The 72,089-nt window shown below is 35.2% G+C and overlaps 1 protein-coding gene and 1 pseudogene across 2 annotated transcripts; one reads left to right on the forward strand and one right to left on the reverse strand.

The window, feature by feature from the left end:
• Positions 1–10,109: 10,109 nt before the first annotated feature.
• On the reverse strand, positions 10,110–44,152 carry LOC105057784 (DNA ligase 1). Of its 2 annotated transcripts, XM_073248422.1 has the most exons (19): positions 43,417–44,151; positions 43,213–43,329; positions 42,222–42,323; positions 42,029–42,145; positions 38,097–38,327; positions 37,920–38,014; positions 36,418–36,505; positions 28,985–29,116; positions 27,928–28,040; positions 20,451–20,552; positions 19,509–19,570; positions 19,024–19,095; positions 18,865–18,938; positions 18,697–18,753; positions 15,923–16,000; positions 15,711–15,788; positions 15,506–15,601; positions 15,211–15,384; positions 10,110–10,319 (listed from the first exon to the last, which is right to left on the reverse strand). In XM_073248422.1, exons 1-17 carry the CDS (start codon positions 44,116–44,118, stop codon positions 15,533–15,535), a joined length of 2,289 nt encoding a protein of 762 aa, XP_073104523.1. In that variant the 5' UTR covers positions 44,119–44,151; the 3' UTR covers positions 10,110–10,319; positions 15,211–15,384; positions 15,506–15,532. The 2 variants fall into 2 exon arrangements, with proteins under 2 accessions (XP_073104523.1, XP_073104524.1); XM_073248423.1 differs by lacking the exon at positions 28,985–29,116 and having other exon boundaries at positions 43,417–44,152.
• Positions 22,103–25,616, forward strand: LOC140853758 (uncharacterized; annotated as a pseudogene).
• Positions 44,153–72,089: the final 27,937 nt, after the last annotated feature.

The following is a 72,089-nucleotide window of genomic DNA, read 5'->3' on the forward strand; positions in this document are numbered from 1 at the left end:
GATTCAGACAATTAATTTCGAGCGTGGAAAGAAATATTGGGACAGAGCTTTTAGAGGCGAGATTTAGCATTGTCAACTTCATTGAACTTAGATTTATTGTTTTAGTAAAAATTTTATTGGATGTAAGACATTTGATTTAATTACTTGAATTACAGTTGAATAATAATTATTTGAATTTATTCCGCTGCGATGCATTGATATCGTGATGAGATGCCTTGCATGCTTATGGAGAGAGTTCTTCATAAGTATGCGGCGGTTGCCATGACCCTCGATTCACAATCTCGGGTCGGGGGCTTGACACTAATCTTTATTGTTTCTGTTTTATTTTAGAGTGGATAGTTACGAGATTAATGTTGGATTAGCCAGTCCGTGGGCCTATAAAATGGCACTATGGTGGAGGGGTTTAGGTGTAGAAAATACTCGCTCCTTTCTCTCTTCTAATCTCATTCATCTTCTCCACCAGTATTTTCTTCTTAAAAATCTTTTCTTGATCCTTTGATCATTCATCTGCTGGTCGAAGCTCTATCAATTTTTCTATTTTATCCTTTTCGAACATTGTGTTTTGCCCGTTGAGATTTGTTAAGTTGTTTTCACCCGTTTTACGATCGGTTAAGTTGTTTCCATCCGTTTTGCGATTTATTAAGTTGTTTCTGTCTATTTAGATTGGATAGTTACGAGATTAACGTTGGATTAGCCAGTCCGTGGGCCTATAAAATGGCCCTGTGGTGGAGGGGTTTAGCTGCAGAAAATAGTCGCTCCTTCCTCTCTTCTGATCTCATTCATCTTCTCCACCAGTGTTTTCTTCTTAAAAATCTTTTCTTGATCTTTTGATCATTCATCTGCTGATCGAAGCTTTGTCATCTTCTGCACAGTTGTGCCCACAGGAGAGGTCTTCGATTGTATCTTGGGATTGATTTCTCGAGTCTGATCCCATACGAGGATTGAAAATTACTTTATGACAGTGCACTGTACGCCTCCGATCTATAAGCTTTAGATTGATTTAATATTAATTTAATATTTATTTTATACTAATTTAATGTTAATATTTGTTTGTTAGTTTAATTAAATTGCAATCAACTCTTATGGAAAACAAGATTCCTAACAATCTAAGGCAAGGGCCGTTCCGATTGTAATTTAATTGCTAACATCTATCAAATTTCTTGGTATAATAATTATTTTATATAATTAGTTCTATTAGTGATAATGTAATATTTACTTCATCTTAAATTTCTCATCTTAGTATGATAAATTTGAGTTAATGATAGTATTTATTTTTTCTACTAATAGTCTATTGAAAACTTAATTTTTCATGCAAAAAAAAACTCAAATTTCTATTTATCAATTCTGTTTTGCATTTAAATTTTTATTTATCAATTTTGTTCTATATTAAAATTTATTTAAATTTTTATTTATCAATTCTGTTCTGCATTAAAATTTATTTCTTACTATTAGTAAATAATAAGATTTTATAGATAAATCAGTGATATGGAATCACTAAAATATTTCGATATATATTTTTTGCAGCTCTTTTCTCTTATAGTCTTGCTCTTTAGTCTTTTTTTAAGATTTTTCCTGTGGGTTCTAAAGATTCATCTAGTCTCAAATCTGATAGGTTCAATGAAAAAGGTTTTCTTAGGTGGCAAGAATAATTAGAAGCTTGGTTGATATCTTTAGGTTTGCTATCTGCTTAAGAAAAATCACTACCGTTTGAATCATCCTCCTCTTACAAAGATTCTAAATCCTTTGAAGAGATAGATTATCATTATAGGTTTAGAATTCTAAGCTGCCTATCTGATGAACTATATGAAACTTATAGAAAATATAAGACCTTTAAAGATTTTTGGCAAGCTTTAGAAGAAACCTATATCCAAGATAATGAGGGGACTACAAGGTTCATTATTTCTGACTTCCACAGTTTTAAAATGGTGGACAATATATCTATTAATGACCAAATTCATCAATTCCAAAATCTAATCTAAGAGATTCATAAAGAGGGATCTATTTTGGATGAAAACTATTAGGTATCATGCTTAATAGACTAGCTTCCACCTCTTGGTCTCAATTTGCCCGTGACTTTAGAAGATCATAGTCTTCCCTCAACCTTAGGACTGTTCTTCAATCTATTAGGATAGAAGATCAATTAGAATTAAAGAGATTCAAAAAATCAAGAAAACCAACTTTAAACTAAGACTAATTTAACCGAATCTCAAAATTCAAATCCAAATTCTATAGGTCAAACTTATAGAGGTCAAAACTCAAATTTTAAAGCTAAAGAAAAGAATTTTAAATGAAAGGATAAAGCTAGGTTTCAAAATCAAAAGCTTAGGTCTAAAAATCAAATCTAAAAACCTAAGGAACAAGGTAATGAGAAGTTTTGCTTTGTCTGTGGTCGGGATAACCATCTTGCATCCAAATGTTTCTACCAAAAAAAGAGAAGATTTTCTATAAAAAGAAGAATATGAAGAACCAAAATCAAACTAAACCTCAGGTTAACATGATAGAAAAAGAACCACCTTTTTTTAGATCAGTTTCTTTTTCTCCATCTGTCAATTTAACCTACTCAGATTCAATGTGGTGGTCAGATATCGGAGCCAACATCTATGTCTATTCTGATAGGTCTTATTTTTCATCATATCAGGAATCAAGTAGAGAAAGTGTAACCATGGGTGATAGGATAACTGTCAAAGTTTTTGAAAGTGGAACAATTAATCTGAAGTTTACTTCAGAAAAAATTTTAACACTTTGAAATGTGCAGCTTGTACCCACCATAAGAAAAAAATTATTAAATGATTTTCTACTTGTTCAATTAGGTTTTAAGGTTATTTTAGAGTCTAATAAAGTTATAATTTCTAAGAGAGATGGATATGTTGGAAAGGGCTTTGTGCCTGGAGGATTGTTCAAGTTAAATGTATTCTCTCATTCCAAAATTAATGAAAGTTCAATTAGTTCTTTTTCATCTCTTATGCTAAATTCTGAATCTTGTGAAATATGATATGAAAGATTAAGACATGTCAATCTTAGATCAATCAAAAGAATATCTTATCTTAACATTATTCTAAAATTCAATTTTCATCAAAATTCAAAATATGAAGTTTGTGTTCAAGCCAAATAGCCTAGAAAATCTTTCAAATATGTAGCTTTTAGAGATACTCAAATTTTCAAACTTATTCATAGTGATGTCTATGATTCTAACAGAGGTCTAACCCATAGAGGTAGTCATTATTTTATAACTTTTATTGACAACTTCTCCAAGTTTTACTATACCTATCTTTTAAAGACCAAAGATGAAGTCTTAAATAAGTTTAAGATTTATAAAGCAGAAGCTGAAAATCAACTTGAAAAAAGAATTAAAATCTTGAGGTCTAATCAAGAAGGTGAATATACTTCAAATGAATTGATCTTATTCTGGGAAGAAAATAAAATAATTCATAAAGTCACTACTCCTTATTCTCCTCAATCAAATAGTATAACTGAGCGAAAGAATCAAACCCTACTAGATATAGTCAATGCCATGATTATAAGTTTTGGTATATCTCAAAATTTATAGAGAGAGGCTTTTCAATCAAACTGCTATATTCTAAATAGAATTCCTTCTAAAGATAGAGAAAAGACACCCTTTGAACTTTAAAAAGGACATCCTCCTAGGCTTAGTTACTTTCGAGTTTGGGGGTGCTTGACTAAAGTTGAAATTTCTGAACCAAAGAGAGTTAAGATAGGACCTAAAACTATTGATGCTGTTTTTATTGGCTACTCTTTAAATAGTAATACCTATAAATTTCTTGTTGTCAACTTTGAAATACCTTCAATATCAAACAATATCATTATTAAATCTAGAAATGCAATCTTTTTCAAAAATATCTTTCTTTTTAAAATTTGAATTTTTAGATCAATCATTGATCAACCATTCTCTTCAGATTTACCACCTTCATCATCTATTCCTACTCCAGTAGAATTAACTTCTAAACTTAAGCTTATGAGAAGCAAGAGAACTAAGGTTGAAAAATACTTTGGTGATGGCTTCTTTACATTTTTGATAGAAGATATCCCTATCTCTTTTCAAGAAGTCATGAACTCTTTTGATGCTTCATTCTAGAAGGAGGTAATAAACAGTGAAATCGAATCTATTATTGAAAATAATACTTAGATTCTCACTGGTTTACCTCCTAGAAACAAACCTTTAGGGTGCAAGTAGATCTTCAAAAAGAAATTGAGAACTGATGGTACGATTGAAAAATACAAGACAAGGCTTGTTGCTCAAGATTTTAGACAAAAAGCCAGCATTGACTTCTTCAACATCTCTTCATCTATAGCTCACATTACTACTATCCGAGTCCTACTTGTCTTAGTTTCCATCTATAAACTTGTTGTTCATCAAATAGATATTAAGACTGTCTTTCTACATGAAGATCTTGAAAAAGAGATTTATATATATCAGTCTGAGGGTTTTTCTGTGCTAGAATAGGAGCATAAAGTTTATAGATATGTTCGATTCCTCTATGGATTAAAGCAAGCTCCTAAGTAATGGCATGAAAAGTTTGATTAAATAATATTTTTCTCTGAATTTCAAATCAATAAATCAGATAATTATCTTTATTATAAATAATTTGATGATCAATTCATTCTTCTTTATCTCTATGTTAATGATATTTTGATTTTTATTCTAGATATTGACTTAATCAATAACATCAAAAAATTTCTATCACATCATTTTGATATAAAAGATTTAGGTGAAGCTGATACAATTTTTGGTATAAAAATCATTCATACTTTTGATTTAATTTATCTATCCCAATCTTACTATACTCAAATGGTTATTAATAAATTTGGATATTCTGATTCTATTTCCGTATCTACTCCTTATGATCCATCCATCTACCTTTTAAAGAATACAAAAAAATCTGTAAATCAAGAAAAATATGCCCAAATTATTGGTTCATTAATGTATCTTTCTAATCAGACTAGATCTGATATTACTTATGCTATTTCTAGACTCAGCAGATATACCAGTAATCCTAGTCTAGTTCATTGACTGCTATAGAGAGTATTCCGATATCTTAAAGGTACTACAGATTATTTCTTATATAATCTTATATTTTGTAGGTTGTGCAGATGTAATTGAAGATTATAATGATTCAAATTGAATTTTTGACACATTAGATGTTAAATCAACTTCTGGCTATGTGTTTTTTCTAAGAGAAAGTGTTGTTTCTTGACAATCTTTCAAATAATTAATTTTAGCTAAAAATACTATGGAAGCTGAACTTGTTATCTTTGATTCCATCTGTTCTGAAGCTAAATGGCTAAAAGAACTTCTATCTGAGATTTCTTTAGTATCTTCTCCTATATCTCTAATATCAGTTTATTGTGATTCAAGAGCTATAATAGATTTTTGTAAAAAAAAACTTATGAATGTTAAAATAAACAGACATATTAAACTAAGACAAAAGTCTGTAAAAAGAAAAGAAAAACTTCAAATAATTTTTTTGAATCATGTTGCAATTAACTTTAATTTAGAGACATAGACACACTCTAAAAACTCTAATGAAATAATTAAGATACCTGCATACGACCATTAATGTGCAAACATGAGACATGAGCTTCTGTATTGTGTGTGTAATAATACAAAATCTAAGTCAAAGAAATGTAGTTCAAGACCTAGTTCACTCCACTTCCTTCAGATTGTATTATTAACACTAAGTGAAGTTAAGTCATAAAAGACACTTCATCTATTGCACAATATTTATACCCAATAAAAAATTATTTTATATTATTAATTTTAATTATATTAGAAATTTTGAGTTTTGAGACAAATTGTTGGTTTTGGAGGGAAATTGAAAACTCAAAATTTTCTTTATCTTTTTCCAACCAAACCTCTAGTTTTCATAAAATTTAGTCCCACATTAGGAAAAGAAAAAATTGAAAAGGGGTTTATTTTGAAGACCCTTCTCTTGGACCTATGAACACGCACGCACAGCCCAGCCCGCCCGGCATGCAAGCATGCGATTGCACCACGCCCGCTTTTGCGGTATGGCGGGGCCTACATTTTGTTTCTCTTATCTTTATTTTTTGTTTTATCTTTTCCAAACATTGTGTTTGGCCTATTGAGATTTGTTAAATTGTTTCCATCCATTTTATGATCGGTTAAGTTATTTCCATCCATATTGTAATTCGTTAAATTATTTTCGTCTATTTAGAGTAGGGGCACAGATCCTCTGTGATACTTAAAAAATACCGCAAGATGTTGTGCATGGTTGGATATCGTCCATGTTAAGATGGACGGCCGCACACACGCACACATTAAAAAACCTAAAAAGGAAGGAATGTATAAACCCTCGAGGTATTTAACCAATTTGGATGGTCGTCCATTTTATGATGGACAACATCTAACCATACACTGCATTCTACGGTACTTTTTGAGTACCACAAAGAATTCCATTTCTTAGAGTGGATGGTTACAAGATTAATGTTGGATTAGCCAGTCCGTGGACCTTTAAAATGGCCCTTTGGTGGAGGGGTTTAGGTATAGAAAATACTCGCTCTTTCCTCTCTTCTAATCTCTTTCATCTTCTCCACCAGTATTTTTTTTTTTTTGAAATCTTTTCTTGATCCTTTGATCATTCATCTGCTAGTCGAAGCTTTATCATCTTCTCTACGATCGTACCCACAAAGGAGGTCTCCGATTGTATCTTGAGGTGAATTTCTCGAGTCTGATCCCGTACGAGGGTTGGAAATCATCTTAGGACAGTACACTGTACGTCTCCGATCTGTAAGATTTAGATTGATTTAATATTAATTTTAAATTTTTTTTATTAATTTAATATTAATATTTATTTATTAATTCAATTAGATTACAATCAGCTCTCGTGAAAATTAAGATTTCTAACACATTCCCAAAGAGATATTGTAAATTGGAGATCGCTGCCCGGTCCAGCAAATTGGAGATGGTTGAACCGTTGAGGACTGGGTCAAAGACCGGGCCGGCCTAGTGGCAGCACCGGCTGCAAGCCTGGCATTGGACCCAATTAATATTGCTGCCGGAGTAAACGACCATGCATTGCACTCTGGCTGGGCTCCCAAACGACTACTTGGACACAGGCACTAGCCACTCTGAACCAAATTCCTCCGGGCTGGTCTAGTGGTGAGTTAGACTGGCCAACCCTATAGGAGTCCCGGTTCAATAGTTCTTTTGGAGCGGTGGCGATCACTGGAGCAGTTGCAGCCGGAGATATTGTCGTGATGGACCAAGTTAAGAGCCCACTTGTCCTCGTGGACATGGAGCTCAGAAGGGTGGTGATAGTAAGTGTGGATCCCTTTAGCATTGGATACCAGGTACCGAGGATCTACATAGGAGTTCCATGTTGGCTATTGGCAAATAGGAGTTGGAAGACCACCATGAGGAGAAACTCTTCTTCCACTACTCTTCCGACCCTTTTGATGGGTAGACATAGCGCCGGAAGGAGTTGGAAGCGTGCGCCTCAATTTAGTAGTGGCTGAATTTTTGTACCTCATTAGAACCCCAAGGATCCACCACCAAGCAATATATGCTTTGTGCCAGAAGATGAATTTGATGAAGAATACAAATTTCCCAGAAACACCAACAAAATAACTCAAAACTAATCTTAAAAATAATAAATCCTGCTGAGCCATGGGAACTCCTATGCGCTGCCCGGCTTGTACGGCCTATAAATCTGCAATATGGGCTCTTCTCAGTCCACTCAAGGGCCTCTTCCGATTTGATACACTAGTTGGCTTCTGAACATAAAGAGGACTGCGGCCGAAACCTGCATCTTGACATTCTCAACTTGTTAACCATATCTGCAATACTGGACTCTTCTTCAGTCCACTCTATGTCCTTCTCAAATTGATAGATTAGTTTGACGACAAATGCAGACTGCTGTAATGCTATAGTAGACAAAACCTGTATATTTTAATGAAACCTTGACATTCTCAACTTGGCAGACATCTCATCCAGCGCCCTTCTCGAGTTGTCAAATGATTCTACATACCATATTTATATACTAGTGATTTTATAACCCGAATTTGTGAATTGTTAGCTTAAAAGCTCCATAAAATTGACCACATAAAACTATTATGGGCATTTCTTTAGAAAATTTGCTTCCAATAACGCAACTCGCCAAGTATTTATCAAAATCTCCCCTCTCACAACCCCATATTTTTTACCATCCATGCACATGGCTCATCATCCAAAATTATGCAACACTAATCCAATACGGAGTTCATAATGCTGGATTCATCATATGTGGTCATATGAATATACGACCACCCTGATGCTAACTTTTTTTTTTTTAAACCAAAAAAAAAAAAAAAAGGAAAACTGATGCTAAACTTAAGACAGCCAAGAAAGCAGAATAAGTTACCGTTTACACTGAAAAATAGAATCGACCAACTATAATAATAACAACTTTATATCGATCTAGGTTCAATTAATTATTTATATTACATGTTGATGACTTATGATTGGCTACTTGTCACTCTAACAACAACCCACATTTGAATAAGTTATGACTGCAACTTATTATCTGAGAGACAGATAAGGTTTTATTTGATCTTTCTTGCAACATTTCACAAGATTATAATGGATTTACCACAATGTCTACACCAAATGGGTTTTCTTAACATCATTCGAGATTCTTCTCTAGAACAAGGAACAGACCTGCTCTAAAGTGTATCTTACTTTTCTCAAATAAATCACAAATATATGAATTCAAATTGAATGAAACTCATTCTGTTTCCTTTCTTTTAATCTAGGTTTTTTCCCCCTTAACAATTGTTCTCTTGATGTGTCAATCATATGGTGTCGAAGAGATATAAGATCAGACTGAATAAAGGTTTATTCCCTTCTTTTAATCTAAATCGTTCTCTTTTATTTCCATCTTTTGTTTTCTTTTTCCATTGTAATCAGTTAGCAGATTTAAAGTCCTCTTCATTGAGATGGGAAACAGAGCCCAGGAAATCCTTTAATCGACTTAAATGATGGTGCATGCATGAAAAAAATAAATATGTGCTAATATTTACTATAGAAAAAAATCATGGTTATTAGCACAGTTCAGGAAAGGATTCTACAATCATGCGGACGCCAAGATAGATGATGCTAGAAAAAGTCCTAAATGAAGCCAAAACAATGAAAGCAGGGAAAAAAGAAAAAGGAAAAAGAAAATTTTAAAAAAAAAAAGCAATTAAACATGAGAGATGAAAATGCCACAAAAACCAAAACAACCCCAAGATAAATTATTACAAAAACAGTATCCACTACATTCACTTCCAATTCTATTTAAGCTCTGGTAGCTTTCTTTAGATTTGTCTTCACATTTGCAATTTTCCAGCTGCACAATTCCTCTGGTTCAAGGAAACTAACAACCATCCTAAAGTTGCTTAGTATATGACTGGTTTGACGGAGCATTTATTTCCAGTTGTATATTGCATCTTTACTAGCAATAACAATTCGGTACATTATTAATAAGCACCAAAGCTAAAATAAATTAACCAAATTTAAGGCGAAGCCAGTTCCAGTGGAATTCAAATGTGGGAGTTTTAAAATGACGATTTAAACCATTAAATATAATCTACTATAATTATATTTAAACTGCTCATCAGCCAAAAAATCATGTGCTTTTGTAAGCCCCTGTTCCCGCAACAAATAATCCTAAATGAACAATTTAAATAGCAGAATTATTATCCTGATCTGAATCATAGGTTAAGAACACCCAATATGGTTCAAATATAATTTCTACATATTTTAAGATGCTTATACCAGAAATGATTTGGATTCTCAATTTAAGTAGCCTATGATGCTTCTGAATTTATTTTCACCACTCGTTTTGCAGTGATTTAATAGGTAAAGAGTTTCTAAAACACGACTTTCAGTTTATGGGCCTAGACATCATAGATCACAAATCTTTATTTTGAAACCTGCGTCTTTCAAATCGATCCAACTGGATTCAGTCTCAAATCCAGTCACCCTCATATTACCTTGATTCTTAGTAATAACAGCATTATCACTCTCCTAAGAGGTTTTCGAACCTATTCCCCCTTATGACTCTCAATGGATTATAAATGAACAATCAATAATGTTCTTAAAAAGAGACCTTAGAATGCAGAAATGATGTCAAGAGTGGGTCCCTTTTGTCATCAGGCAAATACATATTTCAGATAGACATTCTCCAGTTGAAAATATATATATGCTAACATAGATTTACATACACAGGTGGGGAAACAATATCCCCCACAATCAGACCTGTACTCCCTTCTGGAAATAGCTAGGATCAGATCCTGCAGTTTTGATCAATGAAGACCTGTGCCTGAACTCAATAAAATTATCAAGTTGTCGGAATCAGCATATGGACATCCCAAACTCAAAAACTGTCTGACAGAGGCCCAACAGTGGCATTAGCATTAAAACAATAATAAGCTCTATGAGATAACTTAATACGACAAATTGTAACAGTGCTCACATATATCAATAAGACAAGAATTGTCATCGGTAAGTCAAAAGTTTTGAAGAGCATGGAATGTACACCAATGCTAGAGGCATTGCCAACAAAAAGTAAAAGGTAGAACATTTGTCGAACTTAAGAGCCCTAGCCTTTGCTGAAAATGGGTCAAACATAAGTAGGGCTGGAAATGGGATGGGCCGGGCCAAGCTGGGCCATACCTCTACCCAGCCCAAAACTTTTTGGGGATTCGGCTGGGCTTAGGCCTGAATTTTTTTGAAAAACTTAGGCCCTAGCCTAGCCCGAATCCAATTGCGCCAACCTCGTGTGTCACCACCATCAACTGCGGAAGTCTGCTTACGAGTCCTCCGATCGCTTCACCATTGTGAAGCTCTCTCCCACCTTCCCCTCCACCACCACACCCCCCCCACCCCCGCCCCTCACGGCACTAGCCTCCACAACACCGCTGCTGCCACCCTCTCTAGTGACGATAAGCACTTCACCACCTTGCCCTTCTGCCGCTGCCTCGTCGTTCTCCACTGAAGCATGTTATCCAACGAGTTGTTTGTCAACGAGACTAACATCTCCATCTCATTGTTGTCGTCCTCCTCGTCAAAATAATCACCACCCTCCCTCTTATCATCCTCACCCACCGCTGCAGGAGGAAGAAAATCATCGTCGTTGTCGAAGTCGATCTTCCCACATGGGAAAAAAAATCATTGCTGTCGTCAAAATTGATCTTATCATCTCGCTTCTCTTCCCACGAGAGGCATGCCAAGGTTTTTTTGGGCGAGTGGGAGGTCGTCAACCTCAGCATCAGCAACGATGAAAGAGCTAGGAGCTAGGGATGGGAGATTAGATTGGTCTCAGCAATGATCGATTAGAGTAGTCGGAAGGAGGGCCCGAGGGGGTCCTAAATATGATCTGGTCAAGTGGGCTGGGTTCGAGTCTTCAATCGGACTCCATGTCGGATTTTGTATGGGCTCGAGCTCAAGTTGGGCCAATGATATACATGACCTCTGCCTGAGAAACAAATAGGCTCTATATTTAAAACCAAACCTGGTCTAAACTTTCTTGGGCCTAGCCCGAGCTCAACCTAAAGTCAGGCCAACCCAAGCCCAATTCCAATCCTAAGCACAAATTTGGTAAGGCTTGCTTGACCAAAGCATACACAAGTTAGAGTTGAGATTATTGATGTCAATTTGATCCATCGTGATGGAAAGAGCAGACAAAAATTTCTGATTAATGGGAGTTTGATAACCTTAAGTGAAAAAATTGCATAAGTTGGGTTGAAAAACTTAACCAACTTGACCCAAACCTAGCCCAAATAGGGTTGGTTCGGGTTATGAGGTCAAGTTTTGCCGCACCTAATTTTATGCCAATATCAACAAGTTGTCATACACTAATTGTTCTTTTATTTAAAAATTGAACAAAAATGAAAAAATATTTTATATTCTTTGTTCCCATAGCATGAACATATCATGATGCAATCAGAAAGTAGGGAGTAATTCCCTCAACTCAATCAACTCGAATCTTTTGAAAAAAATTAGATAAAAGCAGAAAACTTCGCGAAAGTAAGATCCAGATCCCATTTTCGATCATTAATAAATAACAAAATGAGTTACATAGTCTCAGTGGAGGTCCACCCTTCCACAATACAGGTAGGGGTGCAAATGGATTCGGTCAACCTAGATCTTAAGTGACCCCGATCCGATCCGGTTCCTTGATCGAATTCGAATATTGGACTCAAACCCAGTCCAATAAAAGATCGGATCAGATCCATGATCAAATTTCTTGACCCAATGGGTCATTCGAATCGGACAGGATCCATGTATAACCCAGCCCCAATCTATGAAATGCAGATTCAGTTCACGTCCAGATCAGATCTAGATCAACATAGAGTTGTTTTAATAGTGGCAGTGATTTTTTAGCTCAATATGAGTCTCAAACATTTATTTTTCATAAGGTTTTTAACTCGATACTTAGATTGGGATTTTGGCATAAGAAAAAATTTGAAAACTAAAGATATGATTTTCTTCACCAATTAGCACCATAGGATTGCCAAGTTGAATGATTGCTGCTTCATTGAGATCTATCCTTTTCAAGAAAAGATGGTGTGAGACCAACCTTATGGCAACAATCTGTAGATCAAGAGCAATGAATCTTATATATTACAAAAACTAAGTGGAGGCTCAAGAGTGAGTTGAAAATGGTGATGACTCATGGTGGCTTGAATAGAAAGGGTTAAAGTGGATTGAACAAGTTTTTTTTAAGTTTAGGTGGCATGACTATGCGACATGTCATAAACCAATTGTCTTATCGAGATAGGTGGGGATGGCTAAGTCCAAATACCTTAAAGATATAATTGTTTCCAGCAATCATGAGGGCTACCTTGGAGTGGCAGTTGTGGGCATATATATTAATAAATGCAGATGGAAATAAACAAGAGATGTTACGAACCCATTGTGTGCAGCTAGTCATTATGTTGGTAATTATACCTTTCGATTACTTATTTTTTTAATCTAAAATTTCTGAAAAATTATCTTGCTCTAATGGTTCGAGGTCAAATATTATGTATTGAAGCTACACCTGCAGTTTTTAGAATAATGCTTGATATGCTAGTATACATAGACTGCTAGTGATGCTATTATTTCATCTATATTGCTCATAATTCAACAGTAAAACAAAAACTTGTAAGAGCTCCAAAGAGAGTTAGGCTGAGTTAGAAGATGCGATAGTTCAAATGAGTATTCGAGTCCTATACTGGATTTAGATTGGACCAGGTCAGATTGAATTATTTATCTTAAGACCCAAATCAACCCAAAAATATCCATAAATTGGATCGGATCAGGACAAATCAAAATTCAGTAAACCCAGACCCAACTCGAAAAATGAAATAAATCCAATTTTAGAACCAGACCTGGCTCCACGGGTCCTTTAAAATGGTTCAAGTTAGATCTACGCATGTCAGGTCGGGTTGGGTTGGGTCGGGTTGGGTCACGGGTTAACCCAACCCATTTGCACCCTTAAATACATATCAGATTCTTCTTCTAGTTAAAAGGGGACAACTTTTCTGAAATAGATATGACTAGTGACAATCATCATCAAAAAGCTAAATTCCTAAAAGAGGTAGTTCTTGACTTCTATATCGATTTTCCTATAGCCACTTTACATAATTTTTCTCGAATTGGGAGATATGCTAGTCAAAATCATCCTTAAAAAGGATATTTTTGCCTTGATAACCCTTTTCAGAGTCCAAACTATAGAATTTGGCCCCGACCACTTGGTGTGCCGCACCTTAAATGGTGGCGCCATGTCGTAAAGCTTGTAGAGTTACCTGATTTCAACAAAAAAAAAAAAACACTCCAATTAAATGTCATACAGGAAAGTTATGGCCTCCAGAAATTTAATATGTAATCTGAGATCGAGTCTAGATCATACCATAACTTTCCTTTTAACAAATCCATCTATTTATGACAACATGATAGGAAAATACAATATTATGAGACCTATCAAAAGCTTTATCATGTGCAATATGAAATTTCATTTTTTTTTAAAAATGGTCTTCTACATGGTTGCAATACCCTATGAAGATAATTCTCCACTTCATCAAGATCTTGTTCCAATATTTTTATCACTCTCAAGACATTTGCATTATGGGTTGGTATCTCCCACTACCAATTTGAACTAAGTCCATGTTAATTTCCACGTCTACTACATTAACACGATATCATCAATTAGTATTCGCCCAATACCTCTAATTATAAGTAATAGGTTCATCAATGAGAAGTATGCAAGTGATATGGGACAAGTGCCTATGCTTGGTTTATGCCCTTTCTTACCAAACTTAGTGTTTTTCCAACAAGTTTTAGCACTTCTTATAACTCCATTCAAAGATGCCCTTCAAATCAGTGATTCCCTCTAGCTTCATTTTCCTCGTTTGAATGATAGTCTCAAGCCTTAAGTCTTCTGAAGCCATTTTGCATGTTGAGAATTTATAATACAATTAATTAAGGGAATGTAGTGCCAGCACCACCAGAAATCAAAAGACTATTCCTCACATTGTTCAGTAAATAGATCTTTAGACAGAAACTACAACAAAGATGGAACTGGATCTTATGAACTGTTACCTGATTTTTCCACAATGGAATAAACAAGGTTAAATATCATATAGATAATGTCATGTAATTACTAAATTTTAATTGATGTTGCAGATCAATCATGCTCCATAAAAGGCATCATTTGATATTCAAAGCAGCTGGCATAGCAGGACCTACTTTATTACACGATACCAACCTGAAGTATCTACAGAATTAGTCATGGAACAGAGACTTATTAATATTTATACACACATGGTAATTGCAATCACAATTAGGCACCAAGGTTTACATAGGAAGTAAGCATTTTTAAATCTTTAAAATGTTATTTATCTTTTTGTTAAGTGCCACATCATCTTTTTAATACCATATGAAATTAAATATTCTAATTTATTTAAATTTTTGCCTTCATATCATACAAACCTGGAATGATAATATGTTGGTATATGGAAAAAGAATATTTAAATTTAAATGTGATATCCAACATATATATAAAATACAGATGGCAGCTCAATTTTTTTGATAACACACTAATTAATCAATTGCAGCTCTAATAATTATTTATTTTGGTTCTAGGGTAACCCACCATATTAACCAGTAGCAACTAATCTCCCATAAAAATCAACTACTTAACCCAGCGTATATTGAAATTTTATACACACCTTGACTTGCTTGTGCAGAGTGCTGACTTCCAAATCATGCAGTTAGACTACAGGTTGAAGGATCTTTCTAAAGGCTACTTAAATTGAGAAGCAATTTTGACAATGTTCGAATGAAGAACCAATTGAACAATTCAGCTGATATACTGCATTCTTGTGCAAGCCAGTACAATGATCCTGAAAGAGATTTTGCAACAAATGTTACCACAGCAGCTGTTGCAAATTGAACTGAAGCGCAGAACATGACCGATCTTATGAATGCATGACGCATGCATGCAATGCAGATGGAAATGCAAACCTTGAACCATCAAACTCTAAACATTGATTAGTCATCATCCTCTTCCTCTTGATTGTTAGCATGGCTAATCTTTTGAGCACGATACATGTCAGCAACCTAAAGAAATTTGACCCAACAATGTTCAGCAAGGAAAAAAAAAAAAAATCAATGGCAATGGTAAGCACAGATCAAGCTTAAGACTTTGAGAATTATGACATAAATATACCTGATCGGATGTTGTCGCTTGTTCAGGGCTTTTGTCATCACGAACACGTAACAAACGAGGAAATCGAAGCGAAATACCCTTTTAAAGATGATGGACAGAATTAAATGCAATGCATATCCACCAGTTAATTTCGCATATTATGATTGTAATGATGGGATTGTAAAATACCGAAAAAATACAATGTTATGGAAAAATTTTGTTACCATACTAACCTTATTTGGATCCACTATGCCACTAGCAGCACGATGAACAGGGCTGATGCTCAAATCTGCTGCCTTCACCTCCCAAACCTGCCATAAAAGTAAACCTACAAACATGATCTGGGAAATGTGCGTACAAGAGATGTCCAAACTGAATCTTTATTTTTCAATTTTTCAATCATTAGGGGTCTTCACTTGGGTACAGATATTGTTTACAGTTGACACTCTAGGTCTAGACTATATTTGGAAAGCTTCTAAGTCATTACAATTACATTTCACATTCATCAAATGACTTACTGCATTGGCTTTTCGAGGGATACAATTTTTACTAATTTTATAAGTATCTGGATTTATTAGGGAAGTGTACTAGCATGGTACTTCAAAGTATCCAAGTTATAGAAGGAAGACTCCTCTTTCAGCAGTCAAATTTAGAGATGTCATTGCTGTCTACAATCATACAAGAGAGAATCTGATTGAATTCTGTTTTGCCGGAAAAAGAGGACTTCACCCCCTCCTACCCTCTATCTCCTTTTATGGTTGATCTTTGTTGAAGGGAACCTATAGCCTCCTAGAAAATGAGTTGAAATTTGTTTTCAGATAGAGATTATTGCAAAGGTCCTACAAGGATGTTACAGCATCAACAGTTAGAGACAGTGGCAATACGTTTCATTAGTTTCAGTTGTAGTGTTTTACAGCTATCACTTTCCCTTCTATAATATGGCCAATAACAATATTTAGAGGGTTTCAAGTCATTAATTTAAACTAGGAATAGCAATTCATAAATTTTATAGAATATAATAATTTTCTAATTAAGATTATAAATGTTTGTTTTTAGTTGTATTTTCTTTTCTAGAACATCGTTTTGTCTTAATGGTACAGAAAAAAGAGAGCAAGGATGAAATGACAGCTGTTAGCTCTGCTGAGACAGCGACCTTTCTCTTCATGTGGGAGATATCAGGTTCCAGCCTGAGTGGGGGAGAACAGCTTACTGTATTCCCATAGAAGTATTACATTGTCAAAAACGTTTGAACTTAAAGAGGCTAGATATTTTAAGTATAGGACTGAAAATGCAAAGGATGAAAATACAGGATTATTTTGGTATACGTAAGTGCAAATAATCTTTTAAGGGAAAACAAAAGACCAATAAAGTGCTTTTTCATGAGCATATTTCTTAAAGATTATGTGACATTAGGAATAACAAGAATATGCATAATGCATTTGATTCATGCAATACTGTTATTATCTAAAGTAACAATCTCTAAAAAGATATTCTCTTGATACTATCTGACTTGAATAAACTTCCGCTGCTATCATGCAATTAATAGGTTAAATAAAAGGTTCTTTTAGCTACATATAAATTTAAAAATATCTAGAAGTCAGGAGTGTATTGATGAGGGCAGTGGACAAAATCCCTCAGTTATAATGAAGATGGCTAGTGTAAACTGTAAAGTATGATTTGTTGTGCCACTTTAATGTGATAAAGATAACTTTCTAGATAACAAGGCACAAATAAGACAATCTGAAATAAAAATTTTTGCTTTGAACAAATGGATCTGAATGTTTTCACCTTGTCTTTGATAACCTAGCATCTCTTTCCATGTTCACATTCTATCATACATTATGGATGTTCTACCTTTTCAATTGATCCATACGGATCAAAACAAATGATAATCAAAACCTTAACATAGGCAGGGTGATACTGGTAGAGCATGTTGCAGTGAGAACTTGAAGGGTATATGAGAAGAGGTGAGATTGTGATCGCCTTTGGGTATAGCATTGCATGACTAAAGAGACCCGGAATGATTGTTACAAAGAGTCTCTCTCCTGAGACTCAGAATATCTTAAGAATATGATTTTAATCTATTTGATATCATATATGGTTTCATTTTCAAGTTTGTATTCAATAGCTTGTTTCTAGAAGATGCCTAGCTCCAAGCATATAATATCTTTGTCTAGTCATGCATTTTCCAGGGATTGCCCTACAAAATTTAATGCTGGTATACTGTTCCCTAGTTCATTGGTCCAATAGTCAAAAGCCACTGCACTAGTGCATACTTGCAATTCAGAGACCATATGCCACCACAAGATCAATAGCAGATCGCCCAAAGGCAACTCTCTCTCTCTCTCTCTCTCCAAACCTATATCCAGCATGTAGCACTCAAATCCTCCACTCTAGCATAATCAAGTTGCTTTGATTAATATCCTCTCTCCCTTTGGCAGTCCTTGTATTGCACCTTCCATTCCCTAATAATTATGGATTAATTTATTCCGATCCCACCAATGGTGTAAGTTGTTAACAGTAGCAGTCATTTTGTCCCAAGGTTCACGATTTCGATACCAGACCCACACCGGTACCATCCTATTACAACATTAGTCTGTCTAGTATAGTACTCGGTTCTGCATACCAAGTGTCGATATGCCACTCATATCCGATACCAGTTCGATACCGATACATCAACACAGCAAACCTTGATTTATCCATTTTACATTAACAACTTATTGTACTTTTTTTCACGTCACTTCAGTTAGAATGATAATTAACCAATATAACTTAAAAGTAAAAGGAAGCTGATGGCTTACTAACTGAGGCTGCTTATAATATTTCTTTCATGCCAGTTCCAAGTCAAATATTTAACGTTTCATCACTTGTCCACCAACATAGTCACCAAAAGGTACATAAGCATGTGAAAGAGAACGCCAGGAGCAAAAGGATGCAAGTTTGTCATAATACTAAAAGAAATGAAAATAAAATGAAATTATGAATCTTAATGAGCTAATATTGTTACCTCTGCTGGTTCAAACCATACATCTGGATTCACTGTATCAGCATACTGATAATAAGGCTGGAAATGGGCATAGAAAACAATACAGTTTATAAGAGAATGTACAGAACATGGTATAGACAACAATTTCATAATTTTTCCCAGGAAAATTTAGTAATGATGTCGAATTACCTTTGGCAAAGGAATCACTTTACTGCGAAGGCTTGCAGAACATTCTTCAAGCTGTGACTCAGAAAATCCCGTACCTGTAAAGCATCAAATGAAAATTTTATACAGCATTTCTTTTAATTGGAGTTTGTAAAATATATGCATCAAATATTACTGATTTACCTATGTTACAAATGGTTTGATATTCTTCATTGTGTTCATCATAGCAAGCAAGAAGAAACGAACCATAAACCCCTATAAGAGAAAATATATAAGCCATAATGCACCCGAAGAGAAATTTGAAAAAAAGAGCAATGAAAATGTTCATGAATAGACACTATGAATTCAGATCCCAATAGGACGTCCTGTGGGACACCGAGACAGGGTACCATCCCATGTATTGGGACAGACCGTTCCGCTAAAGTCCCAGCGTCCCGATCGAGATGCCTTGGGACATCCTCTGTCCCAAGTGTCGAAACGGGACGGGACAACAACGCATCCTGTTCCAAGAGAAAACTGGGACAGCTCCGTCCGACGGGATTTAAAATCTTGATAGACACTACATGAAAGATAATCTTCACACATTGAAATATGGGTTGTGATCTCTGTGTTGAAAGTTTTAACATCACATAAACTTGGTTCAGCAAAAGCAAGTGCTGAATATTTACCTGTACGTTTTCCACGACCATGGAATGCCGCAATAGGCACCAAATCTAGTGAGTCACCAATGCTGCCAGAAATGCTAGTGTTAAAATGATGAAGGCAAAATACATGAATCAATAGATGAGGAACTGTAAGAGAACAGTAAATTGCATAAATTGATTAGGTACAAAATTGAAAAATCCAATTATCACCAGTGATTAGGAAGGCAGACATCCTCAAGGAACATTGGATGAAGGATCAAAAGCACATGAGCATATATAATTAAATAAAGAAAAGTGATTATTTCATGATGCAACACTAGCTGACAAAGATAAGGGTTGTTGCTGCTTAGGATATCATGTGTGGCTTAGGATATCTTACAGCATTTCTCACTTAATATTAGAAATCATTGGTTCAAGAGGGAATAATTAGAGGGTTCAAACCTGATACAATAAGCATAAGTCTTCATAATGTGTGTAAAAAAGGTAGGTACTATGAACATTTCAAAAAATTTTAAAATTTGAAGTGACTAGAAGCTAAATCTTGGGTTACTAACTGAAGGTTAAGATCATGATTACCGAAGATTTCAAAATCATTCTAAGTCTAATTCAGATTTTTAATTGAAGAAATGAAGAAAATACTTCAAAAAGATAATTTTGCATTCTAAATGCGTAATCTTAGAATCATGTTTCCCATTATTATATTTGCTTTTCATTGTCAAACTTGTAAGTTTTTTGTACTCCAGATTTGAGAAGTCAAACCATCAGCAGTCCTTTAATCTCCTTCCAAGGCTCGTGTGCTGGATGTCATGAAGGATAAATGAATGTCCTCTGTAAATTCTTATGATTTTTACTAACTCCTGTTCATTATTAGAGCTTAACCAAATTCAATGTTCAGAAAAAAAAAAAATTGAACAGATAGCTAGCCAAACACCTTCGCAAGTCAAAAAATGAAGACAGCATCTTTACCTGTCCATGTAGTCTTTCTTCAGCTTCAGCCAGTTGTTTGACCGCTTCGAGGGCTCATATGTGGCATCTTTATCCAACGTCTTGATAATCAATCCTTCACAACTTCATTAAATATAGAAAATAAACAGATGCACGAAAATCATCACATATAAAGAGAATAACAGGCTGCTCAGAAACATGTGAAGCACAATATGTTATAAAATATTTATGACCATCAAAAGCATATACAGATATATATAGTACAGCCGTACCGGACCGAACCGCCAGGTACAGGGCGTACCAAACCGGACCGGCAGCCAGTCGATCCGGTTCGGGGGTTTTTTCCGAAAAACCCTTCCAAACCGCACCGAACCGCCCAGTTTGGTACAGTTCGCGTCCAAACCATCCAAAACTGGACGGTATGGACCGCTACGCTCCGGTTTGGTGTGAACCGAACCGTACAGACATGTGCACATGGAAAAAAGGGGGAGGGGGAAGGGGGGAGGGGAGTGGGGCCTGGGCTGTCTTTTAGTGGCAGCCCAGGTGAATGGATTCTCTGAGAAGCTCGAGAGCTCTCAGAGAACTCCCGAAGCTTTCAAGTCTCAACGAAACTGTTGAGACGCCAAAAAAATAAGAAAAAAAGAAAAATTCCGTTAAATCGCAGCACTGATTCGAGGAGACGCTGAATTTTGGCCGGAAGTAAGATAATGTGTTATTCTTTTAGTAAATATTTTATTTTTTTTATTTTTGTTGTTAAAAATAGGATAAGAACGAGGAAGTATGAAAATAAGAAGAAATCATGCCAAAATTTTGTGATTTTGGTACGATTTAATTACATGTGATAGATCTTTGGAAGATCTACATGACACTAAAATTATTAATTTTTATTAATTATATATTTTTTAAATATTTATATATATTTATTCATAAAAAAATTATTAAAAAAATAAATTTAAAAAAATAAAAAATCAGAGTTTTAGAATCATGTTTAGAATGACTCAAGCTACTTAAATCTAATCTTGAATTTTTTTTGAAATATTTGAAATTAAAAAATATTTTTAAATTATTTAAATAATAAAAAATATTATAAAATAAAAATATATAAAAATAGTGTTATATTTTAGTTAATTCAAAAATATTATTTGAAGCATATAACATATTTATTTTGAATTTATAAATTTTAAAATTATTATTGAAATTATTTTAAATTTATATATATTTTTTTTAATTATCATTAAACTAACATGTTTTGTTATACTTGCAGATATTTATAAAAAAAAATTTAGAGCATGACGTTCAATGACTTTAATTAATTATATATTTTTTAATATATATTTATTTATACAAAAATTATTAAAAAATAAATTAAAAATTAAAAATCAGAGTTTTTTTAAAAATTGAGAATAATGTTTAGAATGATTCAAGCAACTGAAATATTTGAATCTAACTTGAAAATTTTTTGAAATTTTTGAAATTAAAAATATTTTTATAAATATTTAAATAATAAAAAATATTATCAAATAAAAAAATATAAAATTAGTGTTATATTACAGTTAATTCAAAAATATTATTTGAAGCACATAACATATTTTTTTGAATTCATGAATTTTTACTTTATATGTAATATTTTTTTAATAATTATTAAACTGTCGTGTTTTGTTATGCCTGCAGAAATGAGTAAGAAGAAAGATTCAGAGCGTGACATTGGTTGGGATCATGACGAGATGCTCTCAGCTCGACATCATTGGAGATGCAAATGGTGCAACACAGAGTTCAAAAAAGGAGGGGTGACTAGGTTGAAGCAGCACCTAACTGGTGGTTATCCTGATGTGTCCATATGTCGGAAATGTCCGCAAGAGATCCGACAATTGATGAAAAAGCACTTTGCTAATTCGAAAGCAGCGAAGGAAAAGACAAAGCAGAAAAAGATCGAAGTAGACCGTCGAGCTGCAGAGCCACCTTCTTATCACTCTAGAGAGTCAGAGGAAGCTTCTGCTCCAGATGATGAGGCATAGATTGAAGCTGTCATTCAGGCAAGCTTCGCTGATTAGTACCGACAGGAGGAGATAGCCCGATATAGAGAGAGATTTGGACCATCATGCTACGAATTGGGGTCTGGATCAGCGACCGATGGGGAAGAATTCAAGTTGAGGACTACCTCAGTCAGAGAGTCCGGTGGTAGAGGGAGCAGCGCAGCATGTCTTCTTTGTTGGAAGCTTTTGGCAGTAGGAAGTCCTCTAGAGATATTCCAACAGGAGCTACCATCCATGATTTGGATCCACATGCTTTGCTCGGCAAGGATTCAACGCAGTAGAGAATTGACACTGGTGAAAAAAGATAAAAAGAAAGATATGTGGCGAGCTATTGGATCATGATTTTATTTCAGTCATATTCCAACAAATGCAGCAGCCAATCCTTACTACCGATCTGCTATTTCAACCATAGAGGCTGTCGGTCAGGGTGTAGATCCGTCAGGACCTAAGGACATCTATGGTCAGCTTCTTGACAGCAACAAGGAGGATCTACAGAGATGGATTGCTTCTTACAAAAATAAATGGCCTACATACGAACTGACAGTGATGTGTGATGGTTGGATCGGTCCTACTAGACGGAGCATCATTAATTTTTTGACATATTATGATGGAAAAATATTTTTTCACAAATCAATTGATGCTTCAGATAAGATGCACGATGCCACATATATCCTTGATCTGATGAAGGAGGTAATTGATTCAGTGGGTGAGCAGCATGTCGTGCAGATCATCACAGATAATGGACCACAATATAAGGCTGCTGGAGAGTTGCTGATGGAGCAGCGACCGCAGATATACTGGACCCCATGTGCTGCATATTGCATTGATCTTATATTGATGGATATTGAAAAGATTCGTAGGGTACAGCAGGTAGTGGAGATTGCCCAGACTATTACTAGATTCATCTACAACCACACATGGGTTCTTTCATTGATGCGGACGTATACTGGAGGAGAGATCTTAAGACCGGATATCACATGATTTGCTACCAACTACATAGCACTTGATAGTCTCCTTCGAAAGAAAGCAGCCTTACGTCAGATGTTTGTCAGTGCTGAGTGGCAGGAGAGTAGATATGCGAGGGCTGGCACTGATGGAAGTCATGTGGAGAATTTGGTGACGAGTCAGTCATTCTGGCAATGGGCTGAGAAGATAGTGAAGGCTATTAAGCCATTATATGAGGTGCTTCGCATCGTGAACAATGAAAGATATCCCCAGATGGACTTCTTATATTACATGATGGAGAGGGCAAAAAACAGATCAGTGAGAATGATCCGAAACATGCTCAAGAATTCATTAACATCATTGAGCGCCGTTGGAACTATCAGATGGATAGAGATTTACATCTAGCCGGTAAGCACGGATTCAAAAATATTTTAAAATATTTTTTCTTATGCTTGTAAAAGTGTACTTAATCAGCCATGAAATTTATCTGCAGCTTATTATTTGAATCCGAGATTTCAGTATACTATTCTCGGGATAGATATGGACAACGAGCTTCTTGCTGCTCTTCGTAATGTGATATATAAGATGATGCCTGATCCAGAAATCACGTCGTTGTGTCTGCAAGAAGTATACTAGTTGTTTACAGATGTGATTATTCAACTGAATTCGATCTATACTCAACGATATATTTATAAATTTAATAAATATATTTTTTTCAGATAAAACAGTTTAGAAAGGGACCAGACAGCTTTGGAGTTCCATCAGCTGTCGTAAGCAAAAAGCAAATGAATCTAAATAAATTACATATCAATAATGAGCAGCATAAATTGATATGTAATTTTGCTTAATAATATCATAAAATTTGATATGCAATTTTGCTTTTGCAGCGGAATGGTGGATTCATTTTGGAATGTTCGCAAAACATTTAAGAGGTGTAGCTGTCCGTATTCTTTTTTAGACGGTCTCTGCTAATGACTGTGAGCGCAATTGATCGACTTTCGTCCTTATCCACAGCAAACAGAAAAATCGTCTGACACAAAAATACCTCAATGATCTTGTATATGTTCACTACAAGCTGAGGTTGAGGCTAAACTGCATTCAGAAGGAAGTACAGCTGAAGTATACTGATCCAACGCTAGATGATTATGCTGACGAGGACGACGATCCGATCATCAGATGGCTTGCAGGTTAGCAGCAGGAGCCAAAGCTTGATGAGTCGGGATCCTCTCCACGACCAGCCAGTATGGTTGTTAGAGAGATCAAGGTGGATCCAGGGCAATGGACAGAAAAAAATATACCACATAAAGTTCCAGCTGATTAGCTACAGTCTGAGGGGACACAAGGAACTCATTCATCACATGACTCGATGTCCGATACTTCTTCACAGATGTTCGAGCGACAGATGTATAGACGAGATCGGCAGTCAGCAAGAAGACATCCATCCTCTCAATCACAGAAAACTCAATCACAGAGGGGTACAAGGGAAAAAAAGAAAAGACAGTTGCGCGTGCACCACTCTCGAGAGTACAGGAGCTATCTGGCTTAGATTCAGACATCAGAGAAAGTGATGATGATACTGATAATAGTAGCCATGGATCTGATGATTAAGGAGGAACTGAAAGACAGGAGACCACTGTTTATGAGACAACCACAGGGTGATATTCGATTCACCGATGAGTCCTAGTTTACACATGCCACACAAGATAGGAATCATGGTGGACGAGTCGGTAGAGATCGTGGAGAGTCGATTTCATATAGACGACGGGCTCCTAGAAGTCGTCCAGCACACGATGCAGCTGCAGACGATCTTGCACGTGGAGTAGGATCCATAGATCTATCTAGATCATCCTCGCATTATGGATCCTATTATCCGCAGCCACCTTATAATCCATATGGATATGATGCATCCGAGGCATCGTCTTCTAGTGGTTACTACACTATGCAGCCTGGAGCATCTTACAAATCAGATTTTGCTACCGACATATTCGGATGAGCTCCTCTACAGCCATACCATTATCTCGAAGATACTTCTCAGAGCCAGAATTTGAGTGAGAGATCTAAGATGTCTTACAATCCAAAGAGGATGCCTTATGGGATGAATATTCAAGAGTACGGTGCAGCTTGGTTAGAAGATTGGACTGATATTCCTCCAGATTATGTTAATGATCCAAATATCTACGAGTATCACAGACAATCGATAAGAAATTAAATACAGAGTAGATCTTGAGGTTAGTATATCAGTTGTTGTGCTTTATACTTTAAACATTTAGATATATTTTAATGCATATTTTATATATTTTTTCTTTAATTTTAGGATGATATAGTTACAATATAATGTAAATAAATATATATTTGAAATTTTGGATCAAGAATCTTTGTACTGCTACCTAACTCAAAATTTGAATCCAAATATGTCAATAATATGCAATATAATACAATTTTTGGATTATATTTATGAATTAATAACTTGAACACCTACCAAAAAAAAAATGCAAACAAAAAAATTGTACTGGTACCGAATCGATACGCCGAGGCATACCGTGTGTTGGTACGGTACCAGTACCGTACCATACCGGTCTGCCACCGGTATGGCATCCGATACCGGTACAGCAATCCTTGGTACAGACATTAACCAAAATTATTAGGACTATGAGGAAGTAATCAAAAAATTGCTGATACCAAAATATGTAATAAATATTTATGGCCATCAAAAGGACAGATAGTTATAGAACAAATATTGACCAAAAATCAAACAGTAAGGATGTGATCAAGAAACTACCGATATCAAAAGCAGGCAAAAACTCCCCTCTAAAAGATATTAACAAGAATGAGTAAGGTTTGCTTAAAGAAGACCATGGAAGCAACCATAGCATGGAACTGGCTTCAGTTACCAATTTACCATATACCATAAATGAGGACCTATATCAGACAAATTAAAAGAGATTCTCACATAGTTGATGTTCATTTCCTCCTCATGCAAACTAGCAACAGACTGATACAAGTCTATGCAAGTGTCAACTCTCATAACCTACAAATTAAGATATTTTACGAAAAAACCTCATCCAGAATGAAGTGGTTCAGAAAAGAAGTAAAAGACACATCTGTGTTGCTCTCTCATGTGGAAACAGAACATCTTATGTGGTAAGTAAAAACAAAGAGGAACAATCCATTCTCCCCTCCAGGAATTACCTACTGACACTTAATTATGATATGCTTCTAGCTTATTTTTGAACTCGAATTCTATTATTTAATGATTCTATATTGACCACCTTGTCCTCATCCTCCTTTCACTGTGAACAAGAAATTATATGCTATAAAATTTGGAAGAGGCATAGAAATGGCAGGATATTTTGTTGGGTTTTTTAACTGTTTAGATCCAAGGCTAAATCATGAATACCCTATTATTAAATAATATCACAAATTAACAGAAGGTAATCTAGTTAATTAGTCTAAAGGTGCTCATATGTGTCTTCCCTATATCATCTGCTCTATTTACAAACTAGGAGCTCTTTTTGGAATGCTTTTACTTCATGAATATGCTTATGTTGATTGAGAGGTGATAGTAAATAAAATGTTAAGCCACCTGAACTGAATTTTGACACTCCACTCTCAACAGAAAATAAAGGAAACTTGTTTTGTTTTTGTTGCTAGAGGTCATTGCTTGGTGCAATGGTAAAAGACTTGGGCTGACAAGTGCAATTAGCACAGGTTCAAGTCTTGGAGCAGCCACTTTGTAAATAAAAACTTAAAAAAAAAAATTAAAAAAAAAAAAAACACCAAACTTTAGGTCCGTCTCTAGTTTGCCCCTCTCATGACCCCAGATTGCCAGTACCATAACCGGGTAATGTGCTTTTTATATTGTTTTTGTTCCAAAGGATATGTATGCACTGAATTCACATTAATTTATGTCTTGCAATATCATTGAGTAACTAGTCTTATAGTCTGGTAGACGATGAGCAGAATAAACATGAGATAGTTGTAAATCGACATGACACTGTTGTGTTGCCATTCATCTTTGCTCGCAATATCGTAATATACAGTTTGCTATTTCAATTTGAGGACAGCAAAGAATTTTAAGGCTCCCATAGACAGGTAAAATGTTTTCACAAAAGCATTCTGCTTCCATTGACTCATCTACATGCCCATGAAATTCAAGATGCCCTTTCCATTTCTCTCACTTCTACACCAACTATGGCCATTACCACTCTGACAGAACCATTGTTAATCTAACAAAATCACAGTTTCACACTAATTCATTCCTGTGAATCTAGAAATCAGATCCCAGTGGGAAGGCTAAAATAAACACTGAAATATCCATCTCCATTAAGACTATTGACATTTTAGATTATAAAGAACTTAATGCGCACAAAGTTCTTGAAAGGCAAAGCATATCAAAAGAAACCTGAATGAGCACAACTGACAAGCAAAAACTTCAAGCAAAAGGAGAGACTGGAAGGCTAGTTGATGCTCAGTAAAAGTCCCATCAAAAATATATATTGATGTTATTTCTATTATAATACCTGGTGTTCAAGGCCGCCTCAAGGAATTTTTGTATTTCCTCGACATCATTTGTTGTAATTGCAGTTGCAAACTGGAATACTCCTGGCACTTCCTCAAAAGAACTATAAAGATGCTGTAGAAAAGAATGCCACAAACCATAGTGAATTCATGCCTAATGAAAATTACATCTGAGTTTGAAGAACATACTAGGTCAAGAATAAAATGGAAATGCCCAAAAAAAAAAATGCAACTCACAATGCTGTGCCAAGCCATAGCAAGCTTTTTAAGACACTAATGCCGATCTAGTTTGGACACTTAGCAAGAGATGACAAACACTAGAAATTCAATTAACTACAGAAGAATGCAGGAAAGAACCAGAATTTAGTGTTTTAAATATAGAAGTAACTATTTGGAGAAGTATGTATTTGCATCCAGGATGGTATGAACCACACACAACATATGTTCTAAATATAGTAATCCTTGTCCTCATCCTCCTTTCAAATAGGTAGAACAACTGGTGGGTTTCTTTAGTCAATGTTAGTCGATCTGGTTTGTCTTTATACTTTATAGTTTATCAGAGGTTTACAAGGCACACAATTTTACTGGTAAAACATAGGTTACATATAATTATATTTGATGCTTGGTGGATCATAGTGCTTCTGCAACCTGAAATGTGTTTGGGCACCGAGCTTTGGATTTATTTCTTTAGTTTTTTTTGGATCAATCAACATTTTATCATAGTGTCAGGAATAATAATAATCAAAAAAGCAGCATATCTGGAAAGTTTTATAGAATTTGCACCTTTAAGGCCCATATTTGATTCTTCTTAGAAACAAATCATACCATGAATCTTCACAAAAATGCTTTTTGTTCCTAACATGTCTGTCTTAGCTTTAGTAAAATTCACATAGAGCATTAGTAAAACCTATTCAAAAGTCATAGCTTTTAACATGTAAATCAAAACCAATTGAAAGAGTGTCCAAAGTAACAATACGTGGAACATATATTTGCAATTTGTATAGCAACAAAATTTTGACACAAAAATAATTTTCTCTCATCAATCAGGTACTATGATACCTGTCTACGAACTTTGAGTTGCTCTGGAAGAAGAGGTTGGCCATTGATATACAGAATATCAAAGCCAAAGGTGCACACTCTGACTTTTATGTCACTTATGATCACACCCTTACGAGCACGAGTGCTGAGCACCTGCCCAAAACAGGAAAAAAAAAATGCAAATGCTCCATAGTGCAATGCATTATGGCTTGCAAAGAAATATATCCCAGAAGGAACCACAAACAAATCACAACACTTATTATAAAATAGCTATATCTGAATGAAACATATACAAGAGAGACAAGACCATTAGGATTAATTTTATAAATTGGAAATGCAAGCTGGATACATTATAAATATTTACTCAGTATGGAACATGACTCATGGTAACGTATGCCATATGCATGCAGTATGTACAGCTAGATTTGCCAGCACAGTACATAATTAATTGTACATATCGGCTCCTTTTATCTACTATGCCATCAAGGTGAGCATTATGATGTACGCGAATGGAGACAAGCAAACTACCCAACTACATAGATCAACAAGCTAGGCATGCATTAATAGTTAGGTGAAGCCAGAATTTGGGATTATGCAGGTTTCAATGAAGCCACGTCAAGCATCATACAATGGGTAAAATACTAAACATCGGGTTGCCTAAAAGAACAGTATTTACAACAAACTAAGCATTCAATACTTTGTAAGCAAATAAAAACCTACATCAAAATGCCAAGTGACGCCAAATAGTACGTAAGTTGATGGGAAAGAACCATAATTAAGCCCTTCTGATATCAAATAGTGTGGTGTCAAAAACGAAGATGAGCAGTAATAGTCCCAAGTTAAAGATTAAAAATGCCGAAAGACTAAATGTCAATACTAAAACTTACAAACCATCAAAGAAGTTATCAAAGACATATATTGTAAGGTACCAGTACAATACTGAGTAAGGCCCACAATCTTGGTACTGGGTACCACATCAGCATGTTATTAGTTTGGAATAATGCAATACACAACCCATAATGAGACAGCTCCGGACCCTTTTTTCTCACTTTTATCACAATATTGTCGAAATTGGGTGGTAGGTATAGTATGGTATGCACCCTAGTACAGGGCAATACCACTCGGTTTGGACCAGTTATGAGGTAGTTTAGGTCAGTTCAGAACCTGAACCGAGCCAAAATCCTATCTCTTCTAGGTTTGACTAGTATAATTGGTACGTTCGAATTTTGAGATTCAGGAGAACACAGCAATCACTAGTACTGAGGTTCAAATCAATATATAAGCCAAATGGCCCTTACTGAGTTCAACCAAGCGAAATTGCCTGGCATTGCCCAATACCGACCCTTACCATTTCAACTTCGGGCAATACCATGATAGGAAGTGAGAAAAGTGTTGAAAGCCTGTCTTGGTATAGGATACAGATCAAATAGTACCGAGTACCGACTGTATTATACCAAACCAGTAATGTATCAGTGCAGTTCTCAGTACTAATTTTGTGCACCGTGCTTTAAAGTATAACAAAATGGATTAAAACCAATATAGATACATTTAATATATACATATATATAGGAGTATATACATATAGGAGTATGCCAAACTGTGTTGTGCGGCATGCACCATGGTAGCACTATGCGTAGGAGAAACTATAGCCATGAACGCGAACACTAGGACCACACAACATGCACCATGTTAGTGCTAGGGTCGTATAGATAGGCATTTAAAACCACGGTCAAAAGATTTACTATCGAAATGAATCCAAAGTGAATAGGGTGTAGAATAGTTGTTAATTATTAAAGTTTGGTGAAAGTTCTCTTAGTAATAGAAGATGCCTACATGCCACATGCAGAAGGTACAAGGGACTCTCAAAATTATTGTACTAATAATCTAAGGTGCATATTGGCATTAGTTATAAAAGAGTGACCTACAAATAACTATCATATAAGGATAATTGAATAATTGCCAAGACAAGGTGTAAGGACCACCGGCCAACTCAGTTGCGAGCGAACCAGCCAGACTAGCTCAGTCAGATGACAAATTAGGAGCATCCTCTATTTTGGGAAAAAATTAGGGTACCCCCATTTCAGGCCGCCCTGCCCTGTGGTGTGAATACCAATAGTGGTGCTCGCCACGCCTTACGATGCCATCGGTCCTCCTTAGGACTCATCAACTAGCCATCGATTGACTAGAGGGTGGTGAGGCCACTGCCTCCCCCCTCTGTTTAACCCTGTTTGACCCCCACAACTTATCTCTTTCCTCTCCCTCTCTCTCAGGTCAATTGCCACAGGGGGCTAGGGGGCTCCTAGATTCCAATTTCCACCACCCAGTCGATGACCGAAGCCCTTTTCCCTCTTCCTCTTCCCCTGTTTCTCCACATCCTCTGCTTTTGCCTATGGCTGGAGAGCATCAGCCTGTGTTGGATGCTGGTGAGTCCCAACCACCACAAGCCATCCCTCTCTTCCCCTCTCTCTTTTATCTTTCACTTTCCCTTACCCTCTCTCTCTCAGACCCAATCTCCCTCTCCCAGTATCTCTCTCTTTATCTCTCTTCCTCACCCTCTCTTTCTCATTGGGAAGGAAACAAGGGAAGGGACCCTAACCCTCCCCTTCTATTCTCTCTCTCTCTCTCTCTCTCTCTCTCTCTCTCTCTCGCCCCCTCTTCATCTCTTACCCGTCACTCCTAACACTTTTCCCACATTGTCCTTAATGTCCTCTCTATCTCTGTGGTTGCAGAGGAAGGAAGTAGATTGCAGCCAGCCTCCCCGTCTTCATTAGTGAGGTGACAATCACCTTACCTGAACTCTTTTAATTATGATTAGCATTGTTATTTTAAGGACAATTAAGTGAAAGGATTACGACTAAATAATTAGACTAGTATTAGATAGTTTGATGGGCAGGCTTATAGGAGATTTTAGCACTAGATAATTGTAGGCTTTGGTTTGAGGCCAAGAGTGGCTTTTGCAGAACCTCTAAATCCTTGGAAACGAGTTAAGGAAAGTAAATTGAAAATTTGTAGGAGTTTTAGAAATTATTATGATATTAATATAATTGTATTATAGGTTATAAGGCCTTAAAGAAATAATTTTGAAATATTGGACTTGCCTATAGTCCACACTTGCCAAGTAACCTCAACCTAATCAGAGAAATTTTAAATAATATATTTTTGAAAATGTATTTTGTATTAATTATTGTTAAATACTTTGAAAATTGCATTGTGTATGCCTTTAAATTGGATCAAGAAGAAATCTACTATATTATTGAGCTCTTGAATATCCATGACATCCATGTATTTTTCATAATCATGAGTTTGCTATTCCAAATAATTGAATTTTTTGAAACCTGGATTTTAATATTTTGAAGCATTTAAAATATATTGATTTGGACAATCTTGCTTGCATATCAATTATTAGAATTTATACTATGGATAATTGTGGATTTGTTAATTGTTGAGTCATATTTGCACATAGTAAAAATAAAATACAAAAATATTGGTTGAATAATTGGATTTTGTGGGTGTTGGTTGGAGTTTTAGTTTGACTATGTTTTGGACCCTGCCAATGGGCATTGTACGCTAGCAGTTCTAGAACTTAATTACTTCGGACCTACCCTATAGGGGTTAGTGCACTACTTCGGTCCTAATCCACAGAGGTTAAGTGCAATACTTTGGACCTACTCCACAGGGGTTAAACACAATACTTTGACCCCACCACAGGAACGATATGTGGTAATAGTTGTATAGTCTTATGAGTCAATAAATTATTTTAGAAAATAAACAAAGATACTTATTGATATCATTGACAAATTAATCTTGGCTCTGATATTGACTTTAAAATGCTCTTTTGGAATAACATTTGAATTAGTGATTTGGAAAATGATATATTTGCAGTATTTTGAAATTATATGTACCACTTTGATAATGCAAGGACTATATTATTAAAGAAGTTATTTCGTATCATGTATTCATCATGATTATATTTGCTATACTTGCTTGATCCCTTTGATTATAGTTTTGGTCACTTACTGGACTATTAGCTCACCCCTTTGATTTCTGTACTTTCCATAGCCCGAGGCTGGGACTGGAAATAGGGGGCTGGACCGGGCCCCACCCCTATCCAAGCCTAGCCCGAATTTTTTTTTAGGACTTCAAGATGGACTTAGGGTCGAAATTTTTTTTGAAAAATCCAGGCCCGAGCCCAGCTAGAATCCAATTGGGCTAGCCTGAATTACTTGTTTGGGCTAAAAATTGGGTTGGCTCGAACCTACCGGTAAATCTCTTTTGGCGATTCCGCTGGTTGTTTAAAATTTTAACTATGACTGCATTTTAAGAGATTAACTGATGGTCTATCAATATCAGCAAGTGATTATTTCATATGCCTTTTTAATATTAAACCCAGGGGGGTCGATGTATGGTATTGGTTTTGTGTTAACAAATACAAGCACAAAGGAATCTTATCCAATTTCTTTTAGGGAAAACCCGGCATGCAGAGGTAACATGCAAGACGGTTATCACGACAATTAATCGCTCATGTTCGAATTTGAAACCGCATTCATTGGCAATGCAATTGCTAAATCTAGTAACCAAGCCTAAGATCAGAAAGAAGATCATTTAATTGGCAAGGTAGAGCCATGAATTGTGCATTGATCTGCTCATTTACTAACATGGATGTGCATTGGTCCAAACCCACATGGGACTTACCACTAGCATCATGGTGGAACCAGCTTGGTTGCCAATCACAATCCTAGAGAAACTTCCACGATACGATCCAGCCCTGTGTCCCTATAATTAGGCTAGCGTATTCCTAAATCAGCCCCCTAAGCTATCACATATCAAAATTTGGTCCAACTTGCTAGAGAAGTTTCTACAATTTTACAACTCATCATTTCATTCTTTAGTTCTATGTTTATTGGCAACATTATCTCCTTCCTATTTTTATTGGCAACATAACTTGGAGTGGATCAGGCTTACATTCGGGCTCAGGTTTGGGCCGAGTAAATGGTATACCAAGCCCAGCCGATCCAATGGTATACCAAGCCCGGCCTGAAAAAGAGGGCTCTCTATCCAAGCCCAAACGTAGCTTGACATTGTTCAGGCCTTAGCCTGTAGCCCAACCCAAATTCAGGCCGGCTTGAGTCCATTTCCAGCCTTACCCGAGGTATAGGAAGAATCAGGTGGAGGTTGGACTTTGAGATTAGAGTGAGAATTTAGATTTAGTTGTATCAGGCTTGCCTTAACAATTTTGTCTGGAGCCCTTTGATATTGTTTTATGTAGTAATGTGTGAACCTCATAAAACTATGTAATTAGTTATGTTGGTCTAAGGTGTAGTTTCACCTGATTATATAAATTGAGAATGTTTTGGAAATTGGCTTGGTGAGTTTTGGAAATTATATGAATTTTGGAGATTTCAGTTATTAATTGTTTATTTGACAAGCTGTCACCTTGCATGCTTGTAGGCGCAGCCCTATATGTATGACACAGGTTGTCATGATCCTCGACATGCCCTTAGGTTGGGGGTGTGACAAAAGGTCCAAGGCAAAACAAATCCTGATAATTTGGTTGGAAGTCATGACTTATTAGGTATCTAGTCATTCAATAGGCAGCCCTCCAAGCCCCCTAGGCAATGAATAGGCTTAGGCAGGCCCTTAGCCAATTACCCATGATTTAGCAGCTTATGTAACCACAATAATAGGCCCAACTGCTTTACAAGACACCAAGAAGCCCACCTAGGCCGAACTGTCCCAAATTAATTGGATTAGGACAATTAGGGAAGCTAATCTAACAACCCGACCATATTGTTTATAAGTAATCAAGTTTTGATCTAGAACTAGAACAAATAAGCCCATAAGATTGGGTTTGGACATGACCATATCAGATCCAAAAACCCAATCAAAAATTTGAGAATATTTTATACAAGATTTTAAATTCTGTGGGACAAAAGTATCCCGATTTCTCCATGGAACGAGATACCCCACTGTCCTATCCCATCCTGACAGTAGTCCTAGTCATGCACCCCAGTGGACATCCTCCATCTTTCTCCCCTTCTTTCCTTTCTTTCTCCCTTCTTTTCTTTCTTTTTTTCTTTCTTCCTTCTTTCCTTTCTTTTCACCTACCTTTCTTTCTTTCTTTTCCTTTTCCTTTCTTATTCTTCTCCCTTCCTTTCTTTTTTCATTTTTTTTCTTCTTTCATTTAATTTTTTTTTCTTCATCTTTCCTTCCTTTTCTTCTTTCTTCTTTCTTCTTTCTTCTTTTATAGATGGGTTTCGGAGTCCCAAGTCTGTCCCAGTCCCATTTTCCGATAAGAATGGTACAGGACGGCCGAGATGCCCCCCATCCTATCGGGATATAAAATCTTGATTTTATATATATGATTGTTCAAAAGTCATAGAAATCAATGCGTCAAAATATGCATTTTAAGTTCCCATTTTGCATTTTGATTTATTACAAATTCATTCATTAGATTTAGACAAAGACCATCAAATTGATATGAGACTCTGTACAAAAAGTCATGGTCATCAGTAGAGAGTAGGAGGAAATTACCTAGGAGGAAATTACCTATTATATCGATTGTTCATTAAAATAAGGTTGTTCAGTGATTGACCCAAAATATATGCAAAAACATCAATGAAAAATATTATCTTGGAAAAACATTATATAGCAATTGAGGATTTAATTGTGAATTTATACCCAATCAAACGCAATAAGGAAAAACCAAACTGGAACCAAACCTCATTATGTTATCACATTGAAATTTCAGCCTAGCCAACTCTAACCAAAATTTGACCTGTTTACATTTATCTACTATCTTATGTGTTGGTCAATTATTTCAAAGGCAGGTCACAATAGGTGTAACAGCAGAACTATTTCAACTCCCCTCGCTCTCAGATTCGGATTTGCTCTTGCTTATTTCCAACTCCATATGAATAATTACTCATTTAGTATACATGTCATTTTGCATTTACCTGCTTGAATTATTGATATTTCCTTTTGAATGATCAATTAATATGACATATTTTTAAGGAAAATTGTTTATTAAATAATTAACATGCATGTTGCCGCACTTAGGTCCTCAAAGAAATGCTAGAATTTCCTCATTTTAGTCTGCATAAGGACATTATTTAAAGAAGGTTTAGAGAAAAAAAATGAAATCTCTCTACAACAAAAGAAAGCAGTTTTAAAAAAAAAATCTCAAGGTCATAATGTTTCAACCAAGATATTTATGAAGGTAAAAATGATAGAAAAGGACAATTCAAAAGGAAAAATGTAAAATAAAGAAGCCGGCTCACTGTAGAATTTCTCATCAATTTCCTTCTTAAGACAATCAGGAAATACAAACATAAGCAATCAACTATGTTTCCTTGAGGACATGTTCCAATGCAAGCTTCTGGAAGATTAGGTATACAGATTTTTAAAAAAAATATGAAAGAAGTTAAAATTTTTGCACAACAGATGGAATATCATACCTGAAAAGGTAAGATTTTCTGCTTCTCATGGTCATAAGCAACAATTTCACAATCCAGCACAAATGATTTCACAGTATCCTTTTTGAATCTACATGCAGATGTTAAAAAATTATTTATCATTAGAAAAATATATATTTGAAAAATTCCAGGTCAAATAATAACATCCAAGACCATGCTGGGTGGAGTTGTTGGTTTGCACAGAGGACGAACTTTTTTTGCTGGGACTATGTCAATCAGCAAAAAGATAAGGATGCAGATAACAATCAGCAAGAGATGAGCAGATTAATGCACCAACCGAAAAAAAAATGCAATTTATAAAACCCAGTAATCAAAAATGAGATGTGTGCATATAAGCAACTGGATTTGCAACACTGCATATGTAGTGCAGACTTCTATACATCTCGCTGATAAAGTGACAGTTGACTTCAAGATGCCTGAGCCTCTCATTAAATAACTCAGAATTTACCTGAATTCCCTAAAGATTTAAGCCGATATATTTTTAATTGGAGATAATTGTGCGAGGGATTCGAGAGCAATCATGTGATTTAGAACCTTTTTTTCCCCAAAAAAAAGAAACCACTTGAACCCGCGTCACTAAACAAATGCCAAAATAATATTAGTTGCATGTTTTATATTAACTCAGAAATTTTTTCCTTGAAACAAAAGAAACCTACTTGAAGTCATGTAGATAAACAAATGCCAAAATAATACATAGTTGCATGCTTCTATTAGCTGAAACAAACTTATCTTACAACGAAAGAGAGCTAAAATTATATCCACAATAGCATGTTTATAAGACCAATAACTTGACATCTTAACCTGGTCCCATGCCGATACTATATATACTGGAACACAATATATTGGAGAAAAGGAGACCTTCCCATCCCTATTCTAAAATTGGAAGTCCGCCATGCTTTCCTTGGTTCTCTTCAAACCAGTTTAAAGGTAAGCATCCATGGTAACCCATGCATCTCTGAGTTCCAATCAACAATAAAGGTTAATAAACGGCCTTTTTTTAAATTCTTGTAGTGCATAGAAAGCAGTTAATAACATAAAGATGGCAGGTTGCTATAACCTTGCATCAATAGTCAAAGACATAAACAACAAACTTTCTCACATTATGTTGGTTGGCTAGCATTGCAGATTTCTTATGAAGCATATTAACAAAATCTGTTTCTTCAACCAGTCAGACTCTTAACCCATTGCACACGTAGGCATGCAATCCCAGCGTCCATTGATATCAAATAAATTAGTAAAGCCATGTTCCTAAACATGCAACAGAAGTACTGCCTATAAGATGAAACTCGAAACTATGACTGAGAGAATGTAGTTGTATGATAATTGATTGAAAACTATCTATTTTTTTTCAATTCAGAATGTGAGTTCCAGTAGATATTGATCCATATGCAAAAATATTTCACCTATTTCACCTCTTCCAAGAAGTGTGCACACTGAGAAATATGTGATAGTAATAATAGGAGAAAGCTACTAGGCAAGTATACCTTGAGATAGAATCAACAACATCTGGGAACTTCCCAGTATTCCGTTCCGCATTACGACTGTATATCTCGACTGACCCATCCTCCATGAAATGTATCTAAATTTTAAGTTAAACAAGACTTGAAACATGTAAAACATAACCGGAGACAATAGTAATAAGACTAGGTGGTCATGCATACCTGGGCACGCTCACCATCATATTTATATTCACAGGTAAACTCCATTCCTTGGAATTTATCAAGGATCTCAGACACAGCCTTCATTGGTTTAGCTAACATAGGTCCAACTGGGACACCTAATGTAAAATTGCATGCCTCTGGAAGTTTCCACACCCCAACTTGAAGAAGAGTAGGCACAATTTTATCATAGCTAGGAAGTACCGAATATACTTGTTTGATGATTTTTGCAGCCTGAAATGCATAATTAGATAAAAAAAAATTAGTCAGGGAAAACGGAGAAATCTCTCTCTCTCTCTCTCTCTCTCTCTCTCTCTCTCTGTATATGTGTTGTATAATATATATATCAATGAAAAAAGCATTCACATTTCACACTATGCCCCTCTCTCTCTCTCTCAGTTTTGGGGTGGGGGGCATTAAATTTCTCAAAAGAAATCAGGACGCATTTGTGCATGGAATAATTTGAAGAGGTTGATACGTGATGAGAAATCATTTTAATGACGGCTATCTTTTTTAAAAAAAAAGTTAATTTGATCTTAGTGCATCATAGAAAAATTACACATCAATTTTTTTTTCTCGTTTCCTCAGTTAATTTATAGAAGTAAGATAAATTATACGCATGGACACAACAATGGCAAACATATAAATAATTTAACTTTGGATGAATTAAAGCGGATCTTAAACTCCTAATAGAATCCGGTAGTCATAAACAATGAGTAGGAAGAGTTTGTCCACCACAACTTTCGAGGTAGTCGAGTTCAACTACTGAATCTCTAGTCAAAACAGCCTCCTTACCTACAATTTTCATGGTTCCCTTAATGACAGATCTCTAGCAGGTTACATGAACACATTTTCTTGGAAACCAATGTGGAGAATGAATAACAAAGTTATGATAGAGCAATACATCTCTACTACCTTTTTCATATCATCCTAAAAGTTTTCATACTTTCTAGTTGCAAAAACAGACAATTCTCTCACAGTGTTATACAGCAGATAATAAAACAAAATGAAAATTAACGACAGCTGAATAATCCAGGACATAAACTAGTACTGCAAGAAAGCATGTTAACTATCGGATACTATACAACTGCCAATTAAGAGCTACACAACATTTTGCTAGAAAAAAATCAGGACCCACAAAAACATACTGCTTATGCATAAATAATTTCTTTTGAGAAAAATATTGGATTTCCTATCCATTCATTTAATGAGAGAATGAAAAGACTTATGCACAGATGATAGAAAGCCCAATAATAATGATTTAGGTGCATAAACTGCACAGATCTGATAATCAATGAATTACTCTTTTGATCATATCTGATACCTAGATTAAGAATCCATATCTTAACTAGGGGTGCAAGGTGCAAATGAACCGAGCCAAGCCGTGTTTTAAGCTGCTCAGGCTCAGGTTGCCATATAACAAAGCTGTTTGGGCTCAGCTCAGGCTCGAGCGAAGCTTAATAAAAGCAGACAGTTCAAGCCCAGCTCCTATGAGCTTGAGCCAAGCTTCTTACCTAGCCGAGCCAAGCATCTTACCTAGCCGAGCCAAGTTTCCCTTTGATTTTGCAAATCTCCAAGTGTTCGGGCTCAGCATGTTTACAAGTAAGTTTTAAAATATGTATGAGTTTGGTTGGTTTACTAGCTGATCCAGCCCCAAAACTGGCTTTCATCAAGCCAATACTGAGCTGCTCATCATCACTCTGGACTGTTCACAGCCCTCATCTTTAATCTTTCCAAGAAGCAACAGCCAAATGATTAAGGTTTTCTGTTATCTCATTATATCAATGATAAATCACCACATACATATCATTATATTAAATTAGAACTTTGCCTTATAGCATCAGCTTACTGTAAAGCACAAACAATCCTCGACAACTTCATAGCCCTTCTCAGCCATTGCACACATGCATATTACTTGAATAAGTAATTGCAAGCATTGACGGCAAAGGATCAACATTATGTAGTTAGGAAAAGACCAAATTCCACTTTCACATACAACTAAGAAGAGGATGTCATGAGGAGAAAGGCTCATCTTTAAGCTAATGGGTCTGGGAAAGAGGATGGAGCACCAACAGAAATAACAATAGAAGTTCTGAGAGATGATGTCAAAAATCTGTGTTCATAAAGCTAGTAAAGTTTAAATAGTTGTGTAAGGGTTGTTTGTTATATTTAGGGCTACATGCAACAGAATTCATACAAGCTACTACTGAACAGCATATTTGTATTTCCTCAATATAGGTCTCTTTACATCAAAAACACCATTTTTGGGAACACCATTTTCAGGTTAGGTATGAGCATACTATGGTTGAAACTCAAATAGAGGTGAATTCTCTAATAGATTTTTGAAGCAATCAAGATTTCAGACTACTGCAAATGCAGTAACTTTCTGCAGAAAGAAGACAACTAAACAACAACAGCTTAAACTAAATTGTGCAATCAATAGATCGAGCAAAGACAACAGTAGCTATTGACAGTTGACAAAATGATCAAGATTCCTCCCAACATACAGTACAAAATTTGGGGGGGAAGATCATAGTTTTCACCAAGATTTCAAACCGCTAAAACATGGTAGTACGATCAGTACTATACCATTCCGACATGAAATTGGTGACAGTATGGGTGTCAAGATCCCATAACAGCTTTACAATACATACTAGCCATATACGCCTGTGCCAATTAGGGCTGGAATTGTGCTCGAGGCCCATCAAGCCAGGCTGGCTTGAGGTCAGGCTTCAGGCTAGGCCTGAATAAACATTGTCCAGATTTGGGCCAAAAGATGTAGAGCCTGTTTAATTTTCGGGCCAAGTTCAGATATCCCATTGGCCCAGCTTGAACCCGAGCCTAGCTTGTCTACAAAAGCTGAGGATGAGGAAGTTGAGGATCGTGATGACAAGGTTTCCTACTCGGAGGAAGATCTCGAATGTGAAACTGGTGATGTTAGCAGTAAACTGGCAGCCGTCAGCCAAGAGTGCCTGATGGGGCTTCCCAGAGAAGGCGAGCAACACAAGGATCGTGATCCAAGTGACCACCATGGCCAGTGTTGGCACCTCCACCATGAGCGCCACCCCCATGGAGAGCAGGTTGAAGACCCTACTGTAGAGCACGGAGGTGTAGAGGGTCGGGCAGCCAGCGGCGACAGGGGAGGAGGTGGAGATGGTGGCGGACTTGTACCAAGAGTGAGGGAGGAGGAAGATGGCCTAGCTGCCGATGCAGGTCTTGATGCTACACCAGCCACAAGTGACGAGGGCGCGGAGGAGGGCAAGGATGTGGGTGCCGTGGATGCCGAAGGCAAAGCAGAGATGCCGTAGTGGGTGCCATGATGGTGGTGAGGATGAGAGGGGCTAGGAGGATCGTATTGCCGAGGATGATGATGATGGCGACTCCCCCCATCATATATCTAGGTTTCTTCTGAATTTAAGGCTAGAATTTTTAAGCTAGCCCAATCAAGCCCAAGCGAGCAAAGGCCTGGGCTCGGGCAGCTCAAGCCTAGATTTTTCAAAAAAAATTTGGGCCTAAGCCCGGCATGAAGCCCCAAAAAAATTTCAAGCCAAGCTAAGTATGGGTATGGCCAGGCCCAATTCCAGCCCTAGTGCCAATCGTGCTAATATATACAAGCAGCACCATACTAATCATACAAATTGGTAGTGATAGTTTTTCAATTTTTTGAAGGATGTTAGTTTTGGTACATATCGTCAGCATTGGTATCATACCTATATCACACTGTTCCAATGGCAAATGGTACAAAGTTCAATACTGATTTAAAACCTTGGGGTTTAATATGAGAAAACTTGGATAGACATCTTTGAAGACTTATATAGTTGCTAATGTACTAGCATTAGCATTAAAAAAAGCTAGAATATTAGAATGATTTAGCCACAGAATACCATTATTCTGATGCATATTTGTCATAAGTTATAATGCACATTCACACTGACCTCTTCAAGGGGAGATTGAGTTTGCAAAGGTGGTCTCGGACATGTTTCAGAATACACAGCTGCTTGTCCAAGAGCTACAAGGACAGTTTTCTCTGCCAAACCAATTCGCATCTTTGACTGCAGCATATCATTAAAAGAATTTTAAAAATAGAAAAGAAAATAAATATGGTTGAAAAAGATGGGATTTTGTTACCTGCAGAAGACGAGTTATATACAGAGGCTCACATTCAGTTGCCGCAACCAGAAGTCCCTTTATATGATTCTTTTTCTTGTCTTGACTATTTGCCCCAGATTCCTATTAAAACAAAAAGAGAAGCAAATAATAAGCTAAATAGACTAAATGTCCCATGGTAAATAACAAAGATCTCTCAGATAATGTAGTTTATTAACGCCTGAGCAGCGGTTCTTCATGTGTGTCTACTTTCTACACAAACCACATTGTAATACAGTTTGTCGCCAAGTTTTCACCTTTACTATGAACATATTGACTATTATCATTTGAAAGATGGCAAGCCAAAAATTGCAATACAATTTGCAAAAAGTATTGAGCATTTATGAAGATGGGAAACATTTAGTCTCAACCTTAATTTAATTGCACAAAGCAGAAAGAAAACATTGATCAGGTGGGGGGGGGGGGGGGGGGGGGAGCGTGCGGAATTCAGTGCAAGACAGTTGGCAAAGAACCAAGTGTCCCAATATGTCTAACAGCTCAATCTTCAAAACCATGAGAAAGGAAATCTAACACATAACAGAAATTCGTATACATCACATATACCAATTTGACCACCAGACAAATTCGATAGTTAGCAGTATTCCATGTTTAAAAGAAATACTGTTATATTTCTTATAAAAAATGAAAAAGCAAGGTATGAACAATGATTATAAGTGACAAGACACTTTAAAATAATGATAATTGCACCTTAAAAAGGTTAAGTGCCATCATCCGCAAGTGTCCTATGATAGGACACTCGAAAACAATTAAAAGGATACCCTTTTTAAAGTTAAGAATTGTGAAAGGGTATTTATTCAAGCTATATGATTAGAGAAGTTCCTGAACAAGAAAAAGCAAGAAAATAAGAACTCAAAGCCCGATCAATATGATCATAAATTTTCCACAAGGGAAACTAACCTAGAAAACTTAGGCAAAAGTTGTTCACTATAATCAAGAGAAGAAATGATCAAACCTTCGCAATGGCCCGGAGTGTCTTGAAAACCTTGTCGATCGTCAAAGGTTTAGGCTGGAACATCAACTTTTGAGTCGAACGACTTGCTTTCGCAACAAGACCCAAGTCACCCAATTCCTGCCATCACAGACTACAATGTAGGTCCCAGAAGGGGGAAAAACAAAGGAAAAAGGTCTACAAATGAGTCGAAATCCATCTACTAACGCTGTTTTGCTTCTTCACATGCTCCTCCTTCCGACCATAAGCCTCAGCGAGCGCCTTAATGATGGAGGCTTCCCCGATCCCAAGCTCAAGACCCTCATGTGGCGGAGCGATCTTGTTTGCCGTGAGGTAAACGGCGGCAAGAAGATCCCCTGGAGTGGTGGCGATCACCGTCCGGAAGGCATTGCAAAGGATCTCCGTCATGGCAATCCGGCCGGACTCTTTTCCGATCAGCTCCCAGGCACGGACAAGAAACGAGAAGGGGACCGGCTCGCCATCCTTCCAGTAAGCGGCGGCCCTAGGGTTGAAATCGGAACACTTCTTCCGGAGCTCGAGGGTGGCGGTCTTCTTCTTCTCGTCCAATTGTTCCTTGGGGCCGCCGCTGGCCGGTGGATTATTTGGGGTTTTGGGCGGCTCCGGAAGAGGGCGGGAGGGGTCCGAGGGCGGGGATGGGGTGGGAGGCTCTACGTTCTTGGCCTTCTTCCGGGCGGCGGCGGCGCGGGCGCCGTCCATGAGGGCCTCGGCGACGGTCCGGCGGGCGGACATGGCGGCGCCGCGGTAGGAGGAGAGGTAGAGGAGAGAGGAGGGGTATAGGAGGGAGGAGAGGTTTAGGGTTTTAGGTTTAGAGAAGGGGAAGAAGGAAAAGAAGGGAGGAGGAGAAGGGAGAAATTTGAAGAATGTGAGAGTTGGAGCTCTCAACAACATGGAAGAGACAGAGAGATGGAGATGGGAGGCAAAGAAATATGATTAATTGTTATTTCAACCCAATTTATGTTAAATTATAAAAAGTTTACCATATCAGTTTACAAAAATTGTTGGTCAAAAGTAAATAATATCTTGTGTTTTAATTTAACTTTTAAAATATCCTCTGCATCCCCAATTTGATGAAGCATTAACTTTATATTTTTTAATTTATTGTAATGTTCTCCATTGATCATTTAATTTGGATAAAAACTCATCAATAGTATCTACATGGCAAATTATTTTGAGTTGGATTACTGATATAAATTTGTTGAATCAATTTAAAATAAAATAAAATATTGTATCGACTCAAAAAAAAATTAAAAGATAAAAATATCTTGTGTCCTAATCTTAATATCATCTCTTCTTTTAACATTTCTCCAACTTTATCGACATCCCCAACCACCATCGCCGCCTCATTTCTTCGACCGCCACCTCGACCTCCATCCTGCTCTCCTCTCCATCTTCTTTTCCTTTTCCTCTTTTTCTCTCTCTATTTTTTTTTCTCCTTCTTTTTCCAAAACTTGGGCAAAGAAGATGAGAGTACTATTAAAGATTTTTTGTTTTTGCTAAGAAAGTTGTGATATAAAATTAACAGTTTTATTTGATACTTTAGAACATACAAAACCCCTACTTACTATAAGATGAGAGGGAGCCAAGATGAGCCAATCATTAAAGATTAAAAGGGTGTGTGTCTTCCGTGGTGGCAATATTTGAAAGAGGAATTGATACCAAGATGCATTCGTGGAGCTTGACAAAAAAGTGATAGATATCTGAATTCTATCCTTCCCTTTTACTCAAATGTTGTCTATCTTTATCTATGATTAACTCTATTTACTCAATAAATTATTGGGGACATAATATGAGATATTAAAACTGATGCAAGCATGCATTAGAGAAAGATGGAAATAGTTCAATATTTCAACATATTCATCGTATTACCTCATTTCTTCTCCCTTGCAATTATTTTTTTGTTAACTTTTTTCATTTCTTTGGTAGCAATTCATCTTATCTTATCAGTAAGTAGGAGTTCTCTGACACTTTCAACAGGAATACATTAGAAATAGAGGGAGAAGAGAAGAGAGAGAGGAGGAAAGATAGGAAGAAATTAAATAAAATGAAAAGTGAGGAGGAGAGGAGGATGGGGGTGGAGGCGGCGGTGGAGATGGGGATGACGACGATGACGGTCAAGGGAATGGGGGCAACAGTGGTGATGGCGGTAGTTGGGGAGTCGCCGATGAGGGTTGGAGAAGGATTAGGGGAGGAGATGGAGATTAGAAATTGGGTAATTTGATCATTTAACTCTTTTGAATCCATATCATATTTCATCTTATTTTAAATTGGTCCAACAAATCAATACTAACAATTCAACTCAAAATAATTTGCCATGTAGATAATATTGACAAGCTTTTGGGCAAATTGATTAGTCAGTGGGGAATACTGTAATAAATTAAAAAATATAAAATTGATATTATAACAATTGAAGATGCAAAAGGTATTTACAAATCGAGTTAAAATGTATGATGTTATTTATTTTTGATCTTACAAATAATCTAGATGTAGTTTGAAACATTACTGCAATTCTAGCTTATTTTAACATTCTAATAGATTGGGTACGTCCAATTTCCACAAAGAAAGTCATCTTCTGAGATTTTTTTACCAAAAAAAACAAGCATGCGGGGTTATCAAGTAAATTATTTGAGATTTATGTTTCTAGAAGAGCAAGAACAGTTTACAAGAATTGATACATATATATATATATATATATATATATATATTTTTGGTAACATGATAGATAATTTTTTTCATCATCTGTCTCGACAGCAGAGGCATTTATTTGAATAGATTGGAAAGATAACTATATTTTATAACTGCTTCAAGTTTTGATCTATCTATATATACATAGACACACACATAAAATAATGGAATCCATGCCATACGTCGGATGATAATCAATATGGAGACATAATTTTATATAATAAAAGAATAATAAAAATTAAAAAATAGAGGTGTGACGCTAATCTTTCTGATTTTTTTGATCGCTGTAGCAGAAACTGGCGCTTCAATTGCAAGAAAAAATAAAGATGAGGGTTTTTCTTTCCAGTCTTCTACTACCTTTGGTGGTCATAACACTAAATTCAAGTTTTTTTTTTTTTTTTGTATATAGAAGAAAATAAATAAGAAGCAAAATTCTTTTTTTTCTATTAAGTTCCCAAAAGAAATAAGATGCAATTTTTTTGATTTTCATTTTTACATGCAGTTTTTTTAATAACTTCTAAAAATAATTAAAAAGAGCCAATTTTTTTATAATTTTATTTCTAATTTTTTGAAACTTTGAAGGGTGGTTGAGTTTTCTCTTTTATTTCGGTTTAATACGTGTGTGTGTGTGTGTATATGATACAACATTGTCAGAGAACATCAAAAGATTTTCAAAGGCAATAATAGAAAACTATGTCTGGATAAATATGGACTTTGAATATTTGGACATCCAAAAAGATCTTATTATAACAACTGGTACTTGTCATTACAATAGCTGGGTTGGATTATGAAATTAGGACCTTCTCAATCTGCTTAATTATCATATAAGTATGTGATCTTTCAAGTGTCTACTCTTATGTCATGTTCTATGGCCACTTGCTCTGTTACCACTTTGGCACTTTACAGTCCTCCTCATGATGTTATTCTTCCATGGCTATTACCGTTTTACTGGATCATAGCTTTTGACATTTAGACCTGGTTAATCCAAACTTAGCTCCAAAATCATTGTGGTTTGTTGCCTTGGTAGTAAAACTTTAAATCGGCATAAGAATGTCGAAATTGAAATTTCTTGAGACAAAAACTTAACAATTGCAATATCTGGATCTTTTTTTTGTATATGCTATAAATATCAATTTTGTACAAAATTGATCCGTCTATTACAAATTTCCACTACGTCAATTTGAGAGTTAATTTGTATGAGATGTTGAATGTGAAACATGATCTACAATTCAGTGATAATTTTATTATGCTTTGGATGACATAACAATTTGCTTTTGTTCTTATTCTTCATAAGATAAGGTGGTTGAATCCAAATAACATGTATATTTGTGCGCACTTTTATAGGTGTCCTGCAGCTTTAGGAGGCATCAGTTACGCATACTGCTAGGTACAACAAAAGCGTTGATTTTTGGCAAGTTATTTATGGAATTAAGAGTAAGTTAACAAGAAGTACCAACAGTAATTGGCAAACTTACATGAGTTTCTAGCGAAAGTAATCGGATTAGATCGGATAGAATATAGATTAGATTAAATATAATTTTGATAAAAAAAAATTTATCAATATAATCTAACATATTTATTAAATAGATCAAAAATTTATATAAGAATTTGATCTATTTATTGAATAGGTAATCGAATCTAATTCACATAATTCGTTTATTAAACTTGCCAAGTCAAGTTAAACAGATTAAATCGGTTAAATACATTTTTAATAGATTAAACAAGACAAACAGATCGGATTAAATAAGATAAAAATAAATTAAATAGATTTTAAATTGATTAAATAGGTCTATTTTGGGTTGGTTAGGTTAAACCCATTATCTGACCCATCCAACTTAAATATTAAATTAGTTACATGAGTTAATGAATCGGTTGTCTGGGATCCAAATCTTATGTGAATATTAAATAGGTTTTAATGGATCGATCTATTTATGATCCGAATATATTTACTCTAAATTTAAATTTGCTTATGGTGAATCGAATATAGATCAGTTGATGGATTATGACAATGGTAATTTCTTTATTGAGAAAAATTTTTAATTTTCACATCTTGATTTCATTGATCTTCAATAGGAGTATTTGTAGATTACAATGCCAGTTATTACAGCAATTACAAGAAAAAGGAACATCTTGATTACATTCTGTCAAGGAACCAAAAGTAGAATTGCTAAACAAAGAGAAAGCAAAAATGGGTGTGCAGGCTAAATATGAATAGATGTTGACTTACTAAATATAGAGAGAAAACAAATAAGAGTATATGCCAAAAGTAGAGCGATGAGGTAGAATGAATATGTGCTGACACACCCCCTCAAGATGAAGAGTCAGGACCACGAATCTTCAACTTGTCCCTTAGGAACCTAAAACGTGAGGTACCCAAGGGCTTGGTGAGAATATCGGCAAGCTGATCTTGGGTGGAGATGAACTGAACAGATAGTTGATGTCATGCAACACGCTCACGAACGAAATGAAAATCAATTTCGACATGCTTCGTGCGAGCATGGAAGACAGGATTGGCTGAGAGATAAGTAGCCCCAATATTGTCACACCATAGAATGGAGGGACCATATAAGGGATAGCCAAGTTCTTGAAACAATGACTCAAGCCAGATTAGTTCAGCTGATGCATCTGCTAAGGCCTTGTATTCATATTCTATGGATGATCGAGCAACTATCTTCTGTTTACGAGATGCCCATGAAATAAGGTTGGGGTCAAGAAATATTGTATAGCCCCCAGTGGAACGTCTATCAGTCCCACTACCTGCCCAATCTGCATCGAAGAAGGCTTGAAGAGAGCGAGAGGTTGATCTCTGAATTTGTAACCCATGATCAGCTGTAGCTTGAAGGTATCGTAAGATGCGCTTGACCATAACCCAGTGATCAGAACTAGAAGACTGCATAAACTGACATACTTTATTCACTGCAAAGAAAATATCAGGACGTGTCAATGTAACATACTGAAGAGCTCCAACAATGGAGCGATACTGTGTAGGGTCTGGATAAGGAGCACCCCCTGAATCAGAATCTTGTGTCATGGCCATTGGGGTCTGAACAGGTTTACAATCAACTATGCCTACTTTTGAAAGAAGATCTCTAATATAGCAAGTTTGAGATAATAATAATTCGATAGAGTTTTGAACAGCCTCAATTCCTAAGAAAAAATGAAGATCACCAAGATCCTTAATGGAGAATTCTGTAGCGAGTTGACGAAGAAGTCAAGAGACCTGACTGGAGTCATTGCTAGTTACCAAAATATCATCAACATAGATGAGCACATAGAGGACATGAGAGTTCGTCCTCAAAATAAATAATGAAGGATCAGTCTTGCTGGCAACAAATCCTAGTCTGAGAAGAAACTGGGAAAGATGGTGAAACTAGGCACGGGGTGCTTGTTTTAACCCGTATAGAGATTTGTGGAGATGACAGACATAATCTGGATGGTCACGATCTTCAAATCCTGGAGGTTGTGACATATAGACTTCCTCTGTCAGGTTGCCATGCAGAAAAGTATTATGAACATCTAATTGCTTGATGGACCAATCTTGAGATATGGCAATACTTAGAACAGTCCGAATGGTGGTAGGTTTGATAACCGGACTGAATGTCTCATTGTAATCAAGATCAAGCTGTTGGTGGAACCCTTTTGTAACTAAGCACACTTTATAGCGCTCGAGAGAGCCATCAGCCTTTCTCTTGATCCTGTACACCCATTTACACCCAACTAAATTTTTTTGTTGAGATGAACGTAGAACAAGAGACCATGTACTATTACGAACTAAAGCATTAAACTCCTCAGTCATTGCAGCACGCCACACAGAGTGTTTAGATGTCTGAGTATAACAAGTAGGTTTTATGGTGAGGATAGTGCTAGTGAGGGCGGATGGTTGTTTGAGACGGAGTCGAAGCACCATAGAATGTGTACGGGTGGGTTGGGTAGGTTGTTTAGAGGAGGTTGTGTCTTGTTGAAAACTTATCATGGGGGAAGATGTAGGAAGGGAGTCTTTGTGGATAAGGGATTGCAATAGGAGTCAGTAAGTAATCTGGTCTGAACAGGTATAGAGTCTGTAGTACTAGAGGGGCTGGAAGGGAGAACGGTCATAGGAGGAGGTGCTGGGGCAGATCGAGACATGGGAGATGCAACCGATGGTGAGGTGGACAATTGGGACAAAGGAGATGGAGGAATAGATGGTGGAGGGTTGGCCTCTTGTAGAGGTCGAAGTGATGTAACACCCTATGGTAGGGAAGAGGAAGATGGTGGTGGTGGACAATCCAATGGAGAGTGAGATTGAAAAGAAAAGATAGATTCATCAAAGCGAACATACCTAGCGATATATGTACGATTTATTTTCACATCAAAACATCGATAGGCACTATGAGAGGGACTATAGTCAAGAAACACATACGGTTGAGAGCGGTACTCCATTTATGATGATTGTAAGGATGAAGAAAGGAAAAGTATGAACACCCAAAAATTCGTAGGAAGGCATAGGATAGTGGTTTATTGTAAACGAGTTCGAAGGGGGACACACCACTAGAGACTTTAGATGGCATCCTATTAATGAGAAATACAGCCGTTTCAAAGGCATAATGCCGGTACAATATGGGTACAGATGCATGAGTAAGAAGAGACAGACCGATTTTCATAATATGACGGTGACGACGTTCAACAGCCCCTTGCTGCTCGTGGGTGTGGGGAGCTGCGATACGATGGGTAATGCCAATTTTACTAAAAAATTGAGGAAGAGAGCAAAACTCCCCTCCCCAGTCAGTTTGGATTGATTTAATAGTACGAGAGAAATGTCGTTCAACCAAAGCTTAAAATTGTAAGAAAATAGAGAACACATCAGATTTGCGCATTAATGGATAGAACCAAATATATTTACTGTGGTCATCAACAAAAATTACATAGTAGCGGTATCCTAACAAAGATGGAGTAGGAGAAGGACCCCAACATCACTATAAATGAGGTCTAATGAAAATTGACTACGACGATGGAACGGAGATAAGTACAACTTGCTGGACTTGCCTAACTGACACGAGAGACAAAGAGGAAGAAGATATGTAGACTTGCAGGGGAGATTATTGGTCTTCACCATGGAGCGAAGCAAGTGATAATGAGGATGGCCCAAACGGTTATGCCAGCCATCAAAAGTGGCGCTCTCGGCCATGTGAACAGATGCAGACAAAGAAAAAGGGCTGAAATGGAGAGTGTATAATCCTCCTTTACTCGGATCGGATAATACTGTGGTCTTAGTGGTTCGATCCTTCACAAGAAAATGATATGGATGAAATTCAAAAAAGACATTATTATCTTTTGCAAACTGTTGCACGAAAAGTAAATTTTTAAAAATAGAGGGAACGTGTAAGATGTTAGATAATTGAAAAGAAAGAGAAGAGTGAGGAGGGGAAAAAGAACCATGAACAATATGTGATATATGTAATCTCTTACCATTGCCTACATGCACCTGATCAGGACCAGTGTACTCAGCATAGGAGGACATAGAATGAATATCAAGAGTAACATGGTGAGATGCTCCTGCATCAGGATACCAAGTGAGGGCGGTGGATGGGTGAGGGGTAGGGAGAAGTGGCGGATTAGGATGATGGTGAGATGGATTTGGATTTGAATATGGTGAATATGAAAAATTTACGTTAGGTTATGGTGAATATGGATAGGGTTGCTGAGGATGATAGAAGCAGGTGGTATTAGAGTGGTTGTTACGATTGCAAAAGGAGCACCATTGAGAACCACGACCATCAGGTGAACCAAAATGACCATGACCTCGACCAAACCTGCCACGTCCCCCATGACCTTGATTAAAGCCACGGCCAATAGAGGGCCTAGGGTCAGTAGAAGAATGGGGGGACCGTTGAGCGGTATTGGCGATAGGATTGGTAGAAGAAGTAGTATCAGCAATGGTTAATTTTTTGAATGTCCGCATGCTTTCATGGCTAAGTAATAGCCCATGAAGTTCAGTATATGTCGGAGGAGTATGTCGATTAAGAATATTAGGAACCGCATCTTGTAGATCATCACATAGAGCACGCAGCACATATAGATTAAATTCAGTAGACTTGAGGACATTACCAGATGCAGCAAGTTTATCAGCCACAGCTTTTGCACGTCGGAGCAGAGAGGTGACGGTCTCATCTGATTTTTGACGAAGATTCTGCAACTTCAGATGTAGAGACATGAGTCGGGTAGGAGATGCTGAACCAAAGGCTTCATAAAGAGTGCTCCAGCACTCAAAACTGGTCTCTTTGTCAAGAAGAAGAAGAACCAAATCTTCAGATAATGAAGCAATGAGAAGGCTTACGAGTTGGACATCTTGTTGTTGCCAGACAGCAGCGGCAATAGGATCGGTGGGCTGTGGGTGAGAACCATCGAGGAACCCAAATAAGCCTTGACCTTTTAAGAAGTGAGTAATTTGCTTTCTCTAGATCAAAAAATTGGAGGTATACAACTTGATGGATAGAAAATGCTGTGCAGATGGAAAGGTGAGAGGGGTCGTTGTGATTGGTGGAGGAGGAGAAGAGGGATTGGAGGAGGTGGAGATAGATGAACTGGTGGCCATAAGAGAGCACTGAAGGAGGAGGAAGAAGGGGTGCTCGTTGGAGCTTCAGGGCTCTGATACCATGACAATGGTAATTTCTTTATTGAGAAAAATTTTTGATTTTCACACCTTGATTTCATTGATCTCCAATAGGAGTATTTGTAGATTACAATACCAGCTATTACAGCAATTATAAGGAAAAGGAACATCTTGATTACATACTCAATAAGACCAAAGAATCAAAAGTAGAATTGCTAAACAAAAAGAAACCAAAAATAGGTGTGCAGGCTAAATATGCATATATGTTGACTTACTAAACATAGAGAGAAAATAAATAAAAGTATATGTCAAAAGTAGAGCGATGAGATGGAATGAATATATGCTGACAGATTAAATAATATTTTGTCAGCCTTAATTACAAAATAAGATTAATCAAATAATTTAGTTCAATCATTTGATTCCCATATCATACAAATGACATTGGAATTACCAAGTCTAGGAAAAGCATGAAGACAAGAAAAGGGATACTCATACATTATAATTTGTTTAAATATACTAAAAAAATCACTGTTGTCAATGCAAGTAGTATCTGCCTCTTGCAAAATAGTACGTATTTGAAGAACCATATATATAGGCAATTACAGAAGAGAATGTTTTGACATGGTCATTGGTGGTGAGTTTCACATTATGTATTAAAATTCTTGCATATGAGATGGTTTTTTTGCATTAGTTACTTGATCATTCATGAAATCGGAGAAATTAAAAATTGGTAATATGCAGAAGAATTAGATGTAAATTTTGAAGTGCCCAACATGGACGTACGCATCTCCTTAAATCAAAAAAAACAAAAAATAATTTTTTTTTTTTGTTTCAGCTGTTACTCTGTTGTAAAACTGCATCATATGGACTGCTGATTCAACTTAGCCCTTCTACTTATATAGATTTGATTTCTACTTATCTCTTATAGTGAATATTTTTTACTTTACAATATGATTTTTAAAAAGTAGAGGGATAAGCCTTGGTGCTATGGCAAGATTACTGATATCGAAGTTGTTTTTAAAACACAAAAATAATTTCGCTGTACGTGGAGGTAACGTTATAAACACTGAAGCCTCATGAATGTTTTATCAGAAAAAAAAAAAAAAAAAAAGAGCTTCATGTATTGGGCCATCCCTTTTTAAATATGATAAGAAAAATATAGTACAAAGTGTACTATGATATGCACCACACTAATATATGATTGATATATGGGCTACTGCAACCCTAAAGTGCATAACATCTTTTGGACATTTTAAAACGTCAGTACCAAAATAATGCCAAGTTACCAACAGACTGGTGATTTAAAGGTTTACTTTTCTCACAAATACATATATAATGTTGCCATTTTGGTCATTATTTTATAAATATTTTACCATATCAATAGAAGCTATTTTTTCAATTGTTTGCATGAAATAAATGAGGCTTTGGACTTATCATTGCTTGGAATTTTGATTCTAACGTTTAAATTTTTAACTAAATTGGGAGAACATGATTTATTCGGACTTCTCACTTAGTTGGTTTTTCTTCCAACCTCTTGTGTTTTTCGCTTGAAAATTGTTAGCAACAAGATATTGTTGACATGCTAGGTCATTGCCAAAGAAAGACTGTTGTCTGTATCTATTTCCAAGGTTGCTGTGTAATGTTTTGTTTTTGAACTTGTTTTTGACTTAAGGAGTATCACTAAATGTGGAAGAAAGGATAGTGAACCTCAAAAAAAAATAAGGATAAAAGGTGCTGCAATATAAAAGTTGAATTCACATTTTTTGTGATTCAATTCTTTAAACAACTTCTTTGGGATTCTCAGGGCTTGCAAGGCAAGTAGTAATTTGATGTGAGATTATGTGAACTTCTCTTCTAGGATTTACATTGGTTCCTTTTCCTCAGTCCTTTTTATTTATTTATTTGTATTTATTTATTTTTTTGATAGAAATTAATTTGCATTTAGTTGAGAAGCAAAAAAACTGGTAAAACCTTCGACTGGGCCATCATCAGTGGTGCAGTTACCTGCCAAAAGGGTGATGGCCTCGGACACAATAATCCAACCTAATAACCGTGTTAGAATTATTATTGGATCATAATTTGTTTCGCTTTGGATCCTGAAGGCTTAGATTCTTATGCACTATGACATAGATTAAGCATGACCCATTGATTTTATATTGTGAACCTGACCTTGTTAGATCCTAACCCAATAGCCTACAAATATTGGTGTTGAACTAGATTGAACTCTCTTATTAGACCAGTAATTGTTTGTTGGATTGGACCAGTTAGATTTTTTCGAATAGTTCAATTAATTTGGTTTAGTTAATCATTTATTGTTTAATCATTGATATGTATTATTAAAAAATAAAATTTACATCAATGCACTACTATATAATGAGTTCCATATATTTATTTATATCAACAAGTCTTAAGAAGACTCAGATGTTGCCACCATATAGAACCATTTACATGAATGGTATGGATGGCTAATGTCCAAATGAGAAATCTAATTTTGATGACAAAAAAAGAAAAAGAAAGTTAAGGTACTCATATAATCAAGCCTGATGTAGCATAAACAGAAATAGCATAACATGACTTCATAATATATAAAAAGATTGCCAAAAGCTATAAGCTAATATTGTTATATAAGACAATATATCTATCAGCTTTCAAACTAAATAATTCGTACAATTTTAATTCAGATCAAATTGCAAACACAAATGCATTACTTAATACTGAAGGTCAAACAAAACACAATTAAAGACAAATTTCATATTGAACCTGATAATTCCGATAAACTCATTACACTTGGTTGCTTGACATTTTATAGTTTCAAATTTATATTCTAGTCGGTCACATCTTCAATAAACGACCATAATCCTATATCTTCCTCAAATGCTAGAGCTAGGCGAGGATTATATCATGTCCATTTTAGATAAACAAAGCAGAGATACCAAAAGTAGGTTGAGAAAATCTAATTGCTAAAAATATTTGCTATTCATTAGATTTTGAATTTTTTAGACCGAATGGCTAGCAAATAAGTCAAATATTCTAATTGTTCTCTCTCTCTCTCCCCCCCTACAGTCAACCCACCCAATATCATCAAAATAAAATAAAATAAAATAAAAATGTTGTGCTAGTGGATTCTTAAGAAATCATTGCCAGCCTAGTTTATCTTTTTTGTTTTTTGTTTTTTTGAATAGGCTAAAGATTTGCAAGGTAATTAAGTATCTATGATAGTTTATTTTCTTTTGAAAATAAAAGTGAGGTACATGATATTGACCTGGTAGACACATATTTGACCCAATCAAAGGTTGACCAAAGGAGCAAAGAAGTTTTTTTTATTATATTTAGACCTAAGATGGTTTTAGAAGACTAATAAAGATTAGGCAAAAAGTCTCTAATATGTAGAAGAAAAAGGTTAACTACCAAATCCTATCCAATCGTGATGAGATTCATATTCTATGTCTATTTCTCATATTTGTTTCAATTAGATCCTAAAAAATTGTGAGGGAGATTTTTCTAAGTTGCGATAAATTCCTATTCCTCTACTTCGTTATTTTATGAGTTTGAAATTTATTCTTTTTTTTTGTTGCTTTCGTCTTATTTTACTTTATTATTGGGTTGATTTCTTCCTCTTCAAGTGAAAGGTCATTGTATATACTATTTTAGTGCAAGAGTAGTTCCAATCTCTTTAGTTTCGTATATTTATATAGAGGTCATCATTTGCCAGAAAGTCTGCAACACCCCATTACCAGACAATAATCCTAAACATATGGAGAGCCAATAGTTAGAAAATATATAGTACAAAAATAGGTGGAATATAATTGTACGGTAGGCCATGAATGTCATGTTAGAGAATCAAAATTATTTAAATATCTTATTAGCCATTTCCATAATATGGAGGTCGGTCGCTTTTCTCCATTTGAGGAAGAGCATCATATGTTCTTCAACATCAAAGATAAGTTTTTTGGATTTCATAGAAAGCTCAAGATAGAGGATTTTCTTGACTAGATCACAACTATTAAGTTATATTAGCAGGCATCTTGTAACTATTCATATGTGATTTTGGAAATTACATCATCGATTCGGCAAAGACAAAACTATCGGACAATTTTTCTAAGAAGATGGCTAACCTATCTTACACCTCTTACCTCCTCATATTTCTCCTTGTCATCATCTCAGGTATTTATCTATCCTTCTTTTCTCTCCATCCAATGATTAACATTATCATCAAAAATAATCTTGATTTTTTTTTTTGCTTTACAAAGGCTAGTATTAAAATATACTTTGTCCATCATTTATTCTTTGATAGGCAATTTTAGGTCTCACAATTGCTGTCACTAATTTGTAGTAATTAATAAAGCAAAGCACCCTATCTTACATGCAAAGGATGGTATGCAAAATCCATATATAAGTCTTATCATTTCTTTATGGGAGAACATAGATTAATTTTAGTTAGAAAATAATCAACTTGTTATAGCTTATTAGATCAATGTTGCCTTTGTCATTCAAACAATAATATCATACCATTAGTTCAGTGTTTGTCCATACAAAATATTTAACCATCTGATTCCCTATCAATAATATTCTATACCAAAAAGGAAATATCATATTGAGATGTTCATTCAGTTTGCACTCATGTAATTTTTTGAACCAACTTAATATCATTCAACCATAGTTTTTGGAATGAGAAAGTTTATTCATCATTTTGAACTTGTCTATGCATCCTTTACTCTTATTTTCATCTTATAGAAGAACAATGCTTTCAAATTATCATGAGATTGCAAATTTTGAGAAAGTTGTTTCAGAAAATAGATCCCTATAGATTTGGTTTTTGGTGGGCACAATAGTAAGCTTAAGCTAAACAAGGGTTCTCAAAAGCTTATAAATTAAATATATTATTCTTAGTGTTCAATAAGATTATTGAATAGTATAGTTTGTCTAAAACATAAGTATTATAGTGTGTATGTAAAGCATCTTGCATTCGTTGAATGAAAAAAATTCTAAATAAATTCTTAATATTATGTATCTACTTACTATTTGAAGCAACATATCAATAGATATATCTACAATGAACACTGATTCCTAGAAATACAATATTTACCTATTTATTTATTTCTTTTGGCATGTATTAGCTTTTTGTTTAACAACAATCTATTTTATTTTGAAATGTGTAGGCGAGATGGTGGTGTCTCAAGAAATCAAAAATAATTATTGCACGACATTTCTCAACCATCGGTGTGTCAATAGGCTTTGTAGCAGACAATGCCTCGAAAAAATGACTGGACTCGGGAAATGCCTTTATAGTACGAATTCAGATGTTATTTGGTGTGTTTGTGCTCATCCATGCCAATAAGTATATATATAAACAGAATAAAAATGATAAAATTCTTTGTTGAACTAGAAAATGTACACATATCAGTTTACTTTAAAGGCTTTGAGACTTGCTATAATTTCTTAGGTATATGTGATGGTTTCTCAATCTCTAAACTCATGTGATGGGATGTTGTCATATGAAACTTGTAAGTTTAGATTTGGATCTCATGATGCCAATTGTTTTTGTAATCCAAACTAATGGTTAGATGCATAAATTAGGAATCTAAAAATTATTCAAATAGGACCTTCAAATAAGGTGGATCTAGGGTTATGTTAATCATATTATACAAAAGCATCTTGAGAATCGGTAATTTCAAATTTTCATGGAAGATTCTGTGGTCTAATTGCTCAACAGAATGGTCTAGTTGAGACTAGAGAAGGTCCATCACATTTTACATATGACACAACATTTAAGGCATGGTCATCGCATTTTATATGTGACATTACATGCAAATTTGCAATTGAGGAGTTGACCAAGCCCACATGCACTTTGCTTATTCATTTTATTTTGAATAATTTCATTTTGTATATAAACACATGTGATTGACCTTTTTCCTTCTTCAAAAGTCTTGAAAAGATCTGTCTTAAAATAACACCCAAGTAATAAATCAATTACAACCCTATCAATGCAAGGATATAGATTTGCTCCTTTGAGACAATGAGAGAGTGAAATTTTGAAATTATTGCTCCTTAATTTTTCTTGAATTTATAGACAATATGACTTGCGAGCTACTAGCTCTAAAAATTTTATTATTTTGGACTCCAAACATCAGGGTTCCACAAGATAAGGAAGCCAACCAATGTTGAGCTTTTAAGTTAGTGGGAGATTTGTGCTCTTAAAAAACAAGGGTGATTGTAAACTAGAAAATTGTGGAAAAGTAGGAAAGAGCACTTTCCATAATATCTCAAATGAAAGTTATATGACGAGCTATCTTTGTCGTTAAAGAACAAATCTAACTCTGTTAATTAATACAATGGGGATGCTATTTAGGGCCTTGCCCTCTTCTCAAATCTTTTTATTGTCTTTTAATGTCCTCCACAATTAAATGTTTTGAAAGTTAACTTGCGGGGTGAAAAAGGTGCGAGCATCATAAGGACAGGGAATTACTACAAAAAAAAATTACTATAGGCAAGGATTGGTGGACAAAAAAGAATTTTATATTTTTTCTGATAAAATAATTTCACTTTGATATTATAGTAAAGTGACTATAAGAAGGTATCAGTAGCACATGAGGCATTAGTAAAATGTCATCACTTTAAAAAATCTAATAAGAAATACGATGGCACAATAAAACAAAAGATAAAGATGTAAGGAACTATAGAGAGAGATTGCTGACATTAAGCCAAAGAAAAGGTCTAGTTTGTGTATATTAGAATATAGAAAATCTTAGAGATGTAATACAATATAAGTGAAACCCTGAGCATGGACAATGAAGCATGATGCTAGGATTTTGGGGAATAGAGTGGTTGGGTCATCAATGGCAATTTTGTTGAGTAGCAGCACCAATAGACAATTGCAAAAACAACACCATAACATATAAACAGGAGATCATAAATCCTTGAGGAGTAATAAAACAGTGAACAAGCATTAAATTAGGTTATAAATCCCTTTAGAAAAAAAGAAGCCCAAAAATCTACAATGTTACCTGTAGGCACTTGTGGATGGTAATCCTAATAGACACAGAATATATAAAGATGAAGCAAGAAAATCCCAATATTGTGGATGTTAAAATTAAAATCAAATTTATACTTTCAGTCCCAGATCAGATTATTCTACTGACTAGTTTCAATTGTAATCATAAACGAAAAATAACCTATTCCACATGCTAGATGCTTTTATACAGAGAGTTTTATTCCAAAAGAAGTTCTTTCTATAGAGGATATCTCAAAGAGTTTCTACGGAGAAGACTTTCGAATAGTAGTTTCTATCTTTTTAAAAATCAATATAGGAGTGGGAGGTTACAAATATAACTACCTCTTGACAGTTTTATTAGAAATATGCTGGACCATGTTAGCCCATCATGGGTGAAATCTATTTGCTATCATTTCCCACACATATGATGGGCTCAATATTATCTTCATGCAAACTATTCTCTTTTCTCTGTACATTCATACTTAGCAAATAGCCCATGTGACCGGCATAATATGATTTGAGAGCTCATTACTATATATTTATTAAGAGTATATAGCAGCGCAACTTATTAAGAAGAGAATATATGCGTGTACCCTAGACTTATTTTTGTTACATCGATTTAAATATTTTTAATTCCTTAATTAATTAATTACACATATAGAGCATATTTAATCTTTTATCATTTTGTATTCATAATTATGTATCATTACTCATAAGCAACATAATTGATCGATCAGTGAATACAAGTAAAGATATAAATAAAATAGTTTTTCTTTTTTACTAGAATGCCTTAGCTCTAATTAACCACTTTTCTAGATATATCCTATTAAATAGAATCACTCATGATTATTGGTAACATATTAAGATCACAGTCATTAAATTGAAACTTTTGAAAATAGTCAAAAATCAGAGGATATTTTATATTTGAGGTTATTTTTGCCTCAAGGGTCTTACACAATAGAAAAGTCGAGATCCATCTCTCATTACCTTTATTGGTCGAGTTTTGCACACGTGGTATGAATCACGTGCTATGATATTTTTTTCTCCTTTCTCGATGGAACGTATATTTTATTTTTATAAATGAATACCATACAGATGATAGTTCAGATACACTATAGTGTCTAACTTGAGTTTTTCTATTATTTATTTAATTTATCTTCTTCCAATCAAAAACTCACATTTGGTATTTAGATAGACTAAGTGGATTATGAAGCTATCCACCTCGATCACAAGATCAGTTATTATTACAGTGACCTCATCTTAATTTATTATCAAGGTGACATATGTTTTAAGTCTGAGCTTTCTATTATTAATATTACATATTTGCTTAAAAAACTATCTCATTTTTGTGCACTACATAGTGATAAAAATGATTACCTATGTGAAAAGGCTAATCTCTGTCCGACTGATATACTTTTGTATTAATTATATTTAATATCTATATATATGTAAAAAAAATAATATAATACTATCTCAAGTATCTTTAGATATTAATTGAATGAAGAATAAATATCATTCTTTGGTGAACAACAAATGGGGAAATATATTATATTAAACTATATATTGAAAAAAATATCACATCATGATCTACATAATCCAAGAGATCTCACATGTCCTACAAACACATATCTGGATATAGGTTCAGTAAAGGGATCTGCAACCATCTTATACATAAATATATACTATATGTTTAATTTTTTTATGCCACTATGTCTCTTATATAATTGTACTTGATATCTATGTACTTTATTTTGTAATGATATTTGAGATCTTTGGTAAAAGCAATTATTGCTTGAGTACCACAATTTATTAGTATTGGATTAGGAGTTTTTTCATAATCTCCAAATGATCCAAAAATCTCCTAAGCCGTATAGCTTCTTGCATCGCTACTGAAGACGCCATAAATTCAGTTTTCATAATAGACAAAGCAATACATGTTTGCTTCTTACTACTCTATAAAATAGCATCAGTATTTAGTAAGAAGACATACCTAAAGGTTGATTTTCTATTATCGAAATCTCTTCCCAAATCAGCATTAGTATAGCCAAGAAATTGTAGATCATTTCCTTGAGAACACAATGAATAGTTTATAGTATCTTTTAGATACTTCAAGATTCTTTTGATTGTTTTCTAATGTATTGGACTTGAATTTGATTGATATCTACTCACCATCTCAATAGCAAAGCAAATATTCAATTGTGTGGGTGTTATGGCGTATATCAAGTTCTCTATAGTACTAGAATAAGAAATTCTTTCAACCTGTCATATCTCCTCTGAAATTTTTAGACATATTTTTAAGCTTAAATTTTCTCTTTTTGTTATTAAAGTATCGATTGGTTTACAATTCTACATATGAAATCGTTCAAGAATTTTCTTAATGTAAGATTCTTATGAAAGAGCTAATAATTTTTTTGAACGATCTCTATGGATATTAACTTTCAAAAGAGCTAATATACTAAATTAAAGCTTGTTCAATGCTCCATCTAACCATATAAATTTTGGGACTTAATTATTACTGTATTGAACGTAGTTTGCTCTAAAAATTATAGTTCTAAAAAAATTTAGATAGTGATTTCTCCCAAAATAAAACTTCAATAATATGAAATTTTGCAAAAGTATTACATTCATTAGGAACTATATGCATATAAAATTTTATGGCCTAATTCTTTATATATCATCAAATAACAATTTCTAAAACTATGATTTTAGAAAATTTCAAATAACGATTTCTTCCAAAATAAAATCCTAATAGTTATGAAACTTTGCAAGAATGTTACACTCATTAAGAGATATAGATATATTAAATTTTATGGCCTAATTCTTTATGGATCATCTGATATCAATTTCATATAAAAAAGGTCCTTAATTACAAATATCTATAGAAATGGCAAAATACAGATCAAGAACATCATCGAAAATATGTTAATCATGCTAGAGAACAGTCTTAACATGCTCTAATACTGATATTGGAATTAAAATAAAATTTATACTTATGATTTCAAATTAGATTATTCTTCTGGCCAGCCCCAGCTGTAATCACAAATAGAAAATAACCTTTTCCACAGACTAGGTGCTTCTACATGAAGAGTTTTATTCCAAGAGAGTTCTTTTTTATAGAGGAGATCTCAAAGAATTTATGCGGAGAAGACTCTCAAATAGTAGTTGCTATCTTTTTAAAAGCCGACATAGGAGTTGGAGGTTATAAATATAGCTGCCTCTTGACAGTTTCGTTAGAAATAGGCTGGGCCATGTTGGCCCATCATGGGTGCCCAATCCAAATCCATTATCTATCAGTGGCATTTACTTGAAAATCATGATAGATAATAGAACAAAAGATAGGCATTAAAGCAGACACTGAACCATTATAACAAAAAAAAAAGAAGGCCAAGAATCTATAATGTTAGATAGAAAGCCACATAATAGATGGGAAAGAGGCTGACAGCAATGAAATAGAATAACCAGTAGCTGCAACATAAAGACTTGAATTACTTGATTCCAGGAAGCTAATAGAATAGTAGAGAAAACCACCAGCTTTGTAATAGGATGGAACTGAAATATATAGAGTATAGACAAAAACAACAGCTGTGCATTATGATGGAATTGAAACATATAAAACTGAAATATAATGGAATTTAAGATTCATAACCACTATCCAAGCCAGAGAAGGAGGAATCTTCTCTCGTGCCAAAACTAAGAAATCACCAAATAATGCATGCTCAGCTGACCAATCAGGTGCCTGATTACCTTCTAATATGGGGTACCTGAAATCGACAAAAGGAAGCTACCAATGTAAGATATCCTGTAATAACATAGAATGAGCTGCCTTGCTATATGAAGATCCACTAATCCAAGCTGCAACATTAGCTGAATCCCTTTGCAACTAAACTTCTTGTATAGCACAATGAGTAAGAAGCACGGATAACCCAAGCCAGATGGCCACTAATTCAACATAAGATACTGAATAGTAAGCCAACCATTTGCCACCCGTAAAAAGCATGGCATCTTGCCCGTCGGTTTCTAAAGGAAAGGGGTACTCAAGAAACAAAGATTGAGGAAGGATAAGGCTGGTGAATCAGCCAGGAGTTGTCCCAGATCTTTGATTGAGTGCCATAAGTGGGTGGATATAGAATAGATAAATGAAATATGTCCTCATAAAAACCCTGATAGAGTCCCACCAAGTTCTCCGTTATATGATGTTGTTATTGAAACAATCACATATTTCACGTATTCCAAATGAGATAAGCCATACAAGCAAACACTGCTTGCACCTCCTTTCCAACCAAGGCATCAGCTAGAAAATCTAGCTATACTAGTAAGGAGATTGGTTTGAAGGTAGTGAGTCCTTGAGACAAAAGGATCGAACAATTGTCAACAAAGGCACGTGTAACACAAAAACAAAGGCACGTGTAACAACAGAGTGCTAGCAAGCCTTAGCACAACCAGCACAAAGATCACAATCTAATAGCCTAGAAGGAAGTATGCCCCAAGTAAGCAAGAGTGCTCTCGATAGGGTTGTCATTGCCACCGAAGGTTCCAACAAAACAAATAAACCCATGTGGGCACGGGCAAGTTCTAAATCCATGAGAACTTAGAAGAATTATGAGAAGGCCGTCTATCATGAATAATATGGGACATTTTTTAAGCAAAATAGAAGGAGCAAGAAGAAGACCATGCAAGCTGATCAGATTATTTACCATGCATAAGAGGACAAGCAAATATTAAAGTCATCATTTCACCATAAATAATGTGAGATATTTTTAAGCGAAATAGAAGGAGTAAGAAGAAGATCACGCAAGTTGATCAGATCGTTTACCATGTACAAGGGGAAAAGCAAATATTAAAGTTATTATTTCAGCATTAAAGACCCGAGCTAAATGGTCTTGATTCCGATTGTTGTCTGATTCTATGAAGTCAATAACACTGAGATGGGTATGATCACATATGGTATCTATGTAAGTAGGCCTCTGATTCAATGGAATAGCACAAATTTAAAGATGAGACCAAACATCAATAGATTGTCCCTGCCTTATTGACCAAACAAATTTATGTTGAATCTTTTTGCCATGATTGCAGATTTTTTGCTAAATAGTAGAACAATGATGGGGTTTTATATAGAATATTCAGGACACCGAAAATAGATATCTCGTAGAGACCAGAGCCCATAAAGTGGTGGGATTTAAAAGTACGTTAGCAGCCAATTTAGTTATGAAGGCTGGGATGTGCATTCGATTTTTTCAGTTCAAATCAAATTAAAAATTTAAAAAATTTAAAATTTAAAATTTATATTTTATAAAATCAAAAATTGAACTGAAGTAGCCTAAAACAAAACAAACCAAATCAAAATAATTTTAGTTCTGTTCAATTCTGTAGGACGATTTTGGACTTTCCTATACTAGGCTTTTGGTTTGGTTTGACCTTTAAGTTCTTTAATAATTTATTATTTGAACTACAGAGTTGTACTTAGATTTAGTATTATTATTTAAATTCAAATCAACAACAAACTATTCAAAAAAAATTCAATTCGATAAAATTATCTCAATCTCTTTGCAATCTACTAATATAATAGTTATCATAAGTTAGCAATGGAACCAAACCAACCAATAGATAGAATCTTGATTCTTAAGCAAATAATAATAAAAAATACATAGCCAAATCTATTGAAAATCAAACCAACCAATTAAATAAGCCATGCAACTGTTGCAGCATTCCAACTGCCCATTGTCTCCCTCGCAAACACATTCACCATAGTGCACAAAATTTGCCAACAGTCTATAATGATTATAAAAGCAACCAATGACAAAATAAACTTTCAATCTTCCAAACACAAATTAGTAAATACGTGACATGTCCTACATATAGTCCATAATTATAATATAAATATAGTACTACTATTAAAATAAAATAAAAAAGTAAAGTCTTAAGCTTTCAATGTCAAACTAGTAGAGTTAGTCAGTTAGCATCAACTCCAAGCCAACATTTGACACAAAAAGTTTTATTAATAGATTACCAAATTCTGTGAATAAAAGAAACAAAATAATTTATCAACTCCAAAAAAAAATTCTAATTTGAAGTTATCAAAAAAATATAAGAAATAGATGGTGAAAACTAAAATATTTTCTTGTTCAAACTTGTGAAGATCTTTCAAATCCTCTTCCCCAATAAGGAGAGATAAAGATCAAAGCCAATCTTGTGCATATATGAGTCCTTATACGATCCTAAGAGTCAAAGAGCTCCTAAACGTATCAAGTACTCTACCACCTATGCTAAAAGTAATCTCTGAAGCTACCATTGAGATGGAGACTGCTAACACATCTCGAGCCATTAGCGAGATAATGGAAAATCTGGGATTATTGATTTTCCACCGAGCAAGAATATCAAAGTTCACCATTTGCGGCTCAATATCTTTACCTAGATACTTATCTAGCTCATTTTTACTATCTATATATCTAGGGAGATATTGTTGATATCATGTCCACATGATATTTCCAGCTTGACTATCTGCAAAAGTTATAGTACTCACTAAAGAGATAGATAAAGTTTTACTACACCTTTTTTTCAAAATAGATCTAAATAATCGGGGAGCATTTTTTTTACTGTCTTCTTCAAATAACTCAAATATTGCCTTCTTCACTTTCTTTAACATATTCTGTTCTTTTCAGCCCGATATATATCAACAAGTGCAAAATTTGCATATACCATTTTTTGTCGAGGATCAAAGATAGATGCAATATAAATAAGCTTATTCATCTTGTCAATATCCCTCCAATAAGTACCATGCTTAGTTTTCATTTTTATAGCCATTAAACTAAGCTCCAAATCCTCATTTTCATTCCGTTGCTTTAGTAAGCAATTTATTCTAATAATCTCATTAAAAATATATTAGCAATGATATATTTAGAACCAAAGATCCGCAATATTATCAAATCATCAAAGTATTTAAAAGAGATTACGATTCTCTTTAAATTAGATCAATCACTAACTGTAGGCACCCCTTCTAAATCATTATTGTACTCAAAATCATGCTTGAAGGGTCAAGTTCCTCATATCTTGCAAATGCTCTCTCGAGTTTTTGAGCAGTCTCTAGCATCATGTAAGAGAAATTTCACTGAGTAAGTACATCCATGTACAACAAACATTGTGATTGGATCTTTTCTATCTTGACACACTCCTTGAATTTAGCCAATATACTAGATGATTAATGTATAAACTTCCCTACAGCTTGAATCCATTTCATCTTGTTTCTGATTTTTTTCGAACCATTAGTCATAATCAAATTAATTATATGCGCAATACATCTCATATGGATGTACTTACATCCAAGCACATTAGTCTCCAAATTTAGTATTTCCTCCTTTAAATAATCAACTGCAATATTATTTGAGCTTGTATTATTGGCGGTGATCATAAACACCCTATCAATTTCTTAGTCAAAAAGACGCATCTCTATTTGTTTATCAATCTCCTTATCTTTATAACTTAAAAGTGGACAAAAATTTAGAATTTTCTTGTGTAGGTTCTAATTCCCATCAATGAAATGTGGGGTGATGCACATGTAGTTCATCCTTTGTATTGAAGTCCAAGAGTTTGTTGTGATACAAATCCTCTACTTAGAGTTCTTAAGAAATTTTTTTAACTTTAACACCTCATCTAGATAGAACTGATAACAATCCCATGTAATTATCTATGGTGATAGAGTACAAAATCTAGGATATAACAATGATATCAACTCCTTAAACCCCTCTCTCTCCATAAATTTCAATGGCAGCTCATCAATTATAATTATTTTAGTGAAGATTTTCCTCACAAGCTCCTTGTCAAACCTTCAAGTACCACGAATACCCTCCCCTTCCTTTTTCCTTTACAGATTGAAAATTCAACTTAATTTGTCCATCATTTGCATTAGATGGATTTTGTGCACATGTCTTGAGATGATTTTTCAATGTAGTAGTCCCATTTTTTTCACATCAGCATGAAAAATTTTTGAACAATATCTACATATGCCCTTCACCTCACCATTTCCTTCTTTCCTCTCAAAGTGAAGCCATATTTCTGACCTTGATTGAATGGGCTTCTTCTTTTTGGTCGAAGTTACATTTGAAGTTACATTTGATGTTGTTTCTGCAGGTGGGCATGCATGTAGTGGTAGCATTGAGTTCGAGCCAGTAATTGTTTAATATGTAGGTGTTTGATCCATCATCTATTAAGTCAAGTAATTTGACAATTAACCTCTGAAAATATGGATTTGTTGACACTGAAAACAAAAAGAAATCTAAAACTAAACACTCATATCCTAGTCGGTGGTGAACTAGTGGTGGAATAGTGCGGCATCAAAATTAAACAGTGGTGGTGGAAGTGGAACAGCACAACATCGAAACTAGTGGAGGTGAGACCCACTTGAAATGGCATTGGTGCTGGTTAAGGAGGAGGCGGTGGTGACCAAGTGCTATAGTTAATGGTAATTTAGTTTATTTTTTTGGTAGAGGAAAAAGAAGTACAGCAAATTCCTCTGGCTAGATCTCGCCCTTCAACAAAAAAATAAAGGGAGAGAAGGTGGAACCCAAGAAGAAAGCCAGTGTATTAGAAGTAGATGTGGTCGATGATGAAGAGCATGTGGAATCAGAGAAGGAGGATGAAGATGAGGAGATGGCAGAAGGGAGGGAGGTGACGGGTGAGGCAGTGGACACCAAGGAGGGGGATGAGATCAGTGGCGGCAATGGAGAGGTGCTGGAAGAGGAGGGAGGAGGGGGCGGCATAGTTCGAGGGTTCAGGGGCTGGAGGCATCGACAGTTCGAGCACCAGTGGGCAAGGAGAAAGAAGGATGTTGGGACGAGCCAGTAGTGGTGCACCTCAAAATCAGTATTATGGTATGTCGAACCCAGGAAGAGTTTGACTCATGTCACCACACCCCAAAACCAAGCCGTCGCCTCCATCATCTAAAGTTATCAAATTCAATACCTAACCAAACAATACATAATTTCAGTTTTTGATTAACCAAAGTTATCAAATTAAATATCGAAGACCAAATCGATTAAAAAATTTTGATTCAGTTTTAAGCCAAAATTAAAATTTTCAGGAGAAAAATCAAAGCAAATACTAAAATAATTAATGATTTAGTTTGGTTTTCGATTAACCGAACTATTTGCACACCCCCAATGAAAGCTTGTTGAGTATGAAGAATAGATCGAGGGCCTTATCCACTATGCAATTTAGAGAAACAAATAATTTGCCAAGATAGAAGACGTGTGCCATGTTGATCAGAAGAGAGACCTCAGAAGAAAGCTTGATATTCATGCTCATTTGCTTTAAGCACAAAATATAGAATGAAAATACAAGACATAGTATAGATGGGCATGGAGGAACATAGATTAGAGAAAGGTTGCTCTTCCACCATAGCAAGAGCCTTCTACTTCTAACCCGATACTTTAGCCTACAACTTGTCTAAAAAATGGTCAGGATCAACCACCTTAAGCTTTTTACTTGACATTGGAATCGCCAAGTATGTCCAAACTCCCTGTTTAGTGGGTATTGACAAAATATGAGTAATAAACTCCTCAACATCAGCCAGTATAAAGACGCTGAAATGATATAAGATTTGGAAAGGTTAACTGCCTGACCTGAGTAATAGTAGTAAGCATTAACAAACAATTTAGATAGAACATCACGAACCAAAGTTCATGCGATAATCACACACCAGCATTAGCATACAACACATGAGAAAGTGACAGTCCACATAGCGGAGGCTTGAACACTGAGAAATTTGAATTGGACAGCAATATGAATGGTTAGAAGAATATTTTAGAGTAAAGAATAAAATGGAAAGATGATAATGGACAATCCAACGGCAGCCCACAATGCATCTCGAACCAGGTAGTAGAGGTCCTATTGGCAAGTAATGCGAAGATGGAGTGTGTAACATAAGCCATCATCCAACTAATGACGATTTTATGAAATCTTAGTTGCTGCAAAACTCGAGATAGATATGACCATTTTGTATGACCAAATGCCTTTTCCATATCAAATTTAAGCATTAGGAGGCTATGAGTCCAGAAGGCTTTAGATAAGGAATGCGTAACTTCTTGAATACAAAAATATTGTCCATAATACTCCTACCAACCACAAACGCCCTTTCTTCAGCTGAAATCAATCCAAATATGGGCAATTTTAATTGATTCACCAGAATAGCAGCCACAACCTTATAAACTATGTTATAGAGACTAATAAGTTGATTTCCAAATATGGCCCAAGAGCTTTGTTAGGAGCAATAGTATACAAAGCATAAACAATATCGGATATATTAGGAATGCAGTTTGTCCTATTGTAATTCTTGTATTAAATTCTGATACTCCCATAAATGGTCAAGTAAGAGTGCTGTGACCTCCTACTCTCCTTCTACCAGTTCAGTAGATGCGTTATTCAAAGTAGTGATGCTATTGTAGTGCCTACAAAACATGGCGGCTCGGTGATAAAATTTAGTATTAGTATCCCCCTCCTTAAGTTATTGAACCCTATCTTTTTTGCCACCGAAAAGCTTCTTACATTCTTTTCTATGATTCTCCCACCATTACTTCATTAAATGCAAGTGTGCTTGTAAGAAGAGACTATTTTGTTGGGTCTCTAAAGTTTGAAGTATAAAGATCTGTTGGTAAAGAGCTTTTCCTCTTCAAAAGATGTTTCCAACTTGCTGCTTGTTCCGTCGCATCACCGCTTGCTTTACATCGGTGAGCTTCTCCTCTTCTAAAGGAAGGTTTATCAACTCTTAACTTTGTCGTTGGTGAGCTCTCATGCCCACAGTCACAATGAACTCCTTCACAAAAGAGAATAAAAATCCAGCTTAATCGAGAGATCCCAAACTTGGACTCTAGAGGAAGGGTTAGAGGACAATTTTATTAGCAAAAATCATGGTCTGTAGAAGGAATTTGGCATTGAGGAGGCCATGTTCTAACCGGACGCTAAGAAGAAAATCCACTCTCCGTCAGACTTGGAGAAGATCAGGGCGACTCTTGGGAGGAGCCATATTTTCCTCTTTCTCGACTCATGTGCGAGGTGCATGCCTTCTTCTGGGCCAAATAGGTTGGCCCAAAAGGGCTGGACCTTACGATGCCGATCATAGCTACTTATTTTTGTAGACCACATTCATCAAATACTCATCTTAATGAACCACCATAAGAATGAGTGGCTATAATTAGCATGATCCACCATCACATGATGCACATGGTGTAGGATATAATTTCTCACTAGCATGGGACTCGTGCTTTGCAGCAAAGCTGCATAGGATGCAGAATAATAAAATATATTTATAATAATCAAAAAGATACTATATATAATTTATATTTATAGGTTTTTGATAAAATATAATATTTTTAATATATTAATACTAAATATTATTAGTATTCTAAAATATTATTAATAAAAATATCACGACATCTATCAAAAGTTGTTATTTTTTAAAAAAAATTATTAGTATCATTAATATTATTGTTCTTAGTATTTTTACTAAAGTGTTATTAGTTTCAATTAATAAAAAATTTTATAAAATCATTTAAAGGGAGGAAATAAACTCAATTTCTTTTTTCTTTTTAGTTTAAATCTTTTTTAGATATGGAAAAGGGACTTTTTCTTTAACAACAAGGTTTTTAAAAGAAAAAGTTTTTTATTTTTCTTCTTCCCCTCTCCTTGTGTTTCTTTTCTTCTTTTTCATTTCTACTCCTTGTTTTTATAAAATTTTATCAATTACCATAATTCAAAAAAGACAACAATATGAAAAAATATTACAATGCTCTATTAGTTGGATACAAAGGTAATATAGCAAGCTCAAAGACCCAAAGTAAACAAAATATACTTTTTCATTAAAAAAATGGGTGCAAAATATTGCAAAGAGGATGATGACTTTTTATAAAAATGCCCGTATATATAAACATTCAGCAAAAAAGGCATAGACCAAACAACTCTAAATTGTGTTTTCACTGATCAATGATTCTAAATCTGGCCAAAATATTTTTTTATATTTTTCAATTTTTTTTTTCTAATTCACTAAAATGGTCCATCGGTCTTTTGTATCTATCTATTGATAAATGATGCTCCCATTCTAGTTGTCTATGCTTATGTTCAAAATTTTTATGAGCATTGATAATTTCTTCATACATATATTTATAGTATTTCTTATCTTCAAAATTATGATCTTCAATTTTAAATTTAAATTTTCTCTTAAATGTGTTTATCGCAAATGTGGTAGCACTTTTATTATACTCGCTCTGACTCCTCAATATACGGCCCCAAATCTAAAGAACTTCAGCTAAATCACCTCCCTGTTCTACTATACTTCCACATATGACCTTAACCAATCATTTTTTTGCACCGTAACTCCATATATTGGTTTTGGAAGTCTTAGTTTATCAACTACTTCTTCCGAGATCTTTTTTGATGATATTTTCACTAATTCTATTTCTACAAATACAATCAACCATAAATTAGATATCTAATAAAAAATACGGTAAAGTATAATAAATAGTTGTTTATTCAAAATTTATAGAGAAAAATAGATATAGCATAACATGACTTAAGTTACATTAAATGAAGTGAAAAATATAATTAATTATC

Source organism: Elaeis guineensis, chromosome 14 (assembly GCF_000442705.2).
Source record: "Elaeis guineensis isolate ETL-2024a chromosome 14, EG11, whole genome shotgun sequence".
In the NCBI taxonomy this organism is placed as follows: domain Eukaryota; kingdom Viridiplantae; phylum Streptophyta; class Magnoliopsida; order Arecales; family Arecaceae; genus Elaeis; species Elaeis guineensis.

What these genes read in the sequence shown, in the direction of transcription:
- LOC105057784 (XM_073248422.1), bottom strand. Translation starts at nt 44,118, where the DNA reads ATGTTGTTGAGAGCTCCAACTCTCACATTCTTCAAATTTCTCCCTTCT. An exon ending in ATATAACTCGTCTTCTGCAG is followed by an intron (nt 42,146 to 42,221) that starts GTAACAAAATCC and finishes GATATGCTGCAG; the next exon opens with TCAAAGATGCGAATTGGTTT. An exon ending in AACTCAAAGTTCGTAGACAG is followed by an intron (nt 28,041 to 28,984) that starts GTATCATAGTAC and finishes TCTTTTCTACAG; the next exon opens with CATCTTTATAGTTCTTTTGA.